The sequence below is a fragment of the Taurulus bubalis genome (genome assembly GCF_910589615.1).
Source record: "Taurulus bubalis genome assembly, chromosome: 3".
Taxonomy (NCBI): domain Eukaryota; kingdom Metazoa; phylum Chordata; class Actinopteri; order Perciformes; family Cottidae; genus Taurulus; species Taurulus bubalis.
The window spans coordinates 16,799,264-16,871,352 of record NC_136591.1 but is presented as its reverse complement, the minus strand read 5'-3'; the positions used below and the strand labels follow the sequence as shown (position 1 = coordinate 16,871,352).

The following is a 72,089-nucleotide window of genomic DNA, read 5'->3' as shown; positions in this document are numbered from 1 at the left end:
AAGCTGATGGAGGGATAGAAGCAGGACCGGCTGCTCCTGCTCTGGGTCGGTCTCCGGCCGACAGCAGCAGGGGGTCTTTAACCTGATTATAGGGCCGACGGCTGCTGAGCGAGAAGGAGGAGGAGGAGGAGGAGGAGGAAGAAGAGGAAGAGGAGGAGGAGGAGGAGGAGGAGGAGGAGGAGGAGGAGGAGGAGGAGCTATAAAGCAGCTGCAGAGCTTTAAAGCAGCTGCAGAGCTTCAATGCAGCGATTAGCATGAGAAAGCAGAGCAGCAAACACAGCGAGAGAGGACAGGAGACAGAGGACAGAGGACAGGAGAACAATGAAAATAAATGTTAAACAATGAATGTAAATGTTGAACAATGAAAATAAATGTTAAACAATGAAAGTAAATAAACGCTTCTGTCAGAAATTGTGATATTTCATCAACAACATTTTCTTCTACATTTCTCATTTTAAATCTCATCCCAAATAAACCTTTTACTTTAACTGTTGTTTGAGGACCTCCAACAGGCCCACTTATGGATCGTTTTTCCTTCTGTACTTTTGTTCCCCGTGTATGAACCCCATTGAGTTGTATTACTTGTATTATTTTATATAATTCTTTTCAGAATTTCTTTGTGAAAAAAATGTATAATTTAAAAAAAAAATACTTTTATACCATATTTTTTCGGTTTGGAGCGGTCGCCGACTTGTACCACCTCCATGGTTCAGACCCTTACCAAAATCCCACATACTAATAAAGCACCTTTTTGGAAAGATTATGAACTAAATAATCGTAATCTGCAATCACAGGAAAACGAAGTTTATGGGTGTTGGCACCTATTTTTAGTAAAAAACTGTGTTGTTCGGTTAAAAAATGGTACGTACTCAAACTTAACGGTTTATTTTCTTAATTACATATATCTTCTCACGAGGGTTGCAGTATTGTAGAACTTTAAATGAAGATAAACAATGCTGTGGTTCCGGAGATAATTAATGAAGCGTTACATTTTTTTTGTGAAGATTTTCACGTCTGATATTAGGCGCAGGGCGGCTCAGTTGACAACGAGTTACGAGAGAATCCCTTTTGGAAGAGAAACGTCACTCTCAGAGTGTAAATCTAATTTCTAATTTATGCTCCCACGTCTGAAGGCAAAGTGAAGCCTTTAACAACAGACGGGACGAGGAGCGTTCTGCTGATAACGGCGCGTTGGACGTCGTCCAAACAGCCGACTGGCACTGTTTCTGTGATAATGGAAGAAGCGGACGGACAGAAGCATCACCAACATTTGTCCTCACACACACTGATGGGAGTTTTAACCACACGGAGGATGACCTGCAGGTTCCAACAATCTGTTCCATCTGCTCCGCCATCAAACCCGATCAGCTGAATGACACGTGACATGTGTTCATATCTGTCAGGAGACAGAAGCCCGTTGTAGGGTCTGCAACGAACCCACGACCTGGAGGTCACTCTGACAGAAAGACTCATAAGGGTAGACGCTGATAACGGCACTACGGAACCAAGTCTACGTGGCTCCATGTCAGGCACCGAGGAGTCAATGCCCGGGGCATTTAATTAGTTAGTGGCACTCAAAGATAGTCTGAGAACATATAAGAAGGCCCTCCGTAATGCCAGAGGAGCCTATTACTCATCAATAATAGAGAAAAACAAGAACAACCCCATGTTGTTGTACTGTGGCCAGGCTGACTGAGAGTCACACCTCTGTGGATTCGTGTGTTCCTACAGACTTCAGTAGTAATGACTTCATGAACTTCTTCAATGATAAGATGGCTATTAAAGGCAGGATCGGTGATCTCCTGACATCGGCTACTGCCGGTCCATCCTCAGGTGGGATGGCCATGGAGGAGGCTGTGGGCCCTGTTGTGTGTCTGGATGGCTTTTCTCCCATCAACCTTGACCAATTGTCTTCAACGGTTTCTACTTCTAAATCTTCTACTTCTCTCCTGGACCCCCTTCTGACGAGGCTGCTTAAAGAAGTTTTACCTTTAATTAACGCCTCTCTACTCGATATTATCAATGGGTCTTTACTAACGGGTCATGTACCACAGTCTTTCAAATTAAACATCTTCTTAAGAAGCCCACTCTCTATCCAGAGGTGTTGGCTAACTACAGATCTATCTCTAACCTTCCCTTCCTCTCTAAGATGCTTGAGAAAGTAGTCACATATCAGTTGTGTGACTTTCTACATAACAATAGTTTATTTGAGGACTTTCAGTCAGGATTTAGAAAGCATCATAGCACAGAGACAGCAATGGTGACAATGACTAATGGCCTTCTAGTTGCATCAGATAGAGAACTTTTGTTTGTCTCTGTTCTTGTCTTGTAAGACCTTAGTGCTCTGAGGGGAGTTTGTAATTTGTGATTTTGGTCTATACAAAATAAACAGAATTGAACTGAATAGTTTAGTTGTCTAAACCTAACTGAGTAGTTTAGTTATCTAAACCTAACTGAGTAGTTTAGTTGTCTAAATCTTACTGAGTAGTTTAGTTGTCTAAACCTAACTGAATAGTTTAGTTGTCTGAACCTAACTGAGCCGTTTACTTGTCTAAACCTAACTGAATAATTTAGTTGTTTAAACCTAACTAAGTAGTGTCATGATGTGAGTTTCTCAATATGTGTACTTCTCTGTACTTGTGAACTCGTGAACTTGTGAAACGTCATCAGTCCGAGCCCAAGTACTATTCCAATTCAAAGTTCGCATCAAGCCAAGCACGGTCGAAATGCCCTGATGTGGCTCGCTCCTCCCATTTTACCGATCTGCATCGCAGCTGACTTGTGTGTACTTTGGACGGCCAAATATGCATTTCACTCCAGCAGATGAAGAAATGGCGGAGGAAACGACACACAACTGGAAGTTGAAACTTTCTAAATACTACTGCTGTTAAGTCATGCAAAGTAATTTTAGGATGTTTTTAGGCAATAAGTTAGTTGTTTAAGAATCAAATTGGTCTTCAGTTTGTCGAGATTCAGCCGATTTAAAAATTTGCTCGGATGATGGCAGAGCCGCTAGCGGGACCGTTAGTAAACCAGCACCGGGGGTTCAGCGTCACAGTGCCCAGCTAGAACAGCCTGATCTCGGCCAGTCTTTTTGAAATTTGACAGTGGTATTGACGTCTCTGTTGTACGGTTAAACATGAGCTATAATTCAGTTTGGTTGAATCTAACGAACAATCTTTGACAATAGTCTATTGTTTGTTTACAGGTAACGTTAAATCCGTTTTATTATTACAATTACATTTTAATTTAACTTTAACGTTGACGTAGAGCACTGTCTTTTAACTTTTGACCGACTTGTTAGCTCCTCTCTATCCATATTATACAGACTGATTATGCTGTCTATCATTGTGCATTATAACCTACAATTTAAAGTAAGGGACATCTGAGAAAACCTGGGCCCTTATAGAATGAGAAGCTTGTAAATAAACTGTAAATAAATGTAATGTTTGAATTTCAACCCAGGATATTCATTTTTGAAAGCAATTGTATATATTTACAACAACAAACAGTTACAAAGTCCTATTGTTTACAGGTAGTTATTTACAGTCAGGCAGTTACATTTAAATTAGACAAAACAAGAAAAAGAACATTGCAAAAGATATATATACACAACTTAATGAACTATTTTCTTCCAGTGGACATAACCTCATCTGGGGAGGTTTAGTATCTACAAGTAGTCATGTTGACCCAGACATATATACAGTATATATAATGTCCTCTTGTTCTCTGCAGGAGGAAGAATCCGGACGTGACAATCATCGATGGCACCGGTAGCACAGCGGAACGCCTCATGGCATGTTGATGCTGTTCCTGGAGAGCCTAAAGGCTGGTCTCAGGTCAGCTTCAGACCAGAACATGGAAAGAATCGGGACATGGTCCTTCAGTTGCACATATTGCTGAACAGTATTTTGGTCCTGATAAAAAACAAAAACAGGATATTATTTTGAAACATTGTTTATTAATTGTTGTAACATTAATGTATGTAGTATATTTATTTGTTTTTTGACTATTTAATAATAAAAAATAATGATTTCTAAATATGAATTGTTGAAGTCAACGAGTATTAATATCTGACCTGTGTGGTCAGGTGCTTGATCATGCTTCAGAAGGTTTCTATTTATTTTACTGCTCGACAGATAGCGTAAAAACACACACCTATCTTACCAGAATCCCGAAGTCACTCTAGCTTCCATGATCTCTGGATCGTAAACATGAAATGTCCTGTTTGTGTCTGTCCTGGTTAATGACTAATGTACGAGACACAGATGTGGTTCAGGTACTTTAGTTTAATGTGTAGTGGTGTTTGTGTATCTAACTGCACTGATAATCAACCTCTTGATGTTTGCGGACCAAGAAGACACATGGTAGATGTGTACGTGGAATATAGTCTAATGCAGTGGTCGCCAACCCGTCGATCTCGATCTGCATAAATTCAGAAACACATTCTCGAAATCTTTTTTAACCTCTTAGCTTTCCTGTAAAATTTGACGAAAAACCCAAAGTAAATTGCAAGCTGTACTTGAACTATTTGGAGTAAATGCATGGTCTTGGTCTCTTTTGAAAGGTAACAATCTGAAGCTTTTTTCCCTTAATCACTTTAAGTGCTCCTGACACTGAGTTATATAAGTTTGAACACACAAAAGTATAAGGTTTTTATTTCCGCCTGAACATTTCTTTGCAAATAGATGTCTGTAGATGACTATAAATGGGACTTATGAACTGGAAAACACAATGGAACCATAGCCTGAAGCCTTATCTAGTCTAAGTAAAAAGCAGATAACAATATCACAGAAAATGAATATTTTATACATGTTTTTCTAATGAAATGTCTAGGCGTTTTTTCATTTTGAGACTGAAAATATTCATGATATACATACTATATACCTAAAAAGGCTTATAGTCTTGCAAACTTATAGAGGTACTATTCATATTTACTACCAGTATTGCTGACCCAGAGAAAATGGAGTATAAATGCATTTTCATGCTAATTCAATGCCAAACTGAGGCTCTATCAGCAGCTGTCTCTTCTCATCAAATTGAAGGCTGTCCGTGGTCTCTGTAGCCACCAGAAGGGTCATGTCCATCAGGTTACGGACCCTGAGCGCAACCCATGGTTGGGTTCCCGGCTGGCTTATGTGGGGCCCCGTAGCCTGAGGGGCAAGACTCCTGCCGCCAGGGTTCCTGATCCGGAGGCCCGAACCTCTGGGCCTCATCAACGTCGACGTCGGGTTCCCGCTGCTGCCCCCGCGCAGCAGTCCACGGCGGTTCCAGTTGTCGGCTACCCGTATCCCGTCGGCGTCCGGGCGACTTCCTGCCTTCTGCCAGCGGTCTGGCTGACACCGGGTCCATGTCTCCAGACGGCGGGCCGGCCGATCCCTGCTCCATGTCTCCAGTCGGCGGTCCGGCTGATCCCTGCTCCATGTTTCCAGTCAGTGGTCCACCTCTGTGCCGCTGCCAGCCCCAGACCCGGCTCCCGCCGCTGTGCCGCTGCCAGCCCCAGATCCTGCTGCCGCCTCAGGGCTGCAGTCGACCCTTGCATCCCGGGCCCTTCTGGATCCCCGGCCGATTCCGGCCCCCCGTGTCCTGCCCCTCGTGTCCTGCCGGCTCCCCGGCCGATTCCGACCCCACGTGTCTTGCCGGCTCCCCGACCTGTTCCTGGCAATCCCGGTCCCGTTCCCCCGTTGTAAATATAGTCTGGACAGTCTTTTCCTCTCAACGCCTCAATAGGTAGATCTTGCATGTCACCGAGGCAGAGGTCAGGGATCTTGGGCTTAAAAAGGTTGGTGACCACTGGTTTAATGGATGTACTATTTAAATACTGTTATAATTTTACTGTATCAAACCTTCTCTGTACCTGCCAGCTTATTAGGCGTGGATAGATTATATATTAATATTACAACAGCCATGCAATAAATGTTAACATGAGCAATGTTCTAATGTAAATGTATTTTCTATTTAATCTAGTTTTTTAGGTATTTCCTTCATCCAATATGAAAGAGAATGGATGTTAGATACACCTCCCAGTATAACCAGTACCATACAACAGCAGCAGAAACTGCATTAAACTAAATGATCATGTGCCTAAAACATTAACTCAATTTTTTGTATACAATATTAAACTACATTAATTTTTCTTTGGGTGTACGAAGTAAACCCAAAGAACTTATAAGTGGGAGGACAGGTTACAAAGAAGAACAATGGATAGCCTTAAAAAAAGCGTAATGTTAAGACAGACTTACAAAGCAATAAAGACATGCTGTTAAGGCACGTCTCCTCTCCGTCCTCCGCTGCATCACGGCTCTTCTTTGAAGGATTCGCCTCCTCTTCGGCTTCTTGATAGAGATGGCGGACCGCAACGGCAATCCTCTGGGTCCGATCCATTATTATTATTATATATAATATATCTATAATATATAGATGTGTAATATATCTATAATATATAGATGTGTAATATATCTATATAATATATCTATAATAATATATCTATATTTATATATTATAATAATCAGAAGCAGATTCATTATAACGGCATTATATATTATATATATTATATCTAATATATATTATATTAATCTATATTATATCTAATAAATTAATATCTAATATATATTATATCTAATATAACGTTGTATCCACAGCAATCTTCTATACCTTTTCCCGCCACTAGCTCTTTAAATATATATGAAGAAAGAGCGGCCAACGTGATGATGTCATCAAGTAAGCTTCCGTTCCAATTCACCGTACTTCTGAAGTCCAAAAGTTCACAAGTCCGTACCTGGGTATTGAGAAACGGAGAGAGGGCAATCTCAAATTGCGGCACTGGCACCTTGTACAGGCACTTCCTGTGGCACCGCCTAGTTGCCACAGTGCTGGAGGCACATGCCGCGGAGCTGGAGGGAGGTGCCGCGGTGCCAGAGGGAGATGCCGCTGTTCCGGAAGCTGCCACTACATTAGAGGCAGCATTTCCGGTGGCACGTCTCATGTGCTGCGAGCTGCCACTACTTTAGAGGCAGCATTTCCGGTGGCACATCTCATGTGCCGCGAGCTGCCACTACTTTAGAGGCAGCATTTCCGATGGCACGTCTCAGGTGGCGGGGCACTTACGAGTTGCCCCTCGTGTGCCATTAGTTTTAGAGGCATCTGCCTGTGTTAGAGAGAGCGGTGCCACAACTTGCTTAAGGTCCTGGAAGATGTATATTATCAGAGCTACCAACTCATGTTTTCACACGCACTCACACCACACAACCAATTTCTCACGGCAAATTTTTTTTCTGATTTTGGACCGAGGCGCGTTCCTTCCAGCGCGCGTTCCTTCCAGCGCGAGTTCCTTCCAGACGCGCGTTCGTTCCAAGTGCGGGTTCCTTCGAGACGCGTTCTACCCAGCTTTTGATCTCCTTCTAATACCTAATTTTTTGTTATTTTATTTATGTGTTGATCTATTGTTTTGCTTTAAAAGGCTACTGTTTAAGCACTTTATTTGTTGCACTTTTTTGTTTGATAATGAAAAATATTTTTCCCTAACTAATCTTGTGTCATTTTTTGCTGTGCTCTTAAGAATACAAGTATTAACAATATAGGTTAGGTTTCAGTTAAGAATTAGTTGAATACCATTGTAATCAAAATGTCAATCAACCTACCTTGGTCAAATCTTAAACACAGGTCTATTAATTAGGCTATATTGTGGTACATAGACAGTCATTGAGGCACAACAATAGTTTTCTGGTTGAATGTTTAGCTCAAGTCTAGAAGGACGATGTGGCAGGTATTTGTGGCCACAGCTGTCATCGCTGCAGGATAGATTCAGAAGATGTTTTGGCAACTGCCTGCCACTATTTGTGGCTTCTGGTGAGATGCACAGATGCACAGTTTAAGGATGTCAGTCGTTTTGCATTCATTTGCAAGGTTCTTTATCATTATTTTTAACAAGGCATCCAATACACGTACATTGTACATTGTCCCTCTTGAACAAATAAAAAGAAAATAAATACAGTTTGTAACAGAAAGGGAAAATTAAGAGCACAGAACAGCCCTTTCTCTTTCACCAGGGCAACTCAAGGTTGTGATTCCATCCACACCTACTGTCTGCTGTACTGTTGAGAGTGTTGGAGGGAGACACTGAGCCCCATTAGAAGCCCATTGGTAGTAATGCTTAAGAAGATTAAAAACCAAGGCCAATTAAAAAAATAACTTAATAATATCAGAGAAATATTTACTGTTGTTACAGTAAATATAAAAAAAGTTGTTGTAAACAAATGTCATTATCTCTACTTACAGTCATAAAAGACAATGACAAATAAGCATATCACACAAACCCACCGTGACACTACTCTCACAAAGCGAGAGAGAGATTTCAAAAACACTTTATTGACATACTTATAATTTTTCCAATTTCTACAAATAAAGTGCTAATGCGTAAAAATCACGGGTTGTTTTGTTAAAAAAACACACACATAACTTATCTGATAAAAAAAAACAGAACAAACGACATCATTAAAACACCAACGTTGTTTAAAAGCGTCTAAGTCTCCAATGTGTCTATAAAAACGAAACTTTAGCCAGAGTCTGGCCCTTATGTTGCACAGCCAGATTGCCCTGGCCTCCTGCCCCTCCCTGTTCTCCACTCGGGCTTTCCTGTTTAAATAAATAGCAATTTTTTCTTCTCCTGAAAGATAATTCAGGAGCTTCCGCTTTTCTTTTTCTATCTTCTTGTAGGCAGCTCCCATGATAAAAACCTTTTCAGTAAAAAACACATTAAAAAGACTAAAAATTAATGTTAAAAGAGAGAAGAAACTTGCAAGTCTCTTGCACTCAGTAAAAACATGATAGATAGTCTCCCGGAGGTCACAGAAGGGGCACTGGGTCAGAATAGAGGGATTAAGAACAGAAATAAAAGCATTTGAGACAACAGCACCGTGTAAAATCCTCCACTGGAGGTCGGCAGTCCGTTTCTTCAGAGGAGGTTTGTATAAAATCCTCCACTGTGGGCCAGGTCCATTTTGTCCCTGTCTGACCACACAGTGGGGCGCCGGTTGCACAGCCTAGACCTGTTTATGCCTTTCACACAGTTAAAATACAGAGTCTTCTTGTCTGCTTTGTGCAGTGTCAAGTCTTCTGGGCGTGTCGTAGCAAGCAGGGGGCTCGACTTCTCTTTGGCTGTAGTTTCTGAGGAGGCTCCTCTCCTATCAGGTCAGCCTTTGTTTCCACAGCTCCAGGAGCCTCCTCGCCACCTGGACTGAATGTAGACCCAGCAGAGAGCACGTGGTCAGGGCCTCTCTCAGCAACCAGTACAGAGAGTTAGACTGTGGGCACCTTTTATGGGTGAAAAGGGCCCAACACTTAAAAACACCCTGATAAAACGAAGGCAGCCCACTTAACTTTAGAACACTAGAATCGATTAAAAACAGAGCAGTATCCAGCCCCAGGTTATTTGTACGTCTGAGGATGCAGCTAGCCACATCTCTCCACACTAAACCCTCCGGACTTGTAAGGTATTTCTGTATGAACTGGAGTATAAAAGTGTTCGTCCGGCTGGCCAGGTGGATGAGGCCCTGTCCCCACTCCTCTCTGGCTAAAAGCAGCCCTCCTTGTGGCACCCAGTGTAGATCCTCACAAAAGAAATCCACCATCCTGCTCTGTATGTTGGCTAGAAAGCCTGAGGGAGGGTCTAGGGAGGTCAGACGGTGCCACAGCTAGGATGCTATAAGATTGTTAAAACCAGTACTCTAACCTTTTAAACCTTTTTTAAGACATCTGAGGGAGCACCACTTCCACTTGGAACACTTTCCCTCAATTTTTTTCTGTGACGCCCTCCCAGTTCTTCTGGACTATGTTCTTATTCTCCATTACTCTTCATGTCTATTAACGTTCAGGTTAGCGAGGTCAGTATAACACAGCTATGCAGCTGGAGTTGGTTGTTTCTATGAAATGCCCAGTTCTCAAGGAAAGTTAGTTACACACCTGCGCACTTCAACACCCACAACTGTTTATCAGTATATTGACATTATGGAAGGAGACTGGTCGTTGCATGTTCCAGTCTTGTAAGAAAAGATGAGAACACGGAATTCTCCTTGACAGGATAGAGCGAATCAGATGTTAGGACGAGGCGAGACAAACCTGTGATGATAACCTGTGTATGAAAGGCCCCACTTCCGTTTGTGGGGCAGTTGTTCTGTGCCCAACCTGCGTGTTGGCTGTACCACTCACTGCTTTTGCAATTGCAGCGCCTATTAATAAATAAATTTAGAGAACGAGAGAAGTTGTTGAACTGAGTTCTTCCGGAGGCTACACCAGGCCTCCAATAATTGACACACGCTATCAATTTCCTTCATAGATCTCCACACATCCACCAGGCCATGATAATGGATCAGCTGCATCCGAACCTGCTGGGAAGCTGGATGTGGCTCTGTGTGATTATGGTCTTTTAATTCATTTTCCCTACAGTTAAAATCCCCACCCAAGAATACAAAATCCTCCGAGGCACAGCCATTTAAAACATCATTATTTTTTTGTAAAAACAGCTTCCTCTCTGCACCGGTTGCTGGGGCATACACATTGATAAAAAACGTTGTTAAAAAGGTCGAACCATGCTTTAATTAAAAACAACCTCCCCTCGATGATGTGTTTGACCTCCAGTGAAACCGGGGTAAAAGACCTGGAGAAGAGGAAGCCCACTCCTGCACTGAGGTTTGTGTTGTGACTCGGGAGGACTTCCCCTTTCCACTCTCTCCTCCAGTCGGCATCGTTGGTGTTGCCCCTGTGTGTTTCCTGTAAGAAGAGAACATCAATACTTTCATTCTTGATGAAACGTATAGACTGATACACTGCAGGGTCACTCTCTCTCACCTGTGCATAAAGGAATCTGCCTTTTCAGCTGAAAGCCTTAACTTTGCTAAAATAGTCTTTGCTTTATAAGAATTAATCAAAGTTCCTCTTATTATAAGGACGAGTGTATTCTGTCGAAATCAAATATGTGGGTCAAGCTGTGATAAAGAATGAGGTCATAAAGCAACTAGAATAAACGGCCTATCAGCTGGAACCCTTAATATTGCTAAATATTCCTTGCTTTATTAGAGTTAATCCGGTTCCTCTTGTTATAATGAAGAATGTATCCTGCTGAAGTCAAAGTGTGTGTGTGTTAAACTGTGATAAGATTGATGTCAGGGGAGGGGAATGAATGACTCAGTTCGGCTAGAATAAATAATGATGCGCGGAGCTTGCTCTGGGAATTCCGCCTCGGACGTGGCCTCGTCTGGCCAGGCAAGGTCATGGCCCGGTACAAGCGGTTAAAAGAACTCTGTCTCTGCTCACGGCTCAAAGGACCGATCGCGGACAGGATTTGGCTGACGGAGTTCATATAATTTATATTTACACAATATACATATTCAGAAAATAGAAAACAGATCCGGGCTGGTGGTGCTGGCAGTGGTGAATCCTCTCTGTAAAATAAATGACTAGTCAGTAAGTTCACACAATTTGAACAGTTCAGCAGGTGTACATATACAGCTGAGCAGTGTACCTGATGATAAGCAGTGTCCAGGTCAGCCCAGAAGAAATTAAGAATGCATGTGTAATCTGCCTGAAACCAACTATCCTGGCTATTCGTTGGGAGGGACCTTGGAACCAGAAACTGATTTGGGTCCCCGAGAAGAGGAAAGAGTTAAAGGGATATCTGCGAACTGTGAAATGTTTCATGTTTCACAGTTTCACGTATTCACGATAATGGCGTCGAGGAGGATCTATGCAGATCCCGGATCGTGGGTGGCCATAGCAGCCACGCCCACAAGAGCACGCCCAAGCAATGAGGAGAAAGTTGCGGAGAAGCCCGTCTGTTCGAAGTCGAAGGAATGTATTCTATCGGAGCAGATCTTGCCGGAGTGGAAAAGACACCACCGCCTCTGGAACCTGAGGCATCAATGGGAGACCAAAGGAAGGAGAAGAAAGAAAAGAGTTTTTACTTTTCTTTCCTCAACAGGGAAACTGTTGTGACGAAGCTATCAGTTGGTTACACACAGTTCTAAATTTCGCATTGGCCCAATGTTTTCACAACGTTTTCACAACGTTTTCACAACTGATATATATATATACATATATATATATATATATATATATATATATATATATATATATATATGTATATACATATACATATATATATATGTATATATATGTATATGTATATACATATATATATATGTATATATATATATACGTGTATATATACATGTATATATATATATATATATATATATATATATATATATATATATATATATATATATATAGCATATAGTATCTAGTATACTAGATATCTTTTGCACCTCTGTTGTGGCTCCCTGAGGCTTTGGAAAAAAATAAATAATAACTTTATTTTTTTTTCAAGTGGAAAATCAAAAGGTAACTCCTCTTATCTTCGAGTTTGAGGTGATATTGGGTCACTGAAAAAAAAATGTAAATGTTGTTTTGTGCGTCACATCCTATTACATCGCTGTCAAGCAGTTTCCCCTGCAGGTGGCTACTCGTGATTCACAGAGCGGATAAACGGATAAAATCAATCAATGAAAATAAATACATAAAAGTCACGGAGAACAAAAGAGAGTGTAATTCGTGAACGTATTAATTTGCTTTCACTGCCAACGATATGTGGCGAAAAATTAGCAAACAAAACATTTATTATTGAAAGACTCTTCCAGAACAAGCACACAGTATTTTCTGAAAAGTATCATGCTACAGATGAGCGGAGGAGAGTGATTCCTCAACTGCTGCAGCAAACTGAGTAAAGTAAATATACTTTCAGGAAGTGGATCAAGTCTCCAAGCTCCGCTGCTGCTGCTGGTTCTGTGTCAGCTCATGAGACAATGAGGCGTCCGTTAGTAAAAAACGGATCCGTCCTCCTTTTGCGGTGCTCTAAAAGTCCGGCGTAGTGAGGACGCTCAGTGTAAACGAAGCAAAAGGTATGCGTTTTAAAATCTAAAGCTCCAGTGGGGATCAAACCTGCTACCTTGCAGTTGTAGGACGAACACTCTACCACATTAGCCACAAATATTGATAAGACAAAAGTTCCACATTGTTGTCATTTTAATTGACCTCAATGTAGCCGACTTCATAAGAGTTTGATAGTTATAAACAGGTAAAATAGCAATACAATTTCAAGAATTGTCTTTATTCTTGTTCTATAATTTCATAAACACAACAAACTATAGTTTTTGTATTTATAATATGACTATATATACAACTTTATAAGCTGTGATATCAAGTAGCTTTTGCTACACATTTGCAGACACATTTTTTGGGTGAAAAGAAAGGGAAAATGGCTGGATAGGAAAGGTTGCTGACCCCTGATTTAGTAGATACTAGATATATCTAATATATAGTATACTAGATACTAGATAATAGATACTAAATATATCTAGTATCTATTATCGTGGTCTTTGTTGGTGAAATGTCTCAATGAACTGAATCTGAGACGTTGAAACTAAAACAAGATGAACACTGAGTGAATGATGCTGTCAAGTCATATGCTGTCATTGCCGTAGAGCATTATGGGATGTTTTATCATCTGTGTTAATAACTTGTGTTTAAAAGTATTAATGCCCAAAAGACCAACTTCATGTTTTATTTCTGCTCGACTAAACACAGATCAGACACTCTCAACCCGTTCTGTGTTCGGAGCTTCAGAGTTTGGACGCCGGACTCTTCTGATTGGTCGGAGCAGCAGCGGTTGGGGCCGCGGGTCGACCCCAGAGCCGGAGCCGGCTGACCCCTCCGTCCGGGCTGATGACGATACGGACGTGACTGACAGGTGAGCGGAGCGCAAGCTCGGCCTCGCTGTAGAGATGTCTGCGATGAGGACGGAGCTGCAGCACCGCGAGGAAGACAGGAAGCACTTTAATGCACCAACAGGAAGCACTCGTTTGATAGAGCTGCGCCTCGCCTGGAATCCAGACGAGAGCAGGCGGCCGCTGCAAGAGGCGCCAAAAAAAACTGCGGTCAAGTCGGACAGTTTTCAGCTGCCTTCAAAGTACACAGGAAGTCACAGAAAAAAAGACTTCCTTTTAGTTCCGATCTTTAGGCTACTTGTAGTTTACAGATCATGTTTGGATTTATTCATATTCATATGTCTGCCTGTGAAATACATTACTACTGGTTTAGATATGTGTTGTATACATAATCTTTATTATTATCAACCACACAATATATGTTTTTAGATTAAACATGAGACGAATAGTCAACAATCCAGCGTTAAGTATTAAAACTACACATAAGCTCTCTGATGTGGCGACAGCCAGGCGTCTCCCATCCGATGGAGAGCTCCTGCGGCGCCTGGCTCTAAAATTGACGGCCGGCTTGGTCTCGTGAGAGTATCGTTGACCACGTGTGCATGACGTCAGAGCAAGTCGGGACCAAACGTGATCTGTAAACTACAAGAAGCCTAAAGTTCGGAACTAACAGAATGTTTTCCTGTGACTTCCTGTTTATACTTTGAAGGCAGCCTAAAATTGTCCGACTTGACTACAGTTTTTTGTCAAAGCCTCCTGCTGCGGCCGCCTGCTCTCGTCTAGATTCCAGGCGAGGTGCAGCTCCTTCGAACGAGCCTTATGTAAATGCACCAACAGGAAGCAGTTTAATGCACTAACAGGAAGCACTTTAATACACAAACTCATTTAAGAAGTCAACGCTGATAAACTAACTTTGATTCTAACAATATACAACTCTTAGCTAGAGGACCCCTGACCAGTTCAAAGCAATTTTGGTTGAAAAAAAAAAAGTAGCACACAGCGTGCAATCAGTTTCTGATTTATCATAGAATGTATACAATTCTGTTTATGAAATTACACTTATATCAAAAAAATCTCCCTGGAGTGCCTTCACGTAATCCAGGGGTTCACATACCCGCATTTGAGAACCACTTAGCTAACCTGTTTTGTTCGAGGTTTCTTGTATTTAAGTTACATCCCAAAGAAAATATTACATGAAGTTTACTCTTAAGTCTTTAAATTGGTCGTGTTCAGATTTATTCAGTTCAGATTTATTCATGAAAATAAAATCATCGCTGAGAGTTTTGTTGTCAGTTAAGTTTTCTGAGGGAAGAGTCACTAGGCTCGTTCGAGATGAGCCAGTTCTGCGCAGAATCGATCAGCGGCGATTGGCGCGCAATGCATGCCGGTTAGATTTGTGTCCGACTTGCTCCCGACTTGCTCTGACGTCATGCACACGTGGTCAACGATACTCTCACGAGACTAAGCCGACCGTCGATTTCCGAGGCAGGCGCTGCAGTGGCTCTCCCCCGACTGCTTGGCCCAGTGCATGATGGGAAACGCCTGGCTGTCGCCACATCAGAGAGCTGATTGGCTCTTAGATCTGACAGCAAACACCACGTGTTGTATAAAATCCTTATTGTGTGTGTAGTTGTAATATTTCACACTGGATAATTGACTATTCGTCTCATGTTTGATCTAAAAACACATCTTGTGTGGTTGTTAATACAAAAACATATTTATATAACACATATCAAAACTAGTAGAAATGAATTTCACAGGCAGACATCAAAAGACCAAAGGATGCAGCTACACACTCATTTTTACATAAAAATATATTTATAAACACATATAATAAATCCAAACGTGATCTGTAAACTACAAGTAAACAAAAGTTCGGAACTAACAGGAAGTACTTTTTTCTGTGACTTCCTGCGTATACACAGCTGACAGCTGACAACTGTCCGACTTGATTGCAGTTTTTTGTCAACGCCTCCTGCTGCGGCCGCCTGCTCTCGTCTGGATTCCAGGCGAGGCGCAGCTCTAACGAACGAGTCTGATGTTTCCAGATCTGTGAGATTTTGTTGGCTGGCGGCCATTTTGGCAAACAAACAGAGCTTATTACAAAAGGAGAGATTCCACTTCAAACGGACTCTTCATGGATCCTCTCTGTTATACATAATTACACGGTTTGGACATTTTTAGAATACCTTTTTTACAGATATTCCATACCTTCTGATTGGGGAGAAGGACCTGCCATTTCCCAGAATTCCACCTGGTGCTGATGCACTGACCTTCATCCTCAGGGGTCAAAGAGCAAGCCTCAATCCTGCAGGAGTCCGGGAAGTTACCTGGATGGAGACACACAGGTAAACGTGTTCCGCTCGTGGCGAAGCCAACAGAAGGAAAGCAGCAGTTGAGGCGTGTGCGGACCTTTGAAGTGTTCGGTGTCGACCTCGATGCTGCGGACGAGTCCAGGATGACCGAGACGAAACACCGCCCACTCCCAGCCGGGGACCTGCAGGATCCCTTGCTGGTCCACCTGCAAGACCGGGACACGTTCAACAGGTGATTCATGTACGTTGTGAAAAGTGCGGACATTGTTCAGTTTGTTTAGACCTTCAGGTGTTTGGGTCTGTCCAGTCTGCGGGCCGTTTCCCAGCCGTCGGCCATGTTGGCAGCTCGGCCGAGACCTGAAACACAGCACACTAGTGTAACCGGTGTCACGTGTCAACAGTGTCCAGTGGTACCAGTTTCACCGGTTTCACCAGTGTCACCGATTTCACCAGAGGTACCGGTGTCACCGGTGGTACTAGTGTCACCAGTGTCTCTAGTGTGCAGTGTTACCAGTGTTACTAGTCGCCCCACAGACAGCAGGTGAGACCCAGTGACAAAAGCTGACTGAACTTAATGTCATAACAAATTTGAGGCACAAATTATTTCTGCTGATTCCAACCAATCATGTTGCGTGGATGTCCAAAGTGGGCGTCGCTGTAACCGAGGCAGACTCCCCCATTGGTCAGAGCCACCAAGTCGACGTCCTGGGGGGAGACAGACGACCAGTCTCTCTGCCCGACACCGTACACCCGCAGTCTGGCTATCCCTCCGTCTGGTAAGACAAACACATTGTACAGCTTTGTTATTATCATGAGGGTGTGTGTGTGTGTGTGTGTGTGTGTGTGTGTGTGTGTGTGTGTGTGTGTGTGTGTGTGTGTGTGTGTGTGTGTGTGTGTGTACCTGGGTGCATGTTGAGGCGAAGGTGTGTGACTCTGTGGTTGAAGTTGACCTTGAAGTAGTTATGGCAGCAGTCTGAGTATCCAGGCTTCAGCTCCGACACACACACCAGCTCAGGCCATGTCTCCGAGCCCAGCTGTCAATCAAACAACACATCACGTCAGCTGTCAATCAAACCACACGTCATCTGTTAACTGTGCAGTATCACATACGTGTGATACTGACTCTAGAGGAGAATGTAGAGTGTGTTGTGACTCTAAAGCAGTGTTTTTCAACCTTTCTTGAACTGCGGCACATTTTTTACAATAAAAAAATCCGGCGGCACACCAATAACCAAGAAAGTCACAAAATGTCACATTGTAGCATAATACAGCATATATTCTTGATTTGTTGATATTTACTCAGTGTGAAACCTAGGCCTGTTTGGATGAACACAGAGCTGATATCCGCAGAAACACAAAGCTTTTCTTCAACAGCTCTCAGTCGCTCTGTTTTTACTTTATACTTTAAAAAAGCTCATCTCACACAGATATGTTCTGGAAAATAGGAGCAATTTTGAAATTGCTCTTTCTGCAAGAATGGGGAACTCCTTGGCAACAGTCAACCAGGTAGATCAGCAAAGCTCAGCTTTAAACCACGGTCCTGTCTCAGTTCAGTTAGTTCCTCCTGCTCGTGCAAAGTCAACACAGGAGCTAGGTCTGCTGGTTTTAAAGTCTTGGCGACGAGCGCCTCGCGGTGCAAAAAACATTAACAAAAGCATCTGGGTGTCTCGCTTTCACTCTGCTAGCGAAGCCTTTGATGCGCCTGCCATGGTGGCTGCTACATTAGTGCAGACACTTGTGAAAGTTACCCGTGTCTCAGTTTGCGTGCGCAGGTGAACAAAATAGTCCCTGTTCTTGCTGTTCAGTGACGGGTGTTTGGTCTCAAGGTGACGTTTCAGCTTACTTGGGACCATGGCGCTGTTTGCTAGCTTTTCCCCACACACCAAGCATAACGGGATCGGTGCAGTCGGATCCCTGGTGAAAGTGAATCCAAACGAAAGATAACTTTCACTGTACTTCACTGACAGTTTCCCAGGGCCCAGTTCTGTATTTTTCTTTTTGAAATATTTCTCCATCGCCATTCTTCACCACAACCTAATTCTACTATCTTAAATTAACAAGGTAATTATTGCGCTACCTATTGCCTGTCACGTGGTGGTTGCAATTAGGACCCAAACGATGTAAAGTAAATTTATTTACCAAAAACAGACTTCCAAAAACCAGAGGATCAAGCATCAAAAACAGGGATCAATAAGGGCACGGGAACCAGAGGTGTCAAAAGTATTCACATTCATTACTCAAGTAGAAGTATAGATACTATTGAAAATACTTCTGTAAAAGTTGAAGTATCAACTCAAGCTTTTTACTTAAGTAAAAGTGTAAAAGTACTGGTTTCAAAACTACTTAAAAGTATAAAAGTAAAGTAATGTAAGGGGATTTTTTTTCCATTAAGGACAAACTCTTAAGCCGCGTCTCAGGGGCCTTTAGTGCACTACCCCACCTCCCCCAAAACAATAATTTTTCTAAAGGCCATAATGACTATAATGTTTTAAAATGTTATCTTGAAAAATGTGGGATGCACTATGCTACCCGTTTCAGCTGCATATAAGCCCATTTAAAATTATCACATTTTATTACAAGAGCCAGCAGCTCATTGTTGGTAGAAGACACAAGCACTTTGGCTCGTTTCACCCAGAGCAGGAGAGCTGCTCCAGCTTCAGAGAGCTGCTCCGGTGCGAGGAGAACTCCGGTTGCTCATCACAGGAGAGCTGCTGGGTCCGTGTATGTTTTGTTTGTTTGTTTTTGTTCGAATGAACGAAAAAACAAACAAAGAAAACGTACACGAACCCTGCTGTTGCCATCTTCACCCTGGGAGCGTTTAAAACGCAGATATAGCGGTCTGCTTTTCACGCGAAATATTGTTCGATGCTCTCTGTCCGCTGGTGTGCATTTCTGGGTTCAAGCTGTGCGGGATAGCGGTTCGGACTTCTCCAGTGCCTTCAACACCATACAGCCTTTACTTCTGAGGGACAAGCTGGAGCAGACCGGGGTGGACTGCATGGATCCTGGACTACCTCACCAACCGTCCACAGTATGTGTGGATACGGGAGTGTGAGTCAGATCGGGTGTCCTGCAGCACGGGAGCCCCACAAGGAACCATTCTGGCTTCATTCCTCTTCTACATTCACACCTCGGACTTCAACCACAACTCTGCAAACTGCTACCTGCAAAAGTTCTCTGACGACTCTGCAATCATCGGCCTCATTTCCGCCGATGATGACAGGGAATACAGAGAACTAAATCAGGACTTTTTAGGATGGTGCCAGCGAAACCGCTTCCAGATAAACTGGTCCACCACCAACGAGCTAGTGGTGGACTTCCGCCGGGGTAAACGCTCTCCTTCGGTACCGGTGAGCATCCAGGGACTGGACATTGAGATCGTCAAATCTTATAAGTACCTGGGTGTTCACTTGAACAATAAACTGGACTGGTCTGACCACGTACACACACTTTATAAAAAGGGACAGAGCAAACTCTTTCTGCTGAGGAGACTGAGGTCTTTTGGGGTGGAGGGAGCACTCCTGAAGACCTTCTTTGACTCTGTGGTGGCATCAGCCATCTTTTATGAAGTGGTCTTCTGGAGCAGCAGCATCACTGCAGCTGACAGGAGGAGACTGAACAAGCTGGTAACGAAGGCCAGCAGCGTGCTGGGTACTCTGGATACCGTGGAGGTGGTGGGGGACAGGAGGATGATGACGAAGCTCTCGTCAATGATGAGCCACGCCTCCCACCCCATACAGGACACTCTGGCAGAACGCTTTGACAATTGAACACTTTGAACTGAACTTGGTCACTTTAGCATTCACCTGGTGCAATATTACGTGCAATACGTTTAAGTACTTTTTTATACATATTTGTTTTCATTCAGTCTGTATATTAATATCCTTCTCTACTGTTTCACTGCTTATTTATATTTATTTATATTACTTGTTTCTATTTTATTATTCTTTTATTCACTTATGAGCAATGCTGCTGTAATCCTGTATTTTCCCCACTGCGGGACTAATAAAGGATTATCTTATCTTATTTTATCTTATCTTTGCGTGAAAATGTAAGGAGTAGAAGTAAAAAGTCGTCTGAAAAATAAATACTCCAGTAAAGTATAGATACCCAAAATTTCTACTTAAGTTAAGTAACAAAGTATTTGTACCTCTGACGGGAACACACGGTACGATCTGACACTGGGGCAGAAGACAGACAGGGTTTAAATACAAGAGGAAGGTAACGAGGCACAGGTGGAAAACAATGAGGGCAGCACATGTGAAGGGACACAATCAGGGAACAGGGCAGACAGACCATCACGGACAATCACAGTGGCAGGAAGTGCAGGAACACAGAGGACACACAAGACAAGGACTTCACAATAAAACAGGAACCCAGAAAACCCCAAACCGTGACACTGCCACCCACTGGCATGGAAGAGTATGTAATTACTCTGCCAGCCACTATTGCAGGCTCAAAGCTCAACAATTATTTACGACAACTAAATAATAATTGTTGGGACCGATTAGGTGAAATTGGACCTGGCGAGCTCTCACAGTGGTTGAAACTTACTGCTCTAAAGGTCATGTGACTCTAGAGAAGAACGTAGAGCGTTTTGTGACTCTGTAGGAGGGATACGTAGAGCATCATGTGACTCTAGAGGGATACGTAGAGTGACATGTGACTCTTGAGGGGAAGGTAGAGCGTCATGTGACTCTAGAGGGGAACGTAGACCGTCATAGTTGGAAGCTTATGGCGGCTGAACAGGTGTTTGTATTCAACGTGTTTGGAGTGTGATAATATAAATCCAGATATGTATTCTCCATTACTCTTCATATCTATTAAAGTTCAGGTTAGCAAGGTCAGTACAACACAGCTATCAGCTGGAGTTGGTTGTGTCTATGAAATGTCCAGTTCTCAAGGGAAGTCAGTCACACGCCTGCGCACTTCAACACTCACAACTGTTTATCAGTATATTGACATTAGAGAAGCAGACTGGTCGTTGCACGTTCCAGCCTTGTGAGAAAAGATGAGAACACGGGATTCTCCTCCTCTTGACAGGATAGAGCGAATCAGATGTTAGGACGAGGCGAGACAAACCTGTGATGATAACCTGTGTATGAAAGGCCCCACTTCCGTTTGTGGGGCAGTTGTTCTTTGCCCAACCTGCGTGTTGGCTGTACCACTCACTGCTTTTGCAATTGTAGCGCTTACTACTTTGCTTGTGATCATTTAGTAAATACATTTAGAGAACGAGAGAAGTTATTGAACTGAGTTCTTCCGGAGGCGACACCAGACATCCAATAATTGACACACGCTAACAAGTGAGAGCCTGTTGACACGTCACACATCAGTGTTACCTTGGCGACAGCAGCGAGCTGACCGTCGGAGGCTGCCATGCCGGTTCGGTCTCCCTCCAGGCTGAAGGGGGGCGGCTTGTCTGGGGAAGAACAGCTCAGTGTTAGTTCAGGTTCTGTTCTCCAGCCAACAAACACTCAGTGGTCACTACATTAGGTACACAATGTTTCCTCCCGAGTCACAGTTACAGATAATGTTGTATGTGACGACTGTATATCAAAGACCATTATGTCTCTATTTGTGCACATTTTATCCTGTCTAACAAGCAAAACAACACATTTTTGTTCTGTAAATGTCATATATAAAATATAAATTTCATGGTAACATAGTTTATTTGGAACAGCAGGAGAAAGATTTTCGTAGAGTTCGTTATCGATATCATTAAGTAACTAAAAGAGTGGCCTAGTTTGGAGCTAATGGGGATCGGAGGAGTTGGTACCCAGACAGCCGGCCTGGATGGAGACGGAGGGCGAGTGGTTCCCAGTGAAGAAGGATGTGTCCACATCAAGGCCGTGGATTAGCCCGGGAACTCCCAGCTGGACGATGCACCAATCGTGACCTCCACAGAGAGCGAGAGAGAAGAAGCAAACAGAAACATAAATGTACGAGCACAACAATTTCATGTGACGTGTCAACAGGTTCTCACTCCAAACTCGTTAAATACCAAAGCCTGTTTAGACGCAATCAGCTTCCAACTATGACGCTCTATGATCCCCTCTAGAGTCACATTGCGCTCTACGTTTCTCTCTTGAGTCACATAACGCTCTATGTTCACCTCTAGAGTCACATAACGCTCTATGTTCCTCTCTAGAGTCACATAGCTCTCTACGTTTCTCCTCTTGATTCACATAACGCTCTATGCTCCTATCTAGAGTCACGTAACGCTCTATGTTCCTCACTAGAGTCACATAGCGCTCTACGTTCTCCTCTTCATTCACAAAACGCTCTACGTTCCTATCTAGAGTCACATTGCGCTCTACATTCCTCTCTTGAGTCACATAACGCTCTATGTTCCTCTCTAGAGTCACATAACGTTCTATGTTCACCTCTAGAGTCACATAACGCTTTATGATCCTCTCTAGAGTCAAATGACGCTCTACGTTCTCCTCCAGAGTCACATAACACTCTATGTTCCTCTCTAGAGTCACATAAGCCTCTATGTTCCTCTCTAGAGTCACATGACACTCTATGTTCTCCTCTAGAGTCACATTGCATTTAATATCAAAGAGAATTACCGACATCCGTTCATTGGAAACATATTTACTCGAGTCAGCTGATCAGCAAGTGCCAAAGATTTTGTTTGAGGACATTTAGAGAATTATTAATGTATCACATTGTATATCGATACATTAGGTAAGTAAACAGGTTTGTTGCAGGTCGTCTTCCATTCGTGGCTCACTTGAATCATTTTAATGTTTTTGTTCATTATTAAAGAGAGATTCATGTAAATAGATGTTTATTTTAAAGAATATATAAACACTGAGCATCATACAGTTTTAAACATAATTCCCTCTAAATCACCAATGTCCAGACTGAAGAAGGACAATGTAAATAGCCCACTGAGTTCTGGTGTGGTACTGACCTGCCGTCCTCTTCCTCCTCGTCTCCCATCCATCCATCCACTTCCCAAACTCGGTGAAGGCAGAAGCGTTGAACTTGGGCGGCTCTCTCTGGACGAACAGACACATTAATATTAATATTTACAGAACTAACCAGCACACAGCAGCTGCTGGACTTCTGTTTCTGGGTTAATTTGGTATCGGTCACATGTTCACTATCCTGCTGCTACAGATACTCTCTACAGCAGATGTGGTTCCATCCGTGCGCTGAAAATAGTCCCCAACAAAGTCCCTGTTTCCTCCGGTTTGTTTGATAAAGCGAGTCAATGATGAAACTCTGGATTTGTGCTTGTAAAGAGTGACACGTCCTTCAGGAGTCAGTGGGCTTGGAGCTGAGTGTACAGACTAAATGAAATAACTTTTTCTTTCAAGCTTCATAATTGTGTCGCCAATAATTGATTCAACTCCCCACCCATCTGTCCATATAAACCGAGGCATCGTCACAGGCAGCTCATGTGGTCTGGGGTCCTACACTTCCTGGTTTGTAGGGGAATTCTGGTGTTAAGACGTGTTGGTCTTAAACTCAACAATTCAGTCGGAGCCTTTAAAGGCCGTCACACCTCCAGCAGCTGCAGCCTTTGGTTCTGCACGAACAGTCCTGATGTGTTCAGGTAGAGTCCAGAATGTGGGAGACTGTTGCACCAAGACACGGGACCCCCGACACAACTGGGAGCCTTTTGCACAGCTGCTGTTTTAGGGGTTTCATGCCTTTTCAACAGATTTCCCTTCATTTGACGCTCCTTTTTAATCCCTGACCAAAGTTGGAGAGGTTCAAGGTTTTCTAGAAAGCTGTAACTTATCTGGTGTGTTATGAGTTCTCTACTCTGCATATCAGAATCGTACCTTCAGCAGGTTGGCAGCAGGAGCGAACCATTCATCTGTCGCAAAAATAACCTGCAAGAACACCACAACCCGCTTTATGTCAATAACAAGAACAACATTAAAATATGGACTACAATAACACATATGTTAAAGGAGTAGTTCTCCATCATGAAGGCTCATTCAGATTGATAACACTCTCATGTCTGTACAGTAAGAATGAAGCTACAGCCAATTTGCTTAGCATAAGGACTAGCAACATGGGGTCTGATCCGCTGGACCAATGTGGACATGAAGAAGTTCAAACTAGCTCCACCTCGAACACCCTGCTCTAACAACCATGCATAGACATAAAGAGCTGCATATTAGTGTCTTATTCATTCCCGGTATATTCATATGTTTGTATTTATCATGTGCACATATCTCAAATGTCTTTAGGTACCGGTGGTTGTTGATAATATTATTATTAGAGTATTAATATAGGATACAACTCTATTGTCTTGCATCACTTGCTCCAAACAATAATCAGAATATAATAAACATCTTCCAGGTCACCACCCATCAAAAGACACATGTGCGTGCATATGTTCAGTGCATCGACACATCTAGATGCATCTCTACAGCTCTGTTACGACAACTCACCTTCCCACCGACCGCCTCACGGGCCAGATCGTTGGACTGCAGGAAGTGCGGCTCTGCTGCTGCCGTCACGGCTGCTCTCCTCTCCGCCATGGTCTCGCTCAACTGGAGCCTCCAGAGGAACATGCAGAGGAACGGTGAAGCTGCTGCTGCAGGACAAAGTTCAGCGGCTGTTTATTTGGAGAGAGTGAGGGGTCACTGACTCGGTGGACGTGTCCGACTGATTGTTGGCTTTATCCTCGATGAACGAGAATGAAAAAGACTGTCAGGTTGCAGCTGGTACTGAGTGGACTCAGGTGAGGACTGAGAACTCCAGAGCCCGGTTCCAGAGGGCAAGTTTAGGGGACCCTGAAACGAAGGAAACTCTGGGTTTCCACTAAGGTAAACTCTGGGTTTCCACTAAATTAAACTCTGGATTTACACTAAGTTAAACTCTGAGATAACTCAGAGTTCAGGGTTAGTTAACTCATAGTACATGGTTAGTGAACTCAAAGTTCAGGGTTAGTTAACTCAGGATTAGTTAACTCAAGAGTTTGTCTGAAACAGAGCCCATGTTTCTGCTGCTGCTGTTTTTTTTAACAACAAAGAACAGATTATCAAAAAGCTCCCTGCTCTTTGTCATGAGATGGTTAATTACCAGCATCTAGATGACAGGTAATGGAACTACACCGTCTGATCAGAGACTTTTGACCAGGTGCTGTAGAGGAAAACTACAAAGTAGTGAAGTCCAAGTGATAAACAACAGCATGACTTAGACCCAGTGTCCCCCCTAGGGCCTCATATCCTGAACCCTCAGCGACTCACTGACGTCACCTGGTAAGTGGTTGAGTGTGAGAGGCTTTAGGGCTTGAACTGGTGTAAATATGAATGGGACAGTACTTTGCTGCAACATATCATGTTATTATTTATATATATATATATATATATATATATATATATATATATATATATATATATATATATATATATATATATATATATAGATAGATAACTGCGTGTTTAATGTCACATTGCAATGGATTGTGGGTAATTCCCTTAGGCAAAGTCGGCACCTAATGCTGATTTACAGAAAGGGTTCATAAAGGAATCAAAATGTCTGAGAGACTGAGAGACAAACACTCGACATCGTCGAGTGTTTGTGAGTGCGACGATGTGACAGCGGGACAGAACCAAACCCTCACAGAGAGGGAGGAGCCTCAAAGTCTGTGAGATTGGAGACTGGGATTGGGCCGTTGACTCATCTACAGGTGAGGGAGAGGAATGAGGAACTAATACCACCTGATAGAATGACATCTACCACCTGTTTGACTGGTTCTGGTCTTGGGGTCAAAATGACCCACGTATGAGTGTATATGTATGTATGTATGTATGTATGTATGTATGTATGTATGTATGTATGTATATATGCAGCCTGTTGTCCTGGGGTCAAAATGACCCGCTTACGAGTCAACGTCGTCCCAACCCCAACTCTTGTATGGTGCTTTTGAGAGTCTGATCGGCTACAGAGGACGTTGAGAAGCCAAAGACACCCCGATATGTCAACGACCCCGACCTCATACACGTAATGGAGGTTATATCATCGTTGCCTTTACTTTCAGAATTACATTTTGACTCTGATGTGTGTTGGGTGTTCGAGCCCAAGTGTCAACCACGATGAGGCTTCTCGAGCCCGGTTCAGACCCACGTGTATGTGTAGTTAATTAATTAATTAAGGTTATCAAACAAATCTTTTTTGTTATCAGGCACAACAATGTTTTTGGCCAGAATAGTTAAACAGCCACAAAATAATCATTGAAATCATCAACCATACTTTTTAAATCGTCCACAGTGGCATCAGAGCTGTTTAGAAAATAACATGGAAATGCAGATTTGTAGCCTTTATTTCGGATAATCTGATTGATTACTTTCCAAGTCCTTTGAATATTAATTTGACTATCCTCTTGTATTTTATTATAGTATTCCTTCTTCTGTGATCTCATAATGGAAGTCAGTTTATTCTTATACATCTTATATTTGCCTTCACTTTCATTGGTTCTCAGTTAGTTCTCAATATTTCTTCGAAAGTGAATGTTTCCTTTTGCCCTTTGCAGACTGTGTGAACAAAAATGCATCATAGGCCTGATTATGATCATCAGCATAGACCTCATCCCAGCTGTTGTTTTTAAGTTCCATCTTAAAGCCTCAATTCTCTCAGGTGTTCTTATTCTTAGGTTTATCAATAAGTAGTCACTTCCTTTAGTTATCCTACTAGGTTTGTCAATAAGTGATCACTTTCCTTAGTTATTCTACTAGGATTATCAATAAGTGATCACTTTCCTTAGTTATCCTACTAGGTTTATCAATAAGAGACCAGAGCCCAAAGCTAAACGTTGCATTACAAAAATTTGTTGTAATTTGTGTTCATTACATTTTAACAGATCAATATTAAAGTCCCACAAACAAAAAGTGATTTCTTATGAGAAACTTTACCAACAATATCAACTAAGGTTTTCATAAACTGGTCGATGCAGAAACCATATCATACTACACCACAACCCCTCTTATTGATCCAGTTCCCTCTGAACACAACATGCTACACCACCACCCCTCTTATTGATCCGGTTCCCCCTGAACATATCATGCTACACCACCACCCATCTTTTTGATCCGGTTCCCTCTGAACAAATCGTGTCGGACAAAGTCAACACCCTTTTCATTTGTTAAAACATAGTCTCACTTATAGCAATAACTTGAAATGTATATTTTAAGGATTTTAAATAGTCTTTTGAACAGAGACTTCTACTATTAAAATGAATGATAGAGAAACCATCCACATTTAGAATATTAAACTGATGCTATAATATTCAGAATTTGATTTATGAAGCTCAAGTGTAAATTCAGTAAGGAAGACACTCTGTACATTCGGGTTAATTCATAAACTCAATCTCTAAATCTCACAGTGATTACTCCATCAGCTGATTGGGGGCGTGTATGTTAAATGAACCAATCGGAGTCGGCGCAGTTTCCGTAAGCCAATCACAGCGTTGTTGTCAAACTTTTAAATAGGTTCTCCTCTCTGCTGCCGTCAGTTGTCATTTCAGCTCAAACCAATGTGACCCTCCTCCAACCCAGTCTCCTCCAATCAGCATCAGTCCTGCTCCTCCTTCATCATCAGGTTACAGCAACTTCCTTCTTCACCACCAGGGTCTGGACTCCAGGGGTATTCTGCCTATCAGAACTCAAGTCTCTCCTGATTGAAATGATCATAATAATCCCATCAACTCTGCTAAAGACAAACACCTCTGCCATCTCTCCACTAATTACCAAGATCATAAACCACTCCCTCCTGGATCCAGGGGTATCCTATCACTGCTATGCTGATGACACACAGCTCTATATGAGGACAACCCCCACTTCTTCTGATTCCCACTATATCCACACTCACCACCTGCCTGGAGGACATAGAGACGTGGATGAAACTCAATTTTCTTCAGCTAAACAGTTCAAAAACAGAAGTCATCCTAGTTGGCACACCACATCAGCTCCGCTCTTCCACCATCACCTGTATCACCTTCTCGGGTCAAAACGTCCCTCTCTCCACATCTGTCACCAACCTTGGTGTTAAAATGGACCCCAATCTCACTTTTGACACCCACATCAAACACCTCTGCAAGACAGCTTTCTATCACCTCAGGAACATCGCCAAACTCCGTCCAAGACTCACCCTGACAGATGCAGAGAAACTTTTCCACGCCTTTGTATCGTCCAGGCTGGATTACTGTAATGCTCTCCTCACCGGAATCTCTAACAGGAACATCCAGAGACTACAACATATTCAAAACAGCGCTGCCAGGATCCTGCTGAGAGTCCGCAAATACGACCACATCACCCCTGTTCTGAAATCACTACACTGGCTCCCCATCCCACACAGAATTGAGTATAAACTCTCCCTCCTTACTCATCAGTGCATTCACGGACATGCCCCCCAATACCTAAAAGAACTACTCACCCCACAGACCTCCTCATTCAACCTCCGTTCTGCAACCAAAAATACCCTCCAAGTCCCCATAACCAAGCTCCGCACTATGGGCGACCGGGCCTTTCCCTCTGCAGCTCCGAGGCTGTGGAATACCCTCCCCGACCATCTGAGGGCCCCACAGACTGCAGAGGCTTTTAAACGTGACCTGAAAACTCACCTTTTTAAGAAAGCTTACTGCTAAAATATCTTTTATGGGCTTTGCTTTTAAATATATCTTAAAAAATGTTCTTGTTTTATTCTGCTCTGTAGCACTTTGAGATTGCTCAAATATAAAGTGCAATACAAATATAATGTATTATTATTTAATACAAATTTGCCTCAGGTTCAATGTTATCTTCAAAACTAAATGATTTATGTTCAGTCAAATTTAGATTTAAACCTTTTTTGTTACACCTATTTTCAACTAGGGAATTTTCTTTTTCAAGAATTACATTCAGTTTCTACTGATAAATAGTTTTCATCTGTCATTTTATGAAAAACAAGAATTGATTTAGAAAACAGTTTTGCAGAAATCTTCGGTTCAAGCTACATTCCGCCTCTATGACAAGGTCTACACTACTACACTGGAAGAAGTTATTTCACAAGAACCAGGATTTTAAATGTGTTTAGAGTGACATGGCCATTTAACAAAATGTCTGTTTATAAAAGAAGATGTAAGCAAAATGAAAGCAACTCATGTTTATGATGAAAATATTGATTAAGTGTGCATCGATATTAGAAAATCTGTGTGTAGTTTTGTAGGCTTGCAGGCTGACATACTGTAAGATCACAGAGGAAGGCTGTTAATCTCTGGGATCAGCTCTGAAGTCAAACCCCTCCAGTCTGAGAGAACTGAATCTGAGTGACAACAAGCTGCAGGATTCAGGATTCAGGAGTGAAGCTGCTCAGTGGTTTTCTGGAGAGTCCACATTGTAGACTGGAGACTCTGAGGTGGCTTCACTGTCTTCAATGTCTTCTGATAGTGTAGCACCTTCATGTTTAATCAATAACTGTATTGATTTATCTACGTATTGATCCATCAAGTGGTACATTTTCTGGTAATATGTTCCACTTCACATCAGCTGCCTCGTTGTTTGCATGTCGTCCTCTACAATCATGAAATGTACAACTTGTCTTCTTGCTGCTGTTGGATAACTGGACAGGCCTACCGGCAGGCCCGGCGCCAGGCACTGATTTGCGGGGGGGCCTTACGTTGCTTTGGGGTGGGCACTTTTTTTTTTACAGTTTATGGTGGCATAGTAGTTCAACTTTCCACCTATAATGGAACTCCGGCACAAAAAGGTGACAGATGGTATTATTTAGAATCTCACAAGCTAATAAATAGGCCAGCTGAGCAGGTAGCTTACCCAATAGAATTAGACATGAACCGTAGATCTATGGCAATCAATCAACACAGCAATCAAGCAACACATAAGTCCCACAATATATTGTATTGAAGGATCAGTAGATTGCAGATTCAGCCACAACAAGACATTAAAAAAAAAAAAAATAGGCCTAAAAAGGTCTAAAATGATTAGGCTAACACATCCAGCAACAACATTAACAACAACAATAACGATAACAACACACTCAACAACAACACACTGTCCGGTGTTTGTCCGAAACAGAGCGGAGCGCAGCAACGACGAAAAGGGCCTACCAACAGCTAGCCTACAACAGAAATTAAGAAGACATTGCTTTGCATTACATGTTTGTTTGTTTGTTTTTCCAAGAAAGAACAAACACATAGGCCTACAACCAATCATTTAGCCAAGTCCATAAGGCCAGCAGGCTGGATGAAACCAGATAACTCACCATTAGTAGAGCGGGAGACGACGGTTGGCCGCCAAGTGAAATCTGCGTAGGACCGTGTCCCTCCATTCACTCCACTCAAGTCTTTCTCCAAAGCATAATCAGGTTAGCATTTCATTTGTGGAGCATCGACTGTCTGCGATCAAAATGATTTTGCTCCTTTTTTCAGGATAAATGTAAAAATCTGGCAAGTATTTGTCATTATTATGTGTTATAAAGGCTTAAAACACTGTGTAAAAGGTTAAGAAATGTATTTGAATTTGTATCATATTTCTCTACTAGACAATTGAAAATTAACATGACCAAAGCTTTTGAGATTACAAAAATGAAATTTCAAGCTGTTTTGTTTGCATAGGGTATTCAATGTCCATGTTATAGGCTTTTATATGTGGCAACACCCTGGCTCTGTGCCCATATATATATATATATATATGTATGCACACACACTTGAGTGACTCAATGTTCATCATAAAAATAAAAAAAATTTAATCACACGTAAAGAACCAAACCTTAATAATCTTTCAGCAAATAACTGTTAAAGTAATTAAAAATAATAATAATTTTGATACTGACTTTTTTGTATTTGGTATTTTTAAATAACATTTTATATTTTCTGATCTGCTCTGAAGAATCTGGATCAATACTGTTCAATACATTTTGTAACAGATGTCTAAAAGTGATAGAAAGCATCATCAGTTCACATCTTTTAGCAACCTGTTGTGCTCCAGGTTCATTTGAACGTTTGCTGTGATGAGTTTGTCCTAAACGTTAATATTCATCAATTCTCCTCCGTGAGCTGCTTCTACATGTCTGCTACCAGCTGCAGGAAATCTTGTGAAGTGGAGTTCCACATTTAAAACCTGAACACATCTGATGGATTATGAACAGATTGGATCTCTTCATATTTCTTCTAGAAGCAGATTGAGTTCCTGCAGCTTGACAGATGTCAGCTGTTCTTCTCTGCTCTCAGCTCTGAAGTCTGAAGTGCTCTGAAGTCATCTACTGCATGCCAGTTCATGGTGGTGTTCCCAACATGTTACTGTAGGAGAACAATGTCTACTAGTGTCTCTGCTGATATGCTTTTGGACATAATGATGTGAACTGAATGATGAACTGGCCACTATCCTGTGTGTTGTAGGTCCACCAGGATGCTCCCGCTTCTAGGGTCAGCCAATCAATTTCAGCAAACATCCCAGTATGATTCAATGCAAAAAAAAGTATCACGCAATACTACTTTGCAGTTAAATATTTAACATTTATTCCAACACTTTGACATAATAACGACATCTTATTAATACAATTCAGTATATATCATGTCTCATACCCCTTCGAAAGATAGTCCTGCACTTGACTGATGATTTCAAATGTATTGATAAATTCTCAAAACCAACGTAAGAGCTGTGTTCAAAGGCACATAACTATAATTATGTTTGCTTACTCCTAGTTTGCATTAATAACACACACACACACACACACACACACACACACACACACACACACACACACACACACACACACACACACACACACACACTCTAATGATAATAACAAAGCTATACAATGTGTTTGTCTTACCAGACGGAGGGATAGCCAGACGGAGGGTGTACGGTGTCGGGCAGAGAGACTGGTCGTCTGTCTCCCCCCAGGACGATGATAAATGTGTATTTATGAAATTATAGAACAAGAATAAAGACAATTGTTGACATTGTATTGCTATTTTACCTGTTTATAACTATCAAACTCTTATGAAGAGGAGAAAAAAAAATAGTCATGTGTGAGGTCCATTAAAAACACAACTAAGCAGACCTTGGGTCCATCTATATATGTGGCTCATGTGTAGAGTGTTTGTCCTGTAACCACAAGGTAGCAGGTTTGATATCTGTCATCCTCACGTGAGGTTTACATTTTAAAACGCATATCTTTTGCTATGTTTACACTGAGCGTCCTCACTACGCCAGACTTTTAGAGCACTGCAAACGGAGGAGGACGGATCCGTTTTCACGAGCCGACGCCTCACTGTCTCATGAGCTGACACAGAACCAGCAGCAGTACTGGAGTTTGGAGACATTTACTTTGCTCAGTTTGCTGCAGCAGTTGAGAAATCGCTCTTCTGCAGCTTGATACTGTTCAGCAGATGCTGTGTGCTTGTTCTGGAAGAGTCTTTCAACATAAAATGCTTTGTTGTTTGCTAACTCCTCGCCACATATCAAGCATACAGGTCAGCAGCATCGTTGGCATTGAAAGCTAATTAATACGTCCACGCAGAATTAAACTACCTTTCTCTGTTGATAGTTTAGTGAGGGCGGAGCTCTGTGAATCACAAATAGCACCTACAGGGGAAGAGTCCGGTAAAGAGATTCACAGATTCGGACTTCCAGGATCAATAACTCGTGACAGGATGTGATGCACATTTTAGTTAAAGAAATATTTAATTTAATATATATTTTTTCAGTGACCCAATATCGCCTCAAACGCCAAGATAAGAGGAATTCTTAAAATAAAATTCTTAGATTCTTAGAATAAAATAAAAACATTTTTTTGTGTTTTTTGTCAAAGCCTCAGGGAGCCGCAACAGATGGACTAAAGAGCCGCAATCAGCGTTGAGAAGCTATCGACCATGGAATAAATAACCATTACTTCTGCTTTATACTTGTTGTGGAAGTCCCAAACATGTCAGAACATGAAACGCCTTCGTGTTTGGGTGCATAACATCATCCGTAGCCGCACACAGCTCAGTGAATTTCACCGACTCCTCCAGGAACTGCGTCTGGCTTATCTCCGTAAAACGGATACCGTTTCCTTCATCCACCATGCAAATAACCACTAGTTTTATACTTTATACTCTAGTTTTTATGCTTTATACTTGTGCAAACTCCACATACGTTGGAACATCAAACTCCATGGTGTCTGGGATCATAATATTATCCGTAGTCCCACAGTAGTGTCTGAATGACGGCCGCTACCAGCGCTACTTCAGACCAGCAGCAGTTTGATTCAGCGGCGGCAAGACGGCGGTGGTGACGGGTGGAGCCTCTCAACGCTGATTGACTGACGCAACTATGAGTCACGCGACTTTGTCGCCGGAGTTGGGAAATTTCAACTCTTGTTGCGTCTGTACATTGACTTTGCATGTAATCTGGTCGTGCGACAAAATCGTGTCGCGTCTGGTGTGAACACAGCATTAGTGTCAAATGTAAATAATTACTCTGAAACACTGTAGATTAACACTGTAGATACTAGGGACCATATGATCACTGACTTAGTGTTACATTTGACTCTTTAAGTGTTGCATTAGAACTGTCAATTTGACTGTGTACCAGTAGAGTCGTTCTGCTCACCCAGAGGATTCACTACCAGTAGAGTCCTCCTCACTGGACTCAGACTCTGCTGTTCCTCCCCCAGCTTTCCTGGAGCCCACTGCTCCCTTCTTTGGCTGAGAACTTCCAGCGTCCCCCCTACACTTCCTCTTCCTCTTCAGATGACCGGCTCTAAGCCCCTCCTCCTCTGTTAGCCTCATTCCCTCCCAACACGACATCTTCCTCACCTTCTTCATGATCATCATCCTCACCCGCCTCCTTCTGACCAGCTGGTGGCGATGCTAGAGAGGGAACTCAATTTGACACTTTTACACTCACTAAGCTGTATTTTAATTAAAAACCCCAAAGTGCATCTTCAGGACATGAGGTATTATAACATACATAACAATTCAACAGACTCAACAGCTTTAATGCGCAAACAAAAAAGTCCAACAATAAGAAGTAGTTTCAAAAAGACTCAAATGACCTAACTTTATCCCTTCTGAACACACAACATTTTGGGACCCTGAGGTCGTAACCATGACATATTCAAAGTCCTCCACCCTGACCTTAACCACGAGGTTGAGGTCTTTGCTCCGGTCGCTTAGGACCATGAGGGGCTGCCTCCTGTGAGACACCATGTGTCTCAGCAGTGGAGACCTGAACCCTGAGGAGACCTTCCTCACCTGTGAGACCACCTTCCGTGCCTCGCCAGCTCTCTGGCCAGAGCCTCGTCTCTAATGAACGGGGGCACGTTGGATGCGGTGACCCGGGCCGCCGGCGTAGAGAGCAGCATCACCGACACGAGCGCGCCGTTCACATCGATCCCGCTCACCACCACCGTGTAGGCCTTCTTCACGCTGTCGTGACCCACCACCCGCCCCACGTGACCAACCACACGCTCCACGGCCACGTGACCCGCCAGCGACAGCCGGCCGGCCGCAAACAAACACACACAAACCCGACAAACCCCACGTACACACAGTCACACAACCCCAAAGCCCCCACTGTGACCCTACACTACACAAAACGCTATATTCACCACTAATTACCATATGAATCACGACTAACTCACACACTCTGCTCTCAGCCGCCATGCTCAGAGAGAGAGAGAGAGAGAGAGAGGGAGAGATCTCTCATGTGTCTAACCCCGCCCACCCCTCCCCCTTCGGGCTGCTGCTCTACAGATCCAATCCTCGCTGAGATGAGAGGTAGGAAGCTGCTTTATGTCGTTTATACACATAATACGTTTTATTCTGAAGGTGTCACTTCAGCTCGTCACGTCTCTGATCAGACTATTGATCCTTTTGAAATGCTGAAAACTGCCGGAACATGATGTAATTTGACATCATTTGTACTGTATGTTTGTGTCTGTGAGCTGTCCCCTTGGGAAAGAATACAGTATAAAGTATTTATCTCTATCTTCTTCTTCGGTTTTAATTATTGATTTGTAACGTGACGCTGAAGGAACACGGATCCATGACATCATTTGAACCCGATTCCATATTTTGAACGTTTTATTGATGTCATTATGTCGTATCGTCATTACATTTCGTTTAGCTGACACTTTTATCCCAAGCGACTTACATTTTTGCTCTATACACCGTAGACACAGCAATGGGGAGCAATGTGGGGTTAACCCAGATAGCAAACTGACTCCGTTCCGGATCCGCCCAGGAGGTATCATAGGCTCCGGAATGGATCCGCAAAACGGGTCCGGATCGGAGGCTAGATGCACAGCGGGACGGATCCGGAACGGATGCACGTCGAAGATCCGGACCAGATCCGGCCTGTATCCGCCCATATTCAATTTGGACCCGTTCATAAAGCGGCTCATTTGGCCCGGATCCTCCATTACTCAAAATAACTACAGAAAAATCTCAGAGCTAACCAACATATATTTAAAATGCATCAATTGAAAAAAGAAATGCAACCATAAATGATATCAAAAACAGTTTTTTATTAAAGGACAAACAATTATTTGTGTACAGTTATCAACTAATAATGATTATGAGACAACTAGTACTTGAAAGGTTTCATGTTTTATTACAGATATTACCCTTATAGAGCAATTTGTACCTTTAATATAACCTAATATAACTAACCTAATAGAACTTAATAGAACCCAGTGGACATGGTTACATGGTTAACAGCAATCGCTATTGGAGAACCAACAAGTCTCTGTGTAACTGGTTGAAGATTATTATTCCATTCACAACAGTGAAAAAAAAAGAAGATTGGCGTCTGCAACTCGAAGAGTAGCAAGAATTAGCGGAAAATAATATGGGGTTTAGTTTAAACTTCACACGATTAATTTTCAGCCCAAAATGTGCATATCTTTCATTCTGAAAATATTCAACCTGACTGCACATACACATTAGGTTTGTTCAGTGGGGGGGGATATTTCCAGCACGCCGAAGTCTTTGACACCACCCTGCTGAAGGACTTTTTCCCATTCACCCCTTTCCAATTGATGGTCTTCCCAACGTCATCGCTGAACATGCGGGCGAGGATGTTCCATGTCACCCGTTTTGTATCATGTCCAATGGTTGCCAGGGAGGAAATCTAAAATGGATCAAAAAAGTAAAAGGTCCACTTCCTCCACTGAGGTAAACGAACCGGGTCTCCAGTCACTTCGACTTCTTGGCCAGTTGAGTGTTGCTTACTGGCGAGATTGTCAACTTTGACCATTAATTGGTCAAGCTGATGCTTCATGTTTTCTAATAAGCTCATCATATGAACTTGAGCAGCTGTTAAAAAACATTAGAATAAGGTTAAAAAATAATTTGGACAACCGATTTCACTTAAAATATGGAAACATCAAGTTTTATACAATTCCAGTAATGCAATCCTAATAATCATATTCGCTTGGATTCAATGTGGCAGTGTGTATTGTAATATACGTGGTATACAATTAACTGTTAACGTTTTAAAAAGTGAAATGATTAAAGGTTAAATTTGAATCCCATAGCTGTTATTGCTCACCACAGCAGGCAACGGTGTCTGATCCACACCTTCCCCCTCGCCCAGTTGGTCTGTACCCCTGGCTTGTAGGTGTTTGCTGTTTGCTGACACCTGTATTGCTCCATGACATAAATTAAAGCTTGTGCAACGTGACGCTGAATCGTCATCACGACGTCCTGCCGACTGAAAGCAGCTGCATCCAGACGCAGCTTATGTCATGGAGAGGCTAAGTGGGCTACGGATATTATGAACCCAGATCCAGGGTGTTTGATGTTACGTTTGTGGGACTTCCACAACAGAAATAGCACTAACCACGGCCCCTCTCCGGCGCGTCTACAATAACCACAAATAGTCCAGCATAATTCGACAGTAGCAACCAATATAATATCGAACACTTACCTAAAACGTTATAAAAACGTGTGGTGCAGCTGGGGTCAGATTAGAAAAGACAGGTGTGAAATGAGACATGAATATCAGTTGGAAGTAGGGCGTAGACATACTTCATGATCATGATTGGTTGTTTGAGTTGTCATCTATCATTTCTCCTAGAATCTTCTAGAACACAGCATATGGGAAGAGGCTATTTTTATTATGATTCTTCTATGAATATATATTTAAATAAAAAATAAAATTGTTTGTTTGCTTATAAATTATATATATATATATATATGCGTATCCGGTGCACATGGCCAAACTGAGTCTGACAGCAGGGCGGATCTGCCGACCTGAAGGCGGATCCGCCCCGGAGTCAACTGCTATTTGGGAAGTGTCTTGCTCAAGGACACATTGACATGGACTAGTGGAGCCAGGGATCAAATCTCTGATCCTCTGATTGAAAGTCAGGTATGCTAACCACTGAGCCACAGTCGCTGCCATAACATTATCACGTCATTACATCGTAACTCGAGCCGAGATAATTAATTTCATGAGCGTTTCACAGACTGCAGAGAGACTTCAACGTTCTCTACAGAACCCGGGTTCCCTCTGTGGACCTGCTCTATTGTGCTTCATGATTGTGTTCTTCATTAGAACATGTCAATGATGGTTTCAGCCCGAGGCAGCAAGGAGAACCCAGAAGGAGAGAGGGGGAGGTTCCCCAAGCTGAAGAACCCTGCAAAGATCTGGAAGAACCGCAGACAGGAGAACCACACCGACAATACAGGTCAGAACCACCAGAACCCCAGATAGAGCACCATCAGGTAAGAACCAACAGAACCCCAGACAGAACCCCATCAGGTCAGAACCAAAGGTCTTCAGGGTCCACAGGATCCTGGAGGCGTATAGGTCCTGGAGGGTCCTCAGGGTCCTGAAGACATATAGGTCCTGGACGGTCCTCAGGGTCCTGGAGGTTTATATATCCCCAAGATCCTCAGGGTCCTGGAGGTGTATATATCCTCAAGATCTTCAGGGTCCTGAAGGCGTATAGGTCCTGGACGGTCCTCAGGGTCCTGGAGGCGTATATATCCCTAAGATCCTCAGGGTCCTGGAGGCGTATATATCCTCAAGATCCTCAGGGTCCTGGAGGCGTATATATCCTCAAGATCCTCAGGGTCCTGGAGGCGTATAGATCCTGGAGGGTCCTCAGGGTCCACAGGGTCCTGGAGGCGTATAGGTCCTGGAGGGTCCTCAGCGTCCTCGTGGTCCTGGAGGTGTATAGGTCCTGGTGGGTCCTCAGGGTCTTGGAGGTGTTTTTATCATTGAGAGTCCTAAGGGTCCACAGAGTCCTTGAGCCATATAGGTCCTGGAGGATCCTCTGGGTCCTGGAGGCGTATATATCCTGCAGGGTCCACTAGGTCCTGGAGGTGTATAGGTCCTGGTGGGTCCTCAGCGTCCTGGAGGCATACAGGTTCTCAAGATCCCTCAGGGTCCTGGAGGCACATAGGTCCTGGAGGATCCTCAGGGTCCCGGAGGCGTATAGGTCCTGGAAGGTCCTCAGGGTCCCGGAGGCGTATAGGTCCTCAGGGTCCTCAGCAGTGGCGGCCGGCCAACCTTGAGCTACCCAAAAAAGTATATATATATATATATATATATATATATATATACTTTTTTGTATATAAGTATATATATATATATATATATATATATATATATATATATATATATATATATATATATACTTTTTTGGGTAGCTCAAGGTATATATATATATATATATATATAATATTATTAACTATAAAAAATATAATAATATTAATAAATTATACAAATTGTCAATATTTGTGTTTTTGAGCTATGGAATATACCCAGTAATATTTGTAAAATAGGATATCTGCCCAAAATATATGCTTTCCTGCTTGTCCTCTCCGCTAGTGCACCTCTCAGTTGCCCTGTGCACGTCTCTGCTGCGCCGTGCACGTGCTGGGGCTAGATCGATGCTAGGTCGATTTTGCCAAGGAAGCTGGGTCTAATACGCAGTTTAGCCAATCACTGATTAAATAAATAAATGAGTGACGTACAATTTATCCAATCAGCGCCCTAAAAAAGACTTCCGGAGGGGCTATTCTCATCTCGCCCCAGGCTGCGTGTTCCTGTATCTCCTTCTCCTCAGGGCAAACGAGGCGCGCGCCACCCATTATAACAACATGACAGCAGCGAGTGCGAGCACTGCTCTTCACAGAAAACCAAACGCTGACTCGGTATAATCTCTCCTCAACACCCGTTTGAGAGAAGACCTTTGGCGGAGAAACTACAGGTAAAACACCTGGTCCCAGATCAACCGGACATCACCATAAAACAAAAGACTGGCGTGAAAGGGAACAGCTTGAGCTTCTGTGCAGACGGCTAAGCTACAACAGGAATGTTTGGCTAAGCTAGCTGCTGGATGCAGTCGTGCTAATGCCGTATTTTACTTTCCATGCTTGCTTTTTAACCCTTCGAAATCTGCGACCGCGGATCCGACGATGTTCATGTTTTGTGTTGGATCTCCGGTAATCGTTACTACTGTAGTGTTTACGTTAGCTGCTGCTAACACGAAGCTAGCGGGAGCGAGCTAACGAGAGCTAACGGTGATAGATGGCTACAGCGTCTCTATAAGCCTCTATATGCCCCCAGGACTCTGAGGACCAGTGGCGACTGGTGGCACTTTTTTGGGATAGGGCCATCTAATCCCAGTATGATTCAATGCAAAAACAGGTATCACGCATACTACTTTGCAGTTAAATATTTAACATTTATTCCAACACTTAATACAATTCAGTATATTACAATATATATATATATTATAATATATATATATATATATATATATATATATATATATATATATATATATATATACATTTATATACATCATGTTGTCTAAATACACACACACACACACACACACACACACACACCCAGCCAACACTCACGTCCAGTTCCTTAAAACATACACAGTTATTACAACTTTAACTAACCCTGTGCCTCTTCCGCAGAGTGCTGATACCGTTACTGTTTCTAATTTGTATAAAAAAATGACCATATTTTCCATAGCTTTCGACATACAATGAGACTTACTTTTTATAGTCGCGAGCCGCCTAAAAGCATCTCATCTTAACGCAGGTAAAACATATGATGCAACAAAAACAACAACATTTATTGACAAACAGTTTCTAAACCCAGAACACAAATTGGGTCACTTACATATCATATACCGACAGCATGCCTTGCAACAGCTCGTGTTGTGCCGTCTTTGACGTGCCTTTAAAAATACTGTCTGTTATGGTGCTATATCCGTGGATATCGATGTTGATTTAGCCTGATATGCTAGTCTAGTAGCTTGACGTTAATCCATATGTGTCCTCCTGGTATTCTCATGTTTTCTTAATTTTTCTGACAAGTGCTTCATGTCCCTTATGCTGTGTTCACACCGAACGCAACACGATTTGTCGCGCTTACTGCTTCAGTTTAGTTCACACCAAACGGGACAAAGGGGGCGTGGCTTATCGACATCGCTTCTCTCTGTGAAAGAAGCTTTCATTTCCGCTATCGACCATGGAATAAATAACCATTATTTTTGCTTTATACTTGTTGTGGAAGTCCCAAACATGTCAGAACATGAAACGCCCTCGTGTTTGGGTATAACACCATCCGTAGCCGCACACAGCTCGGTGAATTTCATCGACTCCTCCAGGAACTGCGTCTGGTTTATCTCCGTCAAATGGATACCGCTTCCTTCATCCACTATAGAAATAACCACTGGTTCTGCTTTATACTTACCATACCATACCACTAGTTTTATACTTTATACTCTAGTTTTTATGCTTTATACTTGTTGTGTAAACTCTACATATGTCGGAACATGAAACTCCATGGTGTCTGCGTTCATAATATTATCCGTAGTCCCACAACAGTGTCTGAATGACGGCCGCTACCAGCGCTACTTCAGGCACTTCAGGCAGACCAGCAGCAGTTTGATTCAGCAACGGCAAGACGGCGGTGGTGACGGGCGGAGCTTCTCAACGCTGATTCTCAACGCTGATTGGCTGACGCAACTATGACTCACGCGTTTTTGTTGCCAGAGTGGGGCTATTTCAACTCGCGCTACTTCGCCCCACGTCCTTCGCTCAGTTCGCCCCGTGTCAAACGGTCTGTTCGCGTCGCAACCTGTTGCGTCTATACATGACTTTGCAAGTAATCTGGTCGCCCGACAAAATCGTGTCGCGTTCGGTGTGAACACAGCATTACTCTTGTAGCTGTGCATGCTGGATCGATCCACGTTGATTTAACTTTCTTTTAGTGAACTTTGTACGCCTAGTAGTGTTGGTCTCCGTTAATCGTTACTACCATAGTGTTTACGTTATGATATAATTTTAGCTCATGCAATGAGCATAGCTGGATCTCTGTTAGCTTAGCAACGTTATCACGTATCTGATGCAGTGTCTTAAGCATAGTCAGTGTTGGATCTCTGTTAGGTGTTGGTGTGTAATCGTTACTTTCTTTCAGTGAACTCATTCTAACTAGTAGGCATTTATTTTACAGAGGATTCACAGCTGTGAGGGTCCAGAGGACAATATAAGATCGATGCAGCAGCCTCACAGTCCGTCTGCCTGCCAACAGATCACCACCACAGGCCACAGCACATCAGCCCCACCATATAATAATACATTTGGTTTTAGACATTTATTTACATGTGTCTACCATTGTATTCATATATTTAACTGCTTTTGTGAACCTAAGACCTTTGGTAAAACAATTTCTAGCACCAAAACAGTTTGTCCGCATGAGTAAATGTATCTTTTCACAAGAGATATGAAGAATTTTCAAAATCGAGATTACATTTTTCAGAAAAGAAAGAAAGAATCCTTTATTAATCCCCTTGGGGAAATTCTTCTCTGCATTTGCCCCATCCCTGGATGGGGAGCAGAGGGCTGCCCTTTGAGGCACCCGGGGAGCAGTTGGGGGTTGGGTGTCTTGCTCAGGGACGCTTCAACATGTGAGCTATGGGGGGACTGGGGATCGAGCCTGCTACCTTGTGGTAGCGGGACGACCACTCATCCCCCTGAGCTACAGCCACCCCAGATTTAGGGCCATATTATCTCTTTGCACTTGTGCCTTAGGACAATGGTGCCTCATTATATTGTAACGTCCACAGGTAACACTCACAGACGTTGGTTTCTTTAGCTTGCCGGTTTATTCACAGGAACTCACAGAAGTGCCGACAAGGTACTTTGCTAACAGTGGCTAACCTGAACAGCTAACCAGCTCACGTTGCTTCGCAAACTCGTCATAACAACAACACACACACAGTCACTTCGCCGGTACACCTCTCGCCTACCCCCCTAATCCCCCAATCACAAGGCGCAACCCTCCCAACCAGCATGCTGCTTCCCTGTGATTGGCCAGAGAGAGTGAGAGGCCACCACCCGACCTAGGTGCCTGAACAGGCTCGCTACAATATAGAGAGCTGAGATTGTTCTGCAAAATTGATGTAAAACACATGGGTATACAAGGTTGATATTTATTCAATATCCTTTATAATGGCTGGACTTTGGGAACATTTTAATGGTGTTTTACCAGTCAGTTTAGTTGAACTTAAAGGATCTTTGTTGAACTTCAATAAGGGGAGGTTATGACTGGTTCACTGGTTATGACTGATAATTATATATATAAAAGTATCAAAGGTGTTTCGTCATTTCTCAGCAGGTACAACATTTAAGTGGAACTTCATTGAAAGAAAAATGCTAATGCATGCTTAACAATAATTATAGGCCTATTAAATTGACATGGTGTTATTTTTCCTAAAGGTAGCCTATATAAACAACTCAATAACTGAAGTGGTTTGCAACAAACTAGGCTAAAAAACATGTCATTGAGGGAGATAGGCCTATCTGGCTATGTGGCTCATCTTGTCTGCAGGCCTATGGAAGACACATGTCTCTGAAGAACAGCATCTGAAAAACAGTTTAACCAAAAGAGAAACAAACTCTCCTTTCGCTTTTGCCTCGGAGCAGAATTTGCAGATCACGCCACTCCTTTCTTCATATTTAAATATGTCTGAAAGTTTCATCCTACCTGTGTCAGTTTGGACTATTTCATCTAGCCACTCATGTTTGAACGTTAGGCAGACCTTTTTCTGGGGCACCTGCTCTGCCTTTCTTTTCGCCATCATGGTAGCCTATAACTGCTGGAGCAGGGCCCACCAAGAGGAGCCTAAACAGCGCCAGCCCGAGCTCATGTGGCGCTCTGGGCGAGCTTCACTCCTGGTGCCCGGAGGAGGACATCGGGGGTGGGGGGTGCTAACGGAGGCAGAGCGCTAGCAGAGGTACAGAGAGCGCATGTCGAGAAACGGGACGCTGATTGGCCAAGAAGACTCGACACGTCACATCAAATATCTTCTATTGTGAAGATGGCTCACTCCTATCTCAGAAACACTGGCGCAAAAAAGATTTTTAACCCATGAAAAAAAATCGTTTGTGCGGTCTGAAAAATCTTTTGCGCGGCCACTTCGACTGGGAACACTGCTTAGAGGGAACACTGGTACTGAGGATTAAATGAATACGGGAGTCAGAATGTAGCATCCAAGCTCCAGATGCTTTATTGTGCAGCACCGACGTACACGAATCAAATTAGAATAAATCTAAAAACAAACAGAAGAACACAATGAGCAGGATGCATATGAATTACACATTCATATCCAAACTCATCAACAGACTGCAAATCATTCAGAACTCAGCCGCCCGAATCATCACCTGTACCAAATCATCGGACCACATCTCTCTTGTACTCATCCAACTTCACTGGCTCCCTGTACAATACCGCATCGACTACAAAAACCTTCTCCTCACCTATAAAGCTCTCCACAGTCTAGCCCCCACTTACCTTTACGACCTCCTTCAGGAATACACTCCCTCCCACACTCTCCGCTCATCTTCTTCTGGACTGCTATCCATCCCCACGCCACGCCTCAGTACCATGGGTGCCCGAGCCTTCAGCTGCTCAGCACCCAGGCTCTGGAACTCCCTCCCCCCACACATAAGACAATCAGACTCCATCACATTATTCAAATCTCAACTCAAAACTCATCTGTTCAAACTGGCATACACACTATAACTGGTCCCTGTGCACCTCACTTGTTTTTATGTTGATGCTCTGTTTTACTGTTGTTTATATCTTTTATGCTTATCTTTTACCCTGTATTATTTTATTGTAATTGCAAGGTGACCTTGGGTGCCTTGAAAGGCACCTCCAAATTTAATGTATTATTATTATTACATTACAGATTGAACTTTATGTAGCTCTTACGCTTCTATAGCAGCCAAACTTATAGTATAACGACAACTGGCTACAGATACAAAATTAACCTTACAAATATACTTAAGAAGATATTACTAAAATACTATTCTGTAGTCTGTGCTAAACAAATACTTACAGACTATGCTTTCAAAGGCGTAAATACTAGTGATGGCGAGATGAAGCTTTCTGAAGCTTTGAAGCTTTCCATCTAATTGGTTCGCTCATGTGCCGAAGCTTCATGATGCTTCATTTGCTCTACTGGGCCATCAAGTGGACAATACATGTAAAACAGGCAGTGGTTATAACGACACCATGACTTGAGTCCGAAGCTTTGAAATGAATAAATAAACGAATGATGTTTGTGATGCCAATGCATAAATTATGAACTTATTAATTTGGTGTCTGTCTTTATGATACAATGGCGGGGTCAAAAGGGAAAGTGGAAACAAATTGGGGAGACTGTGCTTATATTACTCGGGACAACAGTTTATCAATTTTTATTTAAAAAGAGCAACATTTCTACAGTGCTGGGCTTTAGGTGGTGTTCTTTTTTTCGAGACAATTTCGCCTGCTTTTGAAAACACCCTTTCACAGGGCACAGATGAAGCTGGAGTAGAGAGAAAAGCAACCGCCAGTTTATACAAATTCTGATAAACATTTTTCCATCCTTCCCAATACTAAAAGGGGCTCTCCAATCTTCCGATGTTTGGCTCCACCAGGTACGTTTTGGACCTCCACTGTGGCGTCCACAGTGACATTTGGGGTCCTCGTCTGCAGGACTGTGGTGTCCAAACGACGCCACAGTTTGCTACCTATAAGACAGACAAACAGGCTGTAAGTGACTAAATACAATAACACAATTAGAATGTATCCAGTATCCATTACCTTGAGTCTAAGGCTGAGAAGCTTCTGATGTGTGTAGTTCTGATGAAGAGGAGGAGGAGGAGGAAGACGCACTGGTTCGGATACCAGCACATTCAGAAGTGAGCCTCCTCTCGGCATCTGCTGCTTTTTTGGGGCTAAAGAAGCCTATCTTCTTAAACCTGGGATCGAGCAGTGTCGCCAGGGATATGACGCTCATCGATTGCAGAGTGGACAGCTTCTCCCTTAACTGTCTCCTCAGACTCTCAGCCATTGCAATGGTCTCTGGACTTTGGACACGTCCCATTTCTTCCTTCACTGTGTGGTGTAGCATTGATAGAAGAGGAATTACTTTTAATCCGGACACTCTGTTCTCTTCTGACAGCTCAACTATGGTGGCATCGTGAACTTTCAGACAATCTGCAATAATGTCATACAGTTCTGATGAGTGGCACAACATCAGTGCGTAGACCTGCCAAAGCTGATCCTACAGTTTCCCTGAGGTCATAAATACATTGGAGCATATGGTATGTGCTGTTCCAGGGTGTATCCACCTCTTGGATCAGCTTCAGTACTGGCCGGCCCATTTGCACCTGCATCTGTGTCAGCCTGTCCTATACATTTTGCCAAGAAAAAGTGATTTGTTTAAGTGTGTGCAGAAACTTAAACAAAACAGCGTCAATTAGAACATTGCAATGAAATAAAGGAATTCACTGTTGCAGTGGTGCTGCTCTTGAAATAGCCCACTATCTTTGTGTGGCGCAAACGAAGCTCCTTCGCACAAGCACCCATATTTGCTGCCTCATTGGTCACAAGGCAAGTAACTTTGTTTGTTATACCTCACTGTGACATCAATTCTGCTTTTACTGTGGCCTATTTGCTTCAGGGAAATGCAGCACCCCAAGAACAACCGAATGCAAAGAGGTGCTTGTGTCTATGAAATGGCATGTCACAGCTAGAGATGCATCAGTGTTGATGGAGGTCCACATATCAGATGTCAAACTAACTGCAGATGCCTTCGACACACTGGCTTTGGCTTTCTCCTTGGCATCCTTATATCTGTCCTCCACCATAGCTTTCAAAGCCTTCAGGAAAGAAGAGAACACTCTTAGAATGACAAATATGGGGGAATTTGGAAAATGCTTCATGTGCTCACATACACATCTGCCTAGTGGGGAAAACATAGGTAGAGTTGAAAGCTTTAACAAGCTGTCTGAACCCTTTGTCCTCCGCAATACTGAAGGGCTGGGAATCCTCAATCACCATATTGACCAAGGCCTCATCCACATAAGTCTTCTTTAATAATGAAAAAAAGAAAAATGCAGTATTTTGGGTTACGTGTCTTGCTCTGGGACACTTTGATATGCAAACTATGGGGGATTGAACTGGCTACCTTGTGGTTGTTGGACGACCACTCATCCCCATGAGCTAGAGCCGTGAAATACAAATGTACCATGTCATTATATGTTTATACCGTCTTATCATTGTATCCTAAAATTGCTTACCTGAGCTTGGTCCACCTAGGTTGGTCTCCTTGTTCTCATGCAGGGTTCTATAATGCCTCAGCATAGATGAAGTGTTATTGTTGTATCCAAGTTTCTTTGAACACAACAGACACTTCATCTTTTAAAATACCAGAAATTTAAAGAAATCCATTAGAACAAGGGATACGCTGTGTTGTCACGTTGATTTACAGTTCATTACAATAGTTATTATTACTATGTGCATACCTTATTAGGAAAGGTCAGCTCAAAATGTTCACAAAATGCGATTGGGGAATCCATTGCGTTTCGCTGCATCTTATATTTCGAATCCCACGCCAAATACAAACCACTTTCTGAATCAGTCACGTGGTACGGCCGGCTCGCGAGGCTTTAAACGTCAACGTACCACATGTTGCTAACTTCCTGTTCATGTTCTACCACATGTTGCTAACTTCCTGTTCCTGTTCATAGTGCATGTCAAAAGATACATCCCAACAGTGGCGGACCGTGGGTTTTAGACCAAGGCCTTCAATGACGTGTGTCCACATCAGGTGCGGACTGAGGAAGAAGAAAAAAAGTGTCCCGGGAGTTCCTGTCTGACCCGCGCGTGTATTGAACACGGCGCTGCCCACTACACGGCGTCATGTGTGGACAGCAGACGCTCACTCTGCTATACGGCCGATTTCTTTGCACTATTACGGGCATGGAGGTCACTCGGTGTGGACCGTGTGAGCTATTTTAGCGGAGCTATTTTAACCGTATAAGCGCCAAGCCCCCCGCGCCTATTCTCGAAAAAAAAGAAAGAAGTAGAAGTAGTGAAGGAGGTTTTTTTTTTTCAGGGGACGTTTCTGAGTCGGGAAGAGCTCACGCAGCGCCTCTCTGACCCGCCCGAACCCGTCGGATTTCCCCGCATCAACAAGAACCACACTTCGTTATAACATGACAAAACAGTCCATGATAATAAAAAAAACAGCACACAACACAACGCCACCACAGATGAAACACAAAAAGCAACTCACCTGATGCTGTTCACTTAAAAACAAAGTCCATCCGCCTGTCCTTATTAACAACGAGTTCAGCAACGCGGTCGTACGGTTTACGGAGCTTCAGTTCCAGCAACAGGCGCCATGGACCGGTGAGGACAGCCGAGCCTCCCTGCCGCGGCCCGGAAACCTCCACGCGTTCTAGGGGCAGAACACATCCGCTCGACAGCAGCAGTCGACGCCCCAAATCCACCACCAAGTCCGCTTATCTACCAAGCGCCAAAACACGCTAAAAAATAAACATGTCACAACTTCTCTAGCTTCCGCCTGAACCAATCCAGCTCCCACTGAGCTCCGCCCTGTTGACACACTGGCCAATCACAGCGCATGTTAATGGTCACGCTGGGCCACTGACCAATCATACGTCCACGCCACCTCGCAGGCCATGCACGTCAAAGAATCCGCCCAGCTTGTCAAACTAACGATCTGATTGGTTGAAGTCCATGACAATCAACCACAACGTCCACTCCCCGTGTACTTTAATCTGCAAAGGTCTGCTTAAACTGCCTTGCTGGCCTAGAGACACAGGAGAGAAAAAATCTGATTGGATGAAAGCTTCTCCTTCAAACCAGCTGCAGTCTGATGGCTGAAGACTGCAGGCTGAGCAACAGAGCTGTACAATGAGAAAATAACCTGATAGGGAAAAATTATTATAATACATGTAGTGTATTTGTGAAAAACAATTAAATTATAAAATAGCTATAACTTTGTGATTCTGTTTAGGCCAGCAGAGAAGGCTTAGGAGGCCCTGACGGCCCACCACTGCATCCCAAGTCTCTAAATTGCATCCCCGTTTCCCTCACTTGCGTCCAAGCGAGGAGAGAAGACGCGAGGAAATATGTTTAAAGAGACATGAGACGTCCTTTCCTCTGAAGCGTCACGTGAAGCGATGTTGGTTTCTGATGACTGCGGCTGACTGACAGCTGACCACATCTGATCAGCTGTCAGTCGCTTTAACTGCTGACGGAGTTTTGTCCGGAGAGTTTTTAGCGAACATTCCAACAAAAATGCACTTAGAATATTAATAAAGACAACGTTATCATGAGTGTCAGAGTGGAGATGTTTTTTCTGTCGTCTTTTACCGTTTAATAAACTGCATTGAGTATTTATATACTGTGATGTGTCCTGCTTATACGCGCAGGATCGATTTATTTATTTATTTATTATTTACGTCGGTATGTTTTGAAATTCTGATTGTGACATCATTATAAAATAACCCACAATATAAATATAGTTTCTCTTCATTACGTGTTGTAAAAAGTGTTTCCTCTCTCCAGCTCTCTCAGATTTTAATTGCATACATAATAAAAGTTATTGAGGGAAAAAACTGATCAAATCTTTGAAGACAGTTGTTTGTGGTCCTTTTGTTGTTCAGACCTACAATAAACATATTTCAACCAGATGGTGAATAAGAAAAAATATATAATATATAACTTGAGTTTAATCTGTGATCGTCTTCACTCTGCTATGAAACTCCAGCAATCAGTCCGCTCTGCTGCTGCAGCGTGCAATCAAATAACAGATGAACAGTGAGTGGGCGTGTCCAGCGTTAAAACACTTCCTGAAGCCTGGTCTCGGGACTCCTCGATCATGACCCCTCCGATTTCCCTCCTCGATCCCCGCTCCTCAGAGCAGAATAAGAGCTTTGGGACGGCCGTCAAGATGGCAGCGCAGAACCACTTCCGGTTCAAGCGAGGAGCGAGGAAACGAAAATTTAGAGACTTGAGATGCACCCATAATAAGGCAAATTAACAACACAACAAAAAAGGGCTTAGGAGGGGGCACCAATTCCCCAGCCCTGGGGGCAGAACAAGCGTGTACTAGCTGTCAGAGTTTGAGGCCCTGCAAACACTCTGTGACACCTAGTTCATACAAGACTGTTCTGTTTGTTGCAGAGGAGGAGCTCCGTCAGGAGGCTCTGGGGCAGGAGGAGGAGCTCCATCAGCAGGCTCTGGGGACGGAAGGGGAGCAGCTGGAGGAGGTCGGCAGGAGGCTGATCCTCAGGGAGGAGCAGCTGTTCAGTCAGGACTCCCCCAGTGAAGAAGAGGAGGACCAGCTGCAGAAAGACTTCGAGGCTCTGAGACTGCAGATGTGGATGGCCGTCGATAAAACCTTCACTACCTCCTCTGGGAACCTGAAGGTCCTGAGGAGTGCTGTGGCCTCCATCTGGCAGCAGGAGGCGCAGGACCAGCGCTGGACCGGCTGTCCGGAGGTCCGGGTCCCGGTGTGGCGTCCTCAGAAGTGTCTCAGCACTCACAACACTCTGCTGCACCACATCGTGGAGTGCAGACTGAAGGAGGCTGCTGAGGACGACTGCAGGGAAACCCGAGGACTGTCTTCTCCTCTGAAGAAACAGGTGAGTCCTCACCGAGCAGGTGTGTCTATGGAGAACTTGTGTTACTGCACCTGTGCAGGTGTGTAGTACAGATCAGTGGTTCTCAACTGGTCTGGCTCAGGGACCCACCATCACCATCCCTGAATGACAAGCCGCGACCCAAATCGAGGAACATTTTCAACTTCTCAAATTTATTTAATGAAAAGATGGTGCATTTTGAACCTGAGATAGTACAGAAAATCTATGCCAACAGCTGGTGGCGATGCTAGAGAGGAAACTATTCCCTTTTACACACAATTAGCTGAATTTGAATTAAAAACCCAAAAGTGCATCTTCAGGACACAAGGTATTACAACATACATAACAATTCTGAATCTTTGGCCATTTTTAAAGAGACTCAACAGCTTTCATGCACAAACAAAAAAGTCCAACAACTAAGAAGTAGTTTCAAAAGACTCAAATTACCTAACTTTAACTGAGAATAGACACTCACTGAATCTATGACAAACACTGTACTATGGAAAAAGTCACTGTCTTGAGGAGCAGCTTTTCCACAAATTAAAAATAAATTAAACAAAAAGTGCAATTCAAAAGGATTCATATATAAGACATTATTGTGATTACCTCATCGGTAGGTATACTGAAAAACATTGTGCTTTACAGAAAATTAAGCAGCACTCAATTCTTCTCATGACCCCCGAGTTTTTTCCTGACATGCAGGCAGCGCCATCAGTTGTGAATTTTATATTCAGTAGGCTGTTTAATTTAATTATCCTAAAAACCCAGAGTCTCCCCCATATCGGGATGGTTTGACCAGTGGCGGGTCGTGCGTTATCGACCAAGGCCTTCAGTGACGTGTGTCCACATCAGGTATGGACTGGGCAGTTACTGTCAGACCAACCCGCGCCGTGTATTGAACACGGCGCGCTGCCATGCGCGTTCATACAGACTGTCATCCGCTCACTCTGCTATACGGATGTTTTTTATGCACTATTACGGGCACGGATGGAGATCACAAGGGGTGTGGACCGACCTGCGGAGCTATTTTAACCACTTAAGATGAGAAAAAAAGACGCTTTATTAACGGTTACTTACTTATTTTTTTAAAACCTCTTTAAAACTCTTCTCACAAGGGTTACGGTATTGTTCTTCTTTTTTTTGTTAGAAAATGAGGCTCTGGGGGCTCGGGGCGCTCGGGACACTCCGTGGAGCAAGCCTCCAACCTCGTCGTTGCTGCGTCTAATCAAGTCCAAATCAACAACCAATCACATTTAGTTATAACAAAACAATCCGACAAAACCGCGGCGCTAAGACAGCAGCTGCTGCACCTTGGCGTGGGGAGAGGCGCGGCCCCAGCCCCGGCTCCTGCTCCTGTTTTATAAAACATTTAAATTTAAACTTTGTGATTCTGTTTAGGCCAGCAAAAAAGGCTTAGCAGGCCCTGACGGACTGCCACTGGGGTTGACCCAACCTGGCACACGCTGCTGAAAACGGAGGGACAAGGGTAAAACAAGGGTAAAACAAGTTGAATAAAAAAGTCCCTTCAAAATAAAACCACAGGGTTGAAAAAAGAAAAAAAAAATTATTATTATATATATATATATTTTTTTCAGGCAAAGGCCCACCAGTTGAGAATCACTGGTATAGATAACTTGTGTTACTAACACGCCTGTGCACATGTGTCGATGGAGAACTTGTGTTACTACACCTGTGCAGGTGTGTAGATAACTTGTGTTACTACACCTGTGCAGGTGTGTAGATAACTTGTGTTAAAACACCCGGGCAGGTTTGTCGTATAGATAACTAGTGTTACTAACACACCTATGCAGGCGTGTAGATAACTTGTGTTACTACACCTGTGCAGGTGTGTCGTATGGGCAGGTGTGTGAAAGAGGACCTGCTCATGGTGGTGAGGACGGTGCAGGACTGTTACCCCCCACAGATGGACATCCTGAACGTGTTTGCTGGACTTTTCCATCAGAACTTCTCTGCTCGGCTGGCGAAACTTGCTGGTTCTGGACTGGAAACGGACGACTGCAGCTACCTGCTGTTCTGGATCAATCACTGCTATCCACAGTGGGTCAAACACACTTCACCTGGGTCTCTGGTGGTCTTCAGAGTCTAAAACAGTCTCGTTAATTCTAGCCAGACGTCAGTCATCTGGATAAATGCCCGCTCCTCTTCAGAAGGGATAATAATTGAGCACTGATACCACAACGTTCTAACAGTACAATGGCAAATAAACTCAGAGGAACCTCTTTTTATTTTTCTGATGAGAAGCAGGAGATGAACATGAACGCATATGAGGAAGTCAATACCGTAGTCATTCACAGCAAACGCATTGCGAATATTCCAACGCAACTTTAACAGCGCCTCCGCTGCGAGACATAAGCGTCGCAAATATATCAGACAAGTTAAATGCGTCAGTGTTGAGAAAATGTATCGGCTGATTTGAAGTGCTTCATCACTCAAATCAATCAGATTATATTTACGAATAAATATATACTTATCAGGATATATGTACTGTATGCACGTATGATAAAACTAATATCACTCCTTCATCAATGAGGAAAGGAGCTGCCTTTTTTGTCCGTGGGAGTGGCCAGCTTATCCAGTGAATTTCAGTAAGCCTGCCCGGGAGCAGGTTTAAATTTTTGGATGTGTTGCTATGGTGATTTATCTAAGCTTGCTTCGAGAAACCGAGAAAGCCTGACCTACGTCATCTTATCCTGACAATCAGCCCGCTAACTCAGTAAGCCAGGTACGAGAAATAGGGCCCTGTATTACTTTTGCTGCAGATGAAACGTATGCTTGTGCTTCTGCTAGGGCTCACCTTTGTCAGCCTATTCAATGTTTGTTATACTTTGAAAATCGCCAGTTGAATTAATGAAAATGATCAACACTGAGATCATTAAGATCATAAGATATTTCATACATATTACCTGTTCTGGTGTGTGCAGGGCTCATCAGGCACAGGCAGGAGCATGATGGAGGTCAGTGGAGGAGGGAGGTGCGCTGCACAAATTTTGTGGCCGAGGAGGAAGGATAGGGAGGACAGAGAGGTTTCTGGATCGGGCTGTGGTTGAGATATCGGAATCATACAATTCTCACTGGGTAGAATTATTTTTCTAATGCCAGGATTGGACTTGCAATCTTAAACTCCGTCTGAGGAACAGCTTCTCACCCTCAGGGAGGAATTTCCTATTATTTGCACTTCTGTCGTCCAACGGAGCCCTGGTTACTCGTCAAAACCCTTCTATCTTAATTCTGTGCCTCTCTGGGTTTTTATTTACTGAGAATTTTCTTCCTAATTAGCCAAATCTTCAGAGGTTTGTTGTAATGTTTTAGCCGGCAGATTTGCCGGTTGACAATATGTCAAATGGTGCCACTTGGTTTTGGTGTGGCCTCTTACCTGGAAGGGCCGTGTGAGGTCTTTGCAACGACCTCAAACGGCCCAATCCACCTTTTAATCTTACCCAGTCACCTGGCTCGACAGATGGCACATTCCCATCAGCTGGCACCTGGTGGGCTCTAGCAACCTGTGTGGAGAGAGCTCAGAGCTTGTCAGATACTTTCCTTTTTCACATCTAAAAACTGGACTTTCCCCTAACTCTCTTTCTGGGCTAGGCATCGGTCTTCCTGTCAATAACTCATGGGGAAATATAAATGTTCTCCCTCCTTTTGAGGATCTCATAGTCATTAGTGCCAGGGCAACTTGGTACCGTGGCATATTTGATCTATTTTAGATTTAATCGTTTGATTAGCTCTCTCGGCTATACCCTGTGATTTTTGGGTGATAAAAAAAAAAAAAAAAAAAAAAGTCTTGTGCAACCTGTGTGGCCTTTTCCGATGTGGTCGAGTTTTGCGCTGTTGTACATCAATGGTCTCCTCCCTCCTTTTTCTGAAACAATACTGCGGATATCATCCCATTCCATTCGAAAACCTCCAGGTGGAACAGGATTGGACAGGAGTGGCTAAATGTGATGCTTGACCTAGCTGTTGTGGCTTCCTGCTCCTGACAGGAGGTCCTTCTTCTTGCTCCCAGGCTTTGGCTGGCCACTGATGGGCCTGGGGGGGGGCTTCTTCTCTGGACCCTCCTCCACTTCTGGGTGGGCCTCCATTTCCCCTTCCTCCTTTAGGTGCACTATAACAACCTCTAGCCCAGTGTCCATATTTCCCACAGTTACCTGTGTCAAATAGTTTGCCTTTATTGAAAAAGGACCTCAATCAGACGGTGTTTTAAAATATTTTTTTTAACGCTAATAATCTATTACCTCTTCAAATCACCTTCTCGCTACTCACATCTAGATTTTCCTATACCTATGCAGAATTTGGTTTGTAAACAACAGGTTTCTGTTTTACCTTTTTTTAGTCGTGGCCACTATGAGTAGAGAGGAGGGGACCAGAAGGATGGCAGAGAAAAGATCGGTTCTTTCGTCCAAATCGCTACTCTTCGGTCCCAAAACACCACAAAGACACGTTCGGGGTCACCAACCAGGTTGTTATGTTCTAAATAAAAAAGAAATAGTTCTGGATTCAGTAAGTTATAATAAAACAGATTAAATAGAAAGTTGATGGTACAGTGTACACAAGGGTGCACAAAAACACAGCATCCACAGACCACCGAATATCTAACGGCAGTTAACTGTCTAGCCTTCAAATTATGCACCCCGATCGGTGTAAAACATTTGATATCAATATAACGGGCGTTGTCGTCTCTCATTGACTTAATATTACAACGTGCAATTGGTTATAAGTTTAACAGAGGTGGAGGCAGCATTCGGGTTGGTTCAGAGGTGGCACCTCAGCACGCTTTGCTTCCTGGTACTTGACGTCATCTCTCCACCCCTCTGTGTAACTGAGCGAGTTGTTTTTCTGTATCAATGGGTACCTGGCACGGCACCCATTTTGAGAAGAACTATGAGCTCATCTTGATTTCACATTCCTGGCCTACCTACAACATCTCCTCTGTGAACACACTAACTAAACCAACTGTGACTTTGCCCATGATACGAATACACAATTTCATAAGGTTCACTCCCCCTTATTGTTTATATTTTTTCTTAAGTATCATATTTTGCACATGGACATTCCTTATTTACAGTGTAAGGCATAGTACATTATTATAAATCTACAACAGGTATGAGTACAATAAATACAATACACATAGTAATAATACAGTATATAATGCTCTCTCTCTATATATATATATATATATATTATGTACAGTATACTACAGTCAGACTTTACCAGATCTCCTTACAGAAAACTCCCTGATCTGGGTGCAGTTCTACCTGTAGAGTCTCAGGTGTTGTTATGCCCAGTCCTTCTGGGTAGTTCTGTGTTCACTGTCTGTTTCTGTTGTGTTGTCTGTCACTCACCTTGTCTCTCTTCCAGAGTCCTCCCTCCTCATGTGCCGCCCTCCTATGTGATTGCAAGCTCCGCCCTCATTGTTTCCACCTGTGTCTCGTTCCCCTGCAGAGGTGTCAAAAGCGTTTTACTTAAGTAAAAGTACTGGTTTAAAAACTACTTAAAAGTATAAAAGTAAAAGTAATGTAAGGGGAATGTATTTTTTTCCATTAAGGACAAACTCTTAAGCCGCGTCTCAGGGGCCTATAGTGCACTACCCCACCTCCCCCAAAACAATTATTTTTCTAAAGGCCATAATGACTATAATGTTTTAAAATGTTATGTTGAAAAATGTGGGATGCACTAGGCTACCCGTTTCAGCTGCATATATGTCCATTTAAAATGATCACATTTTATTACAATGCAAATACATTAAAGTACCATATGTGTACTGAGCATTAACATGCGTTTCATGGCGCGGAAGACATGATAACTAGTTGCCTATAAGTATTGTAATAGTGCAAAATAGGCGGCGGCGGTGGCGGCGACTCCGACACAAACACTTAAAGCTGTGGTTCTCAAACTTTTTCTGTAAATAACATAATTGTGTGACTCATCTGTGCTTTTATAAGTAACAGAATAAAGAAAATTGCAATCACTTTCAAGTAAATCAGATTGCCCCATCAGACAATGTTTTGTGTAAGTTCTATCTGTGCAAAAAATTACTCATATTTAGTTACTACTAACAATAAGCTTTTAATTTTTTTTGCCAAACAGAATGAGTGCAGATATGTGATCCATCAGGCTGTATCAGTATTATCGCCTGCAGTGAATTGCTTTCCTCGACACATGTTATAAACGGGGTTGTAGATTTGATACGGCCTCTCTCAATTCATGCTCAATATTGAGCTTAGATCTGTTTTTTTATTTTGAGTAACGCAACAGCAGGAAAAGACAAGCTCACGGAGCTCACGGCGTCGCGTCAAATCGCGCATGCGCAAGCGTAGCCTGTTAACGGGCTACCGTAACCATTTACCCGAAAGTACAGGCATTTGTCCATGTATTTATTAATGACTTTGTTTTATATCCATGTACTTTGTACTTTTGTAATATGTGAAGCCAGCAGCTCATTGTTGGTAGAAGACACGAGCACTTTGTCTCGTTTCACCTGGAGCAGAGAGCTGCTCCGGGTTCAGAGAGCTGCTCCGGGTTCAGAGAGCTGCTCCGGTGCGAGGAGAACTCCGGTTGCTCCTCACATGAGAGCTGCTGTTGCATCTTCACCATGGGAGCGTTTAACACGCAGATATAGCGGTCTACTTTTCACGTGACATATTTTTCGACGCTCTCTGTCCGCTGGTGTGTGTGCTCACCGCTCACCTGTGTGCGCGCGCACGTATCTGTGGGCAACAGGGCGGAGAGGTTTTTTGTGTGTGTTTTTGAACGATGACAAGCCGGAGTGAAAACAAACCAAAATGAAATAGAAACGAGGCTATTTTTAAAATGTAGGGAGTAGAAAGTACAGATTTTTGCGTGAAAATGTAAGGAGTAGAAGTAAAAAGTCGTCTGAAAAATAAATACTCCAGTAAAGTATAGATACCCAAAAATTCTACTTAAGTAAGGTAACGAAGTATTTGTACTTCGTTACTTGACACCTCTGTTCCCCTGTGTATTTAGTCTGTGTCAACTCCTTGTCCTTGAAACCAACTACCTCGCCTTCTGTCTGCTTGTGCATCCTGCTCACTGTGGTCCTGTTCTGTAACAGGTGTGTTGGTTTCCTCCGGCAGGGACATACTGAATCATGAAGACCTGCAGGGGAAGATCAAGACGGCCTGTCTGGGTTCTCTGCTGCTGCAGAACCACCTGGACCGCCTGGAGGATCAGTACCTGACCCACAAGGAGGTAAAGACCAACAGGTTCTGGTCATAACAGTTTGTTCTGTTCAAATGTGAAGATGTGTTACCTGAAAGGAGTTGAAGTGTATGCTAAAGAATACAAATGTTTTCTTTCCTTCAGGACAAAGTGAAGTTGTGGCTGAATGCAGCTCTGAAGAAAGAAGAGGAGAGCTGGCTGAGCGGCCAGAAACCAGAACTCATCGACCAGTTCTACTTCAGTCCACTGGCTATCGATGTCATACAGGTTAGCCGTGTCCAGGTAGTGGTGTGTGTCCATGTAGTGGTGTTTGTGTCCAGGTAGTGGTGTGTGTGTCCAGGTACCTGTACACGTGTTTGTGTCCAGGTAGCGGTGTGTGTGTGTCCAGGTACCTGGACATGTCTCTGTGTTTGTGTGTCCAGGTGATGAACGGCTCCCTGACCGACTTCAGCTGTGTGATCAGAGACCAGAGCAAAGCTCAGAGGATCACAGCTCACCTGGACAGCTTCCTCTGCAGGTAAAGGGTTAAGGGGCTGCTGGATACAGGTGTGATGGAACATTAAATGCATAAATAAGCTGTCTGTGTTTCAGCTATCAGACCAGTGTGGAGAAGTTCGTGAAGGGAGACCACGGTAACGCTGGCTCCGTGATCAAAGCTCAGCTGGTCTGTGAGCAGCAGCTCAGGTACGGCGTCACACCGGTCACACCTGCAGTTACACATCACTGACTTCCTGAAGCATTCTGTGAAGTGTAGGAGGTCAAAAAGGGAAAAGGGGGGAACTGATTGGTCACTGTTTTCCTGCTCTGTTGCTGATTGGTTCTCAGGGATTACATCACACGTCAAACAGGAAGTCTGTCAGAGCAGCAGAGACGGCGCTGTCTGGACACTCTGTCAGCTCTGAAGGATTGTGGGTACAGGTGTTTCACCTCTCCCATCCACACCCAGTTGAAGGTACAAGTGAACCTCTTCCTCATCTGATCTAACAAAGAGGAGCTAATATCACTTTTAGAGACTCAAGCTATGATACTGCGGCTCCATATGAATAGATTAATCACGTCTCATAAGAATGATTATATTGATCATAATAATGATAAGAACAATGATGATAATTGTAGGAGCTATTTATTAATATTATACATTATATGTATTCACAAGTAGGATTGTTTAATTATAGTTGGTCTTTGATTTGTTAATTGGGTAATTCTGTGGGCACCTGGTGTACTTAATGGAGTCGGCGAGTGCAGGACAGGGATGCACCTGGATAGGCTTATGATTTTTATTTTTTAACCAGCACAGCGTCGGATCACGAGGGAGAGACAACATGGGGGGTTTGTTCGTTTGCTTGTTTTTGTTCCTCTTAACATTCCTGTAAAATTTGACGAAAAACGCCTATGCAGGTATACCCAAAGTAAATTGCAAGCTGTACTTGAACTATTTGGAGTAAATGCATGGTCTTGGTCTCTTTTGAAAGGTAACAATCTGAATCTTTTTTCCCTCAATATTCAGAATCACTTTAAGTGCTGCTGACACTGATATATGAGTTTACACACTAAAGTATAAGGTTTTTATTTCCGCCTGAACATTTCTTTATAAATAGATGCCTGTAGATGACTATAAATGGGACTTATGGACTGGAAAACACAATGGAACCATAGCCTGAAACCTTTTCTAGTCTAAGTAAAAAGCAGATAACAATATCACAGAAAATGAATATTTTACACATGTTTTTCTAATGAAATGTCTAGACGTTTTTCCATTTTGAGACTGCAAATATTCATGATATATACCTATTAAAAAGGCTTATAGAGGTACTATTCATATTTACTACCAGTATTGCTGACACAGAGAAAATGAAGTATAAATGCATTTTTATGCTAATTCAATGACAGACTGAGTATCTGTGAGCAGCTGTCTGTTCTGGTGAAGGCTGTTGGAATCAGCTCCACTTCCTGGTATTCGTTTTTTTTTAGGCAATTTCATTGGCTGTACGAAACGCCTGTCATCTGAACTGTAAGACGTGACAGGCTTGAGCCGCGTAAGAAAATAGAGCCTGAGCCTGAACTTCAACGTAGCTTCTGGTTGGGTAATGTAGCCTGTCAGTCAGGACATGATGCTCCTATTGGTTCAAGTGGGGATCCAATAGAAAGCTTAGATTTCGGCGGTCATTTTGGTGCCGAGTTTGTAGCTGTGCTCTCATGCAAACTTTCTCTAAAATTAATTATTTTTTCTTTCATATCTTCCAGCTGATATGAAATGATGCAACGCCAGATGGTGGATATTTATGGATGTAATCACGTGTTTTGGACTAAATCTTTTATGGGATTTATCTTTATTGGACCTTTACGACGTAACAATGCCGTTTTTGTTGGAATATTATGGATTTATGGATCAATAGGAGGCGTCATCGGGGAGTTGCCTGGATTTTGCGTTTGTTGTTGTCTGGCAAAAGTCTTGTTTGTAGCTGCTGTGTTGGTCTGATCTTGAAACGGATTACACAGCTAGAATCACAAGAAACGTAGGTTTCCATACACATGTGGCACTCGTAAAGAACTCGTATATACCCCCGTATATAAATAGGGGGTACAGTGTACAATAGAATGTCCAGTAATGGATGCCCGCCGGACCGCAGAATGTTAACAGGTTAAATATCAGTGAAATCTGATTCCTGCATGGACCCTGCGTTATTTTACAAAACCTACGGTGCATCAGTGTCTTATTTTATTCACGGGACAAATGGCCACTACAATAGCAACAATGATAATGATAAGCCACGCCTATGGAACAGTCTTCCTGACCACCTAAGGGCAACTCTGACACTGAACTCTTTTGACTGGCCTAAAAAACTTTTTATTCAGGAAGGCATTTTTTTACCATGTGTTGATTCATTGTCAGCTATTCATTATTTTTATTTTTTATTAGGGATTGCTTTAACTATGTTTTTATTTGTTTTACAATATATTGGCTCTGTGGCACAAAGTGCGTTTAAAAATGAAATTTATTATGATTATACTAATGGACGCTGTGTTCAGGTGTGTCTCCGTCAGCTGTGGACGCCTGTATGGCTGGACGGGTCACTTCCTGTCGTTGACTCTCTGCTGGACTACCTGAACCACCAGCTGACGCTCCTGACTGACCTGAAACCAGCATGCAGACAGGTGAGACAGTTTACCTGTCTTTATGTCTGACCACCTGTCTGTCTGCAGTCCCTGCTGTGTGTCCTCCATCAGGACCTGGTGCTTCAGTATGTGAAGAGGATGATGAAGTCCAGGATTAAGAGCAGAGAACAGCAGGTGGGCGGAGCTCAGAGGATGAATGAAGACGCTCGAAAAATCACTGACTTCTTCAGCGAGGGGGTGAGTCCACCTGGGGTCCTGGTCTGGGTCTCCTGGTCTTTCCTGGTCTGAGTCTCCTGCAGTACTGCGGTCATTCTAGTGTACTACTGCAGAGACACACACACACCCTCTGATTGAAGGACGGCCCTGCTCACACAGTACTGCAGTATAAAAGTACTGAAGTAGTAGTATACTATGCTTGCAGTACTGCAATAGTTCAATTCAGTTTATTTTGTATAGCCCAAAATCACAAATGCAAACTTGCCTCGAAGGGCTTTACAGTCTGTACACATAACATCCCTGTCCCAGAACCATGGATCAGGAGAAACTCCCCAAATGAAGATGGTAAAAACCCTTTCACAGGGGAAAAAAGGGAAGAAACCTGAGGGAGAGCAGCAGGAGGAGAGAGGGGCTTGGTGTATTCTAAGATATCCCCTAGCAGTCTAGGCCTATAGCAGGATATCTAGGGGCTGGACCAGGGCAAACCTGAGCCAGCCCTAACTCTAAGCGCTAACGTTTTATACTAGGATGCTCAAAGTACTGCAGTAGTACTAGTAATACTACAGTAGTAGTACACTAGGATGCTCAAAGTACGCCATCTCTGTTCTCAGGGCTGCAGCGGGTCTCTGTGGCTTGGTGAGGTTCTCTGCAGCCTCGCTGAGGTTCTCCGTCTGCAGGATCCTGGAAGTGTTCAACTGGAGCTCGTCAGTCTGGCCAGAAGGTTCCCCGACCTCCGGTACAGAGAGAACCAGAGTGTACTCATTTGTCTGTCTGTATGCATATATTCATGTGTCTATGCATTTTAGTATGTATGTAACACATGGTTGCCATAGAGACGGCAGGTGCAATTTATCTCAACTTTATGTTTATAAACACTTTACTATATTCACCACACCTGTCCACCAGCTGATTTATTGACCACAACTCATGTCTGCCTAACCCCAGTGATGCTCACGTGTCAGCGCTGCTGTCTCTGAAAACCGGCCCATCAGCTGCTGACGTTCGCTCCATCAGGCGGAGTGTGGAGGAGAACCGCCTCCTTGGTGCTGCCACCAATGAGAGGCCTCCATTCTTCTCCAGGGTCAAAGTCCAATGGATCAATAAAAAGCTCCACCAGCTGGGGCTGAAGGCTTAAATAGTTCCAGTATGTGGTTTAGGTTGTAATCGTGACTTTATTTGATATGGCATTAGAATTGTAACTTACATTTAGGCACAAAAACTAGATGCACTGATTGTTGCGAAACATCTACAACACCTGTTTTTTTTTTTGTGTGTTTTAAAAAATAGAAATACGTACAAGTGTTTACAGCGATGTTCGGTGTGTGGATAATGTTGTTTCTCTTTTAGCCATGATGTAATGCCTCTATTAAAAACATAAAAATCCTGTTGCCTTTTCATTTCTGTTGGTAGACAGTTAGACTCCAGTCTGATATGGGGTTCCTCATGGGCCTCCCCGGGTCCTAAGGTCAGAGAACGTGGTCCTAACTATACTGGTGCAGTGTGGAACCAGTTGTGAGCCTCTGAATGTAACATGTGCTTCCTGTCACCTGACTCGGTGAAGAGTCAGGTGACCTCAAACCACCTGACTGGTTAACATCGCTTCTGCTGCCAGAGAATCTAACACAGACTTGTGTTCCGTTTCGCTCCAGACTATCATCTCACATCATGAAATACTCAGAAGCTCTGTAAAGTCTCAAAGTGACACCTCACTCTTTAGCTCCTGCTGGTCATGTGACCTCTCTGAGATCTCACCGTTTAGCTCCTGCTGGTCATGTGACCTCTCTGAGATCTCACCGTTTAGCTCCTGCTGGTCATGTGACCTCTCTGAGATCTCACCCTTTAGCTCCTGCTGGTCATGTGACCTCACTGAGATCTCACCCTTTTGTGAGCAGCAGGATATATATAAAGACTAGCGTGCTGTGTGACACGAAACACTTCCTTCGTTTCAGAATGGACTATCGGAATTGAATTACTTTTTTGCCTCGGTGCAAACTCTCTAATGCTGTGTTACCACGCGTCGGGCCTAACACCCTTAAACAGTACATTATTGACGATACGGTACTGCCTCTCGTACCTTTTTGCTTAATTATCAGTTACCCACATGTGTGACATTAGTGCCCTCTGCTGGGCCCCTGCAGACTTGAGTGGTGCACCCCGTATACTCGTCCCAGTCTACAGCACGTTACCTCCGTGTTCTGGAGCTCCTTATGATATGAAGAGGTGTGTGTGTTACTTCCGTGTCACAGGAGCTGTTTGATTGAAGCCAATAAAACATCAAGTCTGCCTGACTGAATAATGCACAACACAAGAAAGAGTACACAATAAATGATATATACACACGCACACACACTTTAGCTCAGGGGTCACCAACCTTTTTGAAACTGAGAGCTACTTCAAGGGTTCAAAAAACGAAGGGCTACTTGTTTGATACAAACTTCCTGAACAAAGTTGCACAGATCACCTTTTAATAATATTAATATATGTGAAGTGACTGTCTGATCACATATCAATGTTAATTATTCCTCACAATAATTATTTCCACGACAATGATGGTAGGGGAAAAAAAAAGTGTTATCACTTTGTTAGAAAAATGAAAATAAAGTTATATCCGTAGAAAAAATAACTAATATTTAGCTTTAATGACAACCACAAAGTGTGCAGGCTTTGTCACTGCAGTGTTTTTCAGGCTTTTGGAAGGGTATTTCCAGAGCCTCGATATGCATCAGAAACATCATTTATGGAGCTGCGCAGGCTCTGTCCTGACAGAAATGGTCAGAGTTCATATATACAAAATGTTATATTAAATATTGCCATTTTAAAATCTTTAATTGAAGCGTTTTTGATACATTTGATTTTTTTTACTTGTTCTATTTTTAGAACATGCCTGGGCACCGTGTTGGCTACCCCTGCTTTAGCTAGATATACATTGTCATGCATCTGCTGCTGAGTGCAGAATGAAGACAGGTGAGCAGCGTTTAGTCGGGGCCACACAGACTTTATTACATATGTCCGGCTCTAAACGTCCCGCTGCTTCAGGGCGGTTTCTGATTGGTTACGGTGAGGGACTTAGGGGGAGGGGTCAGAGGTCAGAGTGACAGGTCACTTCTGCTCAGGGATGATGTCATCGATGGCCTCTTCGGCCTCCAGCTTCTTCTCCATTTCCACCAGCAGCTTGACTCCGTCCACCACCATCTGCACCAACTCTACCTCGGAGAAGCCCAGGCGGTCCGCGTTGGAGATGTCAAAGACTCCGCCCACCGCCGCCGTGTCCACGCCCCCTGCAGACAGGAAGTGATGTCACTCAAAACTAGTTTCTCATCTGAATATTGTTTAACAGCATGAATTGGATCCATATGGTTCCACGTTGTGAACTTTAAATCAGTTCAGTTCCAACAAACATAAACCAGAATTAATTTCTACGTTTTATTGCCCACAGAAACACCCGTCTGTCTACCTGTCTGCCTCTCCACCCGTCTGTCTGTGTGTGTGTGTGTGTGTGTGTGTGTGTGTGTGTGTGTGTGTGTGTGTGTGTGTGTGTGTGTGTGTGTGTGTGTGTGTGTGTGTGTGTGTGTCTCTCTCCACCCGCCCGTGTGTGTGTCTCTCTCCACCCGCCCGTGTGTCTCTCTCCACCCGCCCGTGTGTCCGCCCGTGTGTCTGTCTGCCTCACCTGTGCCCCTCTTCTGCAGCCTCAGCCTCTTCAGGATGTCCCCAAACCGGCCGTGCTTGCTGACATTGGGCAGCTTGACGTGGACGCCGGCCCTCAGGCCGGTCCCCAGGTTGGAGGGACAGGTGAGCACGTAGCCCAGGTGCTCGTTCCACATGAACTCATGACTCCGCTCCTTAAACAAGCCCTCGATCTGCAGAGAGAGAGAGAGACAGGTGGTCAGGTGGCGAGCGGCGGGCACACGGCGCTCTGGACAGGAAGTGGCGTGCAGGTGTCCACCTTGGTGAGGCCGCTGCAGAAGCGGTTGAACACCTCCTTCATGTCGCCTCCCTTCTGCATGCTGATGACTCGCAGGTGGTCCTCCTCGTTCACCCAGACCAGAAAGGTCTTGTTGTCGTTGTGCCTGCAGGCGAGAGCCGAGGGTTAGTCGCCCTGCGAGAGAAAGAGTCACCTGTCCAGGTGCATCGGTACTGACCAGATGCCGCGGCCGTCAGGCCAGTCGCGGGCCATGCCGGACGCCAGCAGCAGCGGGGAGACGGGCTTGTCGAACAGGAAGTGGTCATCGATCAGTTGCTGCTGCTCCTCCTCCGTCATGTTCTTAAGAGCGTAGTACTTCCCCTTTAAGTCCCCGTCCAGAAGGTCCAGACCTGCAGGTCAGAGGTCACAGGTGAGTCCAGGTGGTCAACATTCACCTTCAACTGAATGATGATGACCCTTCAGTCAAAGCCAAGCAGGCCAGCTGAGCAGGAGGAGGACGAGAGGATTCTTATTCACATTCACAGTCACAGGCTGCACAACCAGCTGAGCTCCCAGTAAACCACAAAAACACACTTTATTCACAACCGATGCAAAATAAAAACATTTCATTCTGTCTGTATATATAATATTGTTGTGGATTCTTACTGTTTATGAATATTACTTGTTTTCACTATGACTCTTGTGTGCACTTTACCCGTCTGTTGTAATCCTGCAAATGTAATAATGGATTATCTCATTTTATATTCATAATAATATCAATGTCGATATTATTACCATTTGTATATTAACTATCTCTCAGACATCTAGACGTTTTTGATTCAATATATATTTATATATACACACGTATGTAAAAAGGTGGATGGACTTCAGGGGGCGGTAGAGAGTCTGCTGGTTTCAGCCGGTCCGGTTCCCTCTAGTCTCATCTGAATGTGAACCAGGTCTCAGATCCTCCTTCAGGGCTCAACGTGTGAGGATCACTGAGGCATGCTGGGAAAACATCTAAATACAGATCCCATCTCAATAAAAGCCGACGGATTAAGAGTTTATCTGGACCACTGCAGGACTAATGAAGGACTCGGCCATCACGCCATCAGAGAGCTGATCCACAGCCGGACTCAAAGACCGCTTACTTGCTTTATTCTGGAGCTTTCCTCTCAGACTACAGTGGGACATCAATAGGATATTTATTCTTTAGTCTTTGTGACTTTTGACCTCCACAATCTGATCAGTCCATAGTCCAGATGGTGGTGGTGGTGATGATCAACAGACAAACTAATAATAAAACCTAAATGGGAAATAAAATCCCCCTGAGTGAATATTTGTTTAGACTTCCAAAACAGGAAGTGATGTCATACTTTCCAGGGAGAGGTTTTCGATGGCTCGGCGTTCTCCGCGGCTGCAGTGTGGCGGCAGACAGAAGCCGCGGATACTCCGTCCTGTCCGCACCCGAGAGCTCAGAACGTAGTCTGGATCCAGATCGTCTCCCCCCTGAAACAAAGTAGACCACAAGTAGATCAGAAGAGACCAACGGCTAAACAGAACTGACTCTACGTCCAGGTTTTCAGGGTTCAGGGTGGGTGGTTGTTGTTTACCTGCAGGTTGTCGGGGTTCAGGTCCGTCTTGTGTTTGTCTGATGGTTTGTATCCTCCATGGCGGTCCTCGATCACCGGGTCTAGCAGCTCTTTGAAGACCTCGTAGGTCTCCTCGTCTCCGGCCACGCAGCCCACCGTCATGATGAACGGGTGACCTGCAGGGACACAAGATGGCCGATTGTTTCCTGTTCATCACCAACTTTTTAGCTGAACTCTTCAACGAGCGATACACTTGTTTGTTTTATTTTGGAGGGAATACAACTTTAACGTCTCTTGTAATTTGGGTTTTGTTGTTTTTGCTTTCTCCATTTAGTGATTTGATTTATTTTTTGTATGTTGCTAAATAAATGAAGTTGGGTTTGATGAGGAGAATCAGGAGAGAGGGTGAACTCACAACGTCCCTGTGAGGGAATTAATCTGATGTAACGAGTCAATCCAATTAAGAAGTTATCAAGCAGCTGAAGGGTTAGGGTTAGAACACAGTCTCAGTGTGAAGGGTTAGAACACAGCCTCTCTGTGCGAAGGTGACTAACACCAGGTGTAAGTAACTCAATATGTGTTCTAAAATTAGAAACTGTTTGTCATACAATGTTGTTGTTTTTGTTGCATGTGTTGTGTCTGCAGTAAGAAAAAAATATTTGGTTTCCTGTTTTGAGATATGGTGCTTTTATTTTGAAGGCAGAAAAACGTAGTTTGAAACGGAAGTCATAGTGCGCCGTTTAACGGCTAAAAGTTAAGGTTTTAACGGTCAACTTTAATGGAAAAATAAACGGTATCAGCACTCCCCGAAGAGGCACAAGTTCTTGCGTTGGTTTGTGTAATGAATAAAAGACATTTGAAAATCATCAGTCAAAGTCCAGGACCATCTGTCAGAGGGGTACACTACACCAGGAGCTGCCAGCCTGGGGAAGTGCAGCACCTGGTCCGGTATAGGTCACGACGTATGTGATGGGTTACCTGGTCTGGGATTAGAACCGGGGATAGGTGTAACCTGGTCTGGAGGGGTGTAACCTGGTCCAGGATGCTACATTGTATATTGGGTTGTAACCTGGTCCAGGATGCTACATTGTCTATTGGGGTGTAAACTGGGTACCTGGGTTGTCGATGCCGGTCTGGATGACGTCATCCACGGTGAACCCGCTGGGCGTCTCCTTGTCCCTCAAGCTCTCGTAAATCTCGGGTGTGAGCACCTTGGCCATGTGGTTGTTGTGCTGGCTGAGGTCGGGGTACTCCTGGTCCGATGAGTAGTTCATCTTCAGCTGGTTGTGGGTGTTCCCAAAAGGCATGATGACGTCCGGCTGCTGACCTGGGAACAGTTTACACTAGTAAGCTTTTGACGTCGGGTTATTAACAAAATAACTTGCATATTAACTGGTTATTAACAGTTTGGTTATTACAGAATAACTTGCTTATTAGCAGTTTAACTGGATTTCTGTATTTTCAAACGGCAAAATACTTTATTACTAATTCTAGTGAATATGTAAACTATTCATAATAGCATTATTACCAATAATTATATTAAGAATAATGAAATGTTTCAATTTTCATCCTAAAATGTAAAGATGTGAAAAGAAAAGTAAAGAGATAACTGGAAGTGTGTGTGTGTGTGTGTGTGTGTGTGTGTGTGTGTGTGTGTGTGTGTGTGTGTGTGTGTAGGGGGGGGGAGGGGAGAGGGGTTTCAGCCCGGATCAGGACCTGGATCAGGACCTGAAAGGGATCAGTGCGGGTCTAACCCGGGACTCTGCTGGAGGCCGCGCAGTGACGCAGCACTAGCCGGGATTAACCCCTCAAACGCCGGCCTGCGCCGCTCGACACCCCGGTCACCTTCAACCGGCTCTGCCGTTAATACCGACCTGAGCATGCGCAGTTCGTTAAAGATGATAAAGGTTTGATGGAGAAAATAAAAAGATGAGAAGGGATTTAAGGTGGAATTATTTAAATTAACATCATGACGTCATCACCACCATGTATGAGCATTACATTAAAGTCATTCAATTAAAATAACTGCGCACCTGCAGACAGACGGGCTGCAAGGTCGTTAGGATGCAGAGCGACAGACAGGCTGCAGACAGACAGACGGACTGCAGACAGACGGGCTGCAGACAGACAGACGGGCTGCACACAGACAGACAGGCTGCACATAGACGGGCTCTGTGCAGATCAGCAGCATGCTAAACAAGCAGTCCACATCCAGCGACCCGTCTGTCTGCAGCCTGTCTGTCTGCAGCCTCCTTTGTTCCGTGAACCGAGCAGCACTCTGAGACCCTCGGAGGTGTCTGGTGCCCGCAGAGCGCGACCCTGTCCCCGGGAGAACCGGCACCCGGTCCCCGGGCGCATTGATGAGGCATCGGCTGTGATTGGTCGGTCTGGGTGCTCTTACCTGTTCAGTCTGATGTGAAGTGGTCTGGAGCGGATCCGGTTCTGCTGCTGCTGCGGATTAAAGCTTTTTATACCCGCCCCCCGCTACTGATTGGCTCCTATTTACGGTCCATTCATTCCATTGGACAGAGAGCCCTCTGGAGGTCATGTGGTCCCCCCCCCCCCCCCCCCCTCCCCCCCCCCCTCTCTCTCTCTCTCTCTCTCTCTCTCTCTCTCTCTCTCTCTGTAATAACAGTAGGACATACTAGTGTCTGTGGTTATTAGTTTAGTGTCTGTAATAACAGTAGGACATACTAGTGTCTGTGGTTATTAGTTTAGTGTCTGTAATATCAGTAGGGCATACTAGTATCTGTGGTTAGTTCAGTGTCTGCAATAACAGTAGGACATACTAGTGTCTGTGGTTTGTTCAGGGGGAGGGTGACAAAGCACTTTCTCCTACAGCTTTAAATTATTTAACACCCACAGGAGGGTGTGTGTGTGTGTGTGTGTGTGTGTGTGTGTGTGTGTGTGTGTGTGTGTGTGTGTGTGTGTGTGTGTGTGTGTGTGTTTCTTATTAATTTGACTGTTTTATGTCTTTAAATTGTCTCTGACTACTGGGCTCACTACTGGGGATCTAAAGGGACCCATTGGACCCTACTGGTATCCAGTGGGATCTAAAGGGACCCAGTTGGATCTAAAGGGACCCAATGGGAGCCACTGGTATCAGATTTAACAGATGACTTGCTGTAAATGGATCTGTATTGCCATCAGATCCCCTGGTCTCGTTTGACCTCTATCAGGGTCACTCGGTGGTTGTGAGGTTTCATGTCTCTCTTGAGCTGCCGTCAGTCCTCCTGAAAGCTGCAGATTACGTAATCCTCTGTTGGATTAAAGCGCTCAGATCACCACAGGCTCCGCCCCCTCATGACACACCCTAACTGAATGAGTTTTACAGTGATGGTGAGATTCGGTGGAGGACCGGCCGACTCAAGACTGCTTTCAATAAACAGCACACAAGGAGATCTAATGGGACCTACCGACGTCAGCAAACACAACCCATGATTTAATATTGTAGTTTATCTACTCGTGTTGTGTTTAGGTGTCTTTCTGCTGGTTCGGACTCTGTACACTGTATGATAATGAGATGGGCGGGCCCATGTGTGTCCCGGCTACTGATTTGTCGAGAGTAATTGAATGACCTCCCCAACAGAACTGTCAATCATTCTAAGACTGACAGCAGCGTCCAATTCCATTGAAAGCTAGGTGGTGGGCGGGGCTTCACTTTGACTGGATCTTATTGATTAGTATTCACATTATATAAATCATTTAGTTATTTCTTGTGACATTATAGTCAAATATTATTAATATTATAATAATTGTAATAATATAGTAATTTCATTGTAAATAATGATTATTATTGCAAGACTCATATTTTACTATCGTAATATCATAGAAAATATGTATTAATATTAGAAGGATAATATGTTTGTATAGTAATATCATAGTAAATATGTATTAATAATAGAAAAACAAATTGTAAATATTAAATGTGTATTTCTATGCGAAGATTAATGTAGTACTATTATAGGAAATATGAATTAGTATAAAAGACAAATATTTCAATATAGTAATATTATAGGAAATATTGATTAATATTTTTGATATTGGGATTTATAGTGACTAATACTGAATCAATAATCCTGATGCTCAGAGCTGATGACATCACTATTTTCATTAAATCTGCAGAGTTGTTGATCCGTTGATCTGAATTTTAAATAAAGTTTTGTGTGATTGAACAAAGCAGCATTCATTGTCTCCATGTTCGTTTGGCCGCCGAGCCTCCTGGCAGCAGGACTGGTTGCCAAGCAACCGGCAGCCGACGGCCATGACTGCTTTGTCCTCAAGAGGCTGAGAGGACGCTTGTTTCCACTTTCTGCTTCAACCACAGAACAAGAGAGGAGGCTTGTTTTCACTTCCTGTTTCAAAGCACAGGAACAAGAGCTGAGGACATTGTGGTTCCACAACATGAAACTCGTTCTGCTGTTGACAAGTTTTCACTTCACTGATACTTTCTGTGTACTTTCTGTGTATTTCAGATGATTCTGAAGTTTACTGTTGTTGTTATTAACCAGATGGCCAGAAAGAAACAGGAAGGAGCTGTTGTTGCACAGTAGAAGTCCCAAAAAATAGGAAAACGTCATGACCTAAATGCAGCACGAGAAGCTGTGTCAAACTAAAACATGAATGAGATTCAGAGCTCATTGAATATTAAATATTCAATCAAATATTAATTATGCTTCGACTCCACCGATGGCGACGAGCCATAATGAAAGATATTACTATCGACAAAGACATCAAAGACTTCAGCGGTGGAATTACAACTTCCTGTCTGTCTGTCGATCTGACAGACAGACAGACAGACTGCCACTACCTCTACTACAACTACTATACTACAGAGACACACTGGTCCCTGTCCGAGGTGCTGAAATTCTGATACTAATACTACTGTCACTACTTCTACTATAACGACTATACCATGGTCCTAGAGGCACCAGATTATTCTGCTCCTCTCCTCTCCCGTTATGTAACACCGCTTCCTCTTCCTCTTCAGCGTTGTCTTCATCTGAACAGCCAGTGCATGTGTGTGCATCTGCGCGTGCGTGCGCACGTTTGTGCACGTGTGTTGGTCGCCGTGGTGAGGAGGACTAAACAAGGTCAGATTTTAAAAAAGGACTGCAGTCCCTCTTAATGTCCCACAATGCACCTGGACTCAGTTACCTAACTGTCTCAGCCAATCAGAGCCTGTGATGTCATACAGAGCAGGAAGTGAGGAGAAGACAACACATTGAGGAATACAAGCGTCCATGAAGGATTACGATATCTCCTTTGGACAGACAGGATATACAGACAGACAGGCAGACAGACAGGCAGATAGAGAGACAGGTGTTGACGTGATTCCTGGACAGAAGTTCAGTTCATGAACTTGTTTGAACAGTTTAAACCTCTTCACGTTCCATTAAAACAATAACAACCAGCCAATTGTTGTTGTTTAGATTTTTATTTCATCACAACATCACAGTCACAGACATAAATATGAATAAACCTGCTGTCACATGTCTTGTGTTCATGAATACAAACAAAGAGTGTTGGAAACACATCAACCTTATCCTTATTAAAATCATAAAATAATCTCAGTTTAGTTTAGTTCTGGACTTGTCTTTATGCTAATCTAAACTAACCACATGCATAGAGAAATCATGAAGCCAATGTTGGACTGTTCATTTAAGAAGAAGACCTGCTGCTACTGTTGAGAGAGGTGGAACCTGATTGGCTGGATGTTTTCTGACTCATTATTATGAGCTCGCGGCCTGAGACCACACCCACCTGTACCTCAAATAGGCCACACCCACCTGTACCTCAGAGAGGTCACGCCCTCATGACTGATGTCATCTTTAATCATAATATCCAGCCCTTCAGTTGTTGTGAACAGGTGTGTTAGCTTTAGAGATTAACACTGTCACGAGGTCGGTTGGAGCCTCGGTGGACATTTGAGGAACTGCATCGTTTCACACTTTGGCGTCATTTCTCTGCCCCAGATGTTGCTGCTCGCCATCGACCCGTTGAACGTTTTGTATGTTAGAGCCAGAAACC

The 72,089-nt window shown here is 43.4% G+C and overlaps 3 protein-coding genes across 3 annotated transcripts; 1 reads left to right on the top strand and 2 right to left on the bottom strand.

Annotated features, from left to right (window-relative positions):
* Window positions 1–13,673: 13,673 nt before the first annotated feature.
* Window positions 13,674–24,603, bottom strand: allc (allantoicase; the record flags this gene model as incomplete). Its single annotated transcript, XM_079216357.1, has 11 exons — window positions 13,674–13,856; window positions 15,990–16,108; window positions 16,191–16,299; window positions 16,377–16,450; window positions 16,714–16,866; window positions 16,995–17,127; window positions 21,436–21,515; window positions 21,873–21,992; window positions 23,016–23,103; window positions 23,896–23,946; window positions 24,514–24,603. 11 exons carry the CDS (start codon window positions 24,601–24,603, stop codon window positions 13,674–13,676), a joined length of 1,200 nt encoding a protein of 399 aa, XP_079072483.1.
* A 13,017-nt stretch (window positions 24,604–37,620) lies between these two features.
* Window positions 37,621–61,701, top strand: LOC306734321 (tumor necrosis factor alpha-induced protein 2-like; the record flags this gene model as incomplete). The annotated part of the gene is made up of 12 exons (XM_079215678.1): window positions 37,621–37,741; window positions 49,576–50,036; window positions 51,880–52,091; window positions 57,149–57,263; window positions 57,378–57,500; window positions 57,656–57,750; window positions 57,825–57,917; window positions 58,059–58,185; window positions 60,264–60,389; window positions 60,438–60,587; window positions 61,178–61,302; window positions 61,512–61,701. 12 exons carry the CDS (start codon window positions 37,621–37,623, stop codon window positions 61,699–61,701), a joined length of 1,938 nt encoding a protein of 645 aa, XP_079071804.1.
* A 1,307-nt stretch (window positions 61,702–63,008) lies between these two features.
* ckbb (creatine kinase, brain b) lies at window positions 63,009–68,490 on the bottom strand. Its single transcript, XM_079215441.1, has 8 exons — window positions 68,461–68,490; window positions 67,174–67,386; window positions 66,081–66,235; window positions 65,844–65,976; window positions 64,706–64,877; window positions 64,510–64,633; window positions 64,234–64,423; window positions 63,009–63,844 (listed from the first exon to the last, which is right to left on the bottom strand). Exons 2-8 carry the CDS (start codon window positions 67,364–67,366, stop codon window positions 63,666–63,668), a joined length of 1,146 nt encoding a protein of 381 aa, XP_079071567.1. The 5' UTR covers window positions 67,367–67,386; window positions 68,461–68,490; the 3' UTR covers window positions 63,009–63,665.
* Window positions 68,491–72,089: the final 3,599 nt, after the last annotated feature.

Bases quoted from the DNA above. Each gene is read 5' to 3' on its own strand.
- ckbb (XM_079215441.1), bottom strand. From the start codon at position 67,366: ATGCCTTTTGGGAACACCCACAACCAGCTGAAGATGAACTACTCATCG. The intron at 64,634-64,705 runs GTCAGTACCGAT...TCTCGCCTGCAG, and splicing joins CCTGACGGCCGCGGCATCTG to GCACAACGACAACAAGACCT. The intron at 63,845-64,233 runs GTGAGGCAGACA...TCCTGTCTGCAG, and splicing joins GCTGCAGAAGAGGGGCACAG to GGGGCGTGGACACGGCGGCG.